Source organism: Protomyctophum bolini, assembly GCF_963924005.1.
Source record: "Protomyctophum bolini genome assembly, chromosome: 20".
Lineage (NCBI taxonomy): Eukaryota > Metazoa > Chordata > Actinopteri > Myctophiformes > Myctophidae > Protomyctophum > Protomyctophum bolini.
The window spans coordinates 31191817-31254006 of record NC_137881.1 but is presented as its reverse complement, the minus strand read 5'-3'; the positions used below and the strand labels follow the sequence as shown (position 1 = coordinate 31254006).

The 62190-nt window shown below is 43.7% G+C and overlaps 1 protein-coding gene across 1 annotated transcript; it reads right to left on the bottom strand.

The window, feature by feature from the left end:
- Nucleotides 1-14008: 14008 nt before the first annotated feature.
- Nucleotides 14009-58482, bottom strand: LOC308335328 (transmembrane protease serine 9-like; the record flags this gene model as incomplete). Its single annotated transcript, XM_080792346.1, has 25 exons — nt 14009-14065; nt 14583-14736; nt 15603-15660; nt 16153-16349; nt 17206-17263; nt 17814-18054; nt 18572-18711; nt 21996-22267; nt 23576-23738; nt 28619-28627; nt 28735-28797; nt 30472-30877; nt 31398-31537; nt 33937-34208; nt 35280-35355; nt 39469-39712; nt 40244-40383; nt 42790-43073; nt 51109-51166; nt 51652-51895; nt 52434-52573; nt 54991-55262; nt 56332-56497; nt 57473-57505; nt 58425-58482. 25 exons carry the CDS (start codon nt 58480-58482, stop codon nt 14009-14011), a joined length of 3945 nt encoding a protein of 1314 aa, XP_080648472.1.
- Nucleotides 58483-62190: the final 3708 nt, after the last annotated feature.

Genomic DNA, 62190 nt, shown 5'->3' with positions numbered 1-62190 from the left:
TATCAATTACACACCCGCCCATGAAGCCGTGAATTCACTGAGGTTTTTTGGTTTTGTGGGGTCTCGAGAGCGACACCCCGCGATGGTAAGTGCGTTGCCAGGGCAACCAGACACGCTGTCAGACAGAAGAAGCCTCGGGCCGTTAGGAACGCCCTCGGCCGCGTGCTAGGGAATATATACGTCCCGAATCTCCTCCTCCGCCAGCTGGAGCTGATGGAGCGACCGCACCCAAATCAGCAAGCGGCCACACCCGTCATATAAAAAGGAAGACTCAGTCTACGTCTGACAGCGGCTGGTTCACACACATATGCTCACGGAGGCACGCACGGCACACCGTCGGGGGGTAAGACACACACCCACCTCCACCGAACACACATTCATGTGAATAGCTCTGCATGTCTTAACTGTCATTCTCCTCTCATCACAGGCTTTTAGGAACGGTCCAGGAAATGTCCGAGGGACAGAGACACTCGGACTGTATGAGTAAAATATAGAGACGGGAGTTCCAAGTCCGCATATCGCGCGGCGGGAGGGTGGCAGCCCCGCCACAGTGACAGCGACAAGGACACTACCCAAAATAAGGTCGGAAAGAAACCTATAATTCTACTTCTAAGTCTACTATTGAGGCCTGTCTAGCGAACAGGCGCTCATTATATATGCCAGGGTGGCAAAACGGCTAGTGCTCTCTTGGAGCTGGAACCCGCTAGGGGAGAAGACCCGCTACAGTTAAAGATAAAGACCGATGACGTCACGAAGCAAGGCAGCGCCGTCACCTCTTATCGTTATTAAAACCACAGCCCTCCAGTGAGGAGCGAGCTATCAGAGACTGTACAAACCTGAGTTGAAATCTAATCTTCTGTTCTCATCCTTCTCCAGGCTGGCGACGACGCCTGTGAAACTTAAATTGTATGGAATATAATTTATGCTGAACCTACGTGGGGTTTATCCTGCATGCATTCTGTATACTTTGCTGCTAAACAAATAAAGAGCCGTTTGAAACTGCTGCAATCCCCTGTTCCGCCTGCTCCTTGACCACTGAGACTCCACAAGTGGTGGAGAAGGTGGGTACATCAGGTCCTAACCACCGCCTACCATGGAAGCAGCAGCAGCCTTAAACGCCCTGGTGAAGAGCAGCACGGACCTCCAGACGTGCATGCGGGAGGTACTGCGCAGACTGGACAGAGACGCACCGGCCACCAGAACACCGGCAGCGGTGCTCACCAAGCAAACACCCGACGACGACATCGAGGCTTTCCTAGAAAGCCGCCAGTCTGGTAAGCTCCAGACCGTGCCTACATTCGGGGAGCTCGACCCAGTGCCAAGCAGCCCTGCCGGTCCGGGTGGATGGGACCGACACACATGCCCTGGTGGATTCCGGCAGTGTGGTGACGCTGGTGAGAGGAGACCTGGTAACCAGCGGTGGACCCGAGACGATGCCGGTCAGCTGTGTGCACGGCGACCTACGCCGCTACCCCGTGGCCCATATACACATACAGACCCCCCGAGGCAGCGTGACTGTCCCCGCCGGAGTAGTTCCGGACCTCCCCGTCCCCCTCCTGATCGGCACAGACTGCCCACTCTTCGACAAATACTGGGCACCGGGCCTCCGTCCCCCACAGCAGAAGAAAGGGAGAAGACGCCGTCCCAGACCAGAGACAAAAGGACACCGCGCTTGCCCCGCCCTCGGGGAACCCGCAGCAGAGCCTGCATCACCGGCGACGACCGCCGCCTCCGACGAGACCGGCCCAGGCAAACCCCACACCTCGGAGGAAGAGACCCCACCACTGGACGAGGACCCCTTCGTCAACTTCCCCCAGGTGGAGGGACCGCCCACACGGCTACAAGGAGAGTTTGCCACAGCCCAGTGGACGGACCCGAATCTCGCCGGCGCACGGCGAAACCTCACCAGTGTAGAAGGGAAGCAGTGCGATGGGGTGAGTGAAACAAACTTTCCTCATTTTCTAGTACGAAATGGCCTACTTTATCGTGCCGTCAAAGATAAAGTGGGCGCTGTAATTGAGCAATTACTCGTACCTAAATCTCATGTATTACGCGTGTTGTATTTGGCACACTCACACCAGCTAGGCGCTCATTTAGCAGTACAAAAGACATATGATCGCATATTGGCTCGGTTCTACTGGCCGGGAATAAAAAGAGGGGTGGAGGAGTTCTGCAAGTCATGCGAGGAATGCCAACTCACGGCCCCACGGGGGGTCGTGCACAGCCCACTCATTCCCATGCCTATTATCGGTGTCCCGTTCTCGCGCATAGCCATGGATATAGTGGGACCCCTACCCAAGTCGGCGCGCGGGCACCGATATATCCTGGTTATCCTCGATTATGCCACACGATATCCCGAGGCTATACCCCTACGGGTGGCCAATGCAAAAACAGTCTCTCACGAGCTCATGATGCTCTTTAGTAGAGTAGGCTTAGTGGATGAAATTCTGACTGACCAGGGCACATGCTTCGTCTCGCGCATTATCAAAGCACTGTATAGCTGGCTGAAAGTGAAACAAATACGCACCTCGGCCTACCACCCCCAGACAGACGGGTTGCTAGAACGATTTAATCACACGCTGAAGAAAATGTTAAAACGGGTGGCTGAAGAGGACGGACGAGACTGGGACCGCCTCATCCCATATGTCCTGTTTCCTGAGAAGTACCCCAGGCATCCACAGGCTTCTCCCCATTTGAGCTCCTGTATGGGAGACAGCCGCGCGGATTATTAGATATCGCCAAGGAGACGTGGGAGAGCCAACCCTCCCCTCTGCGAAGCATCATCGAACATGTAGAAATACTACAGGCGCGCGCCAAGCGCATCTGGCCACTCGTAAGACAGCATATGGCAGACGCACAGGCCGCCCAAAGTAGAGTATATAACAAAGGCGCACAAGTGCGAGAATTCAAGCCAGGGGACCAGGTCCTCGTTCTTGTGCCCACCACAGAATGTAAATTCCTAGCCCGCTGGAAGGGGCCCTATGAGATTGTGAAGAAACTCAGCCCGGTCAACTACCGAGTGGCCCAACCAGGGAGGAGGCGGGGCCATCAGGTATACCATATAAACATTCTGAAAAAGTGGTTTCCGGCGATAACCGTCCCATTACCTGCGCTGTTAACCCGCCTCCCTCCCCAGACCCCGCCAGCTGCTGTAGGAGAGGGTTTGGCCCCTCAGCAGCAACAGGATATCCGAGAGCTCCTAGACCGGAACCGAGATGTCTTCTCTGAACTACCCGGACGCACCGCGGTAGTACAGCACGACATCGATACGACCCCTGGTAAGGTAGTCAGGTTACGGCCGTATAGGATCCCGGAAGCACGTAGGCGGGCCATACAAGAGGAAGTGAAGAAAATGCTCGAACTGGACGTCATAGAAGAGTCACACAGCCCCTGGTCGAGCCCCATAGTTATCGTGCCAAAACCAGATGGAAGCTTACGCTTCTGTAATGATTTTAGGAAACTGAACGAGATATCACAGTTTGACGCTTACCCCATGGCGCGCGTAGACGAACTAATTGAACGGCTAGGCCCCGCTAGACATATCAGTACCTTAGATCTGACTAAAGGATATTGGCAAGTTGGCCTCACAGAGCGAGCCAAACCAAAAACAGCATTTACCACCCCTGACGGGCTGTTCCAATATAAAGTCATGCCCTTCGGGGTACACGGAGCCCCGGCCACCTTTCAACGGTTAATGGACAAGGTCCTTAGACCCCATAGTGCCTATGCGGCAGCATATTTGGACGATGTTATCATCCATAGTGCCACCTGGCGGCAACACCTGGAAAGGTTAGATGCGGTACTGAACGCCCTGCGCCAGGCGGGCCTCGCTGTTAACGCCAAGAAGAGCCGAATCGCCTGGAGCGAAACAGACTATCTAGGCTACACCATTGGACGAGGCTGCATCAAGCCACAAGAGAGAAAAATAGAGAGAATACAAAACTGGCCCCGACCCGCCACAAAAAAACAAGTGAAGTCTTTTCTCGGCCTGGTAGCATATTACCAAAAATTCGTAAAAGATTTCGCCACCATAGCAAGCCCGTTGCACGATCTCACAAAAAAAAGTCTACCCCACCACGTAAGATGGACCGAGGAAACAGAGAGCGCATTTCAAGCGTTGAAAGACGCTCTCTGTGGAAGCCCAGTGTTGATAACGCCTAACTTTAACACCCCTTTCGTCCTCCACACAGACGCATCAAACACAGGAGTGGGCGCTGTCCTGGCCCAGACGCTAGAGGGAGACGAACACCCAGTCACGTTCATAAGTAGAAAGTTGCTCAAACACGAGAGAAACTACTCCACAGTGGAGAAAGAGTGCCTCGCAGTAAAGTGGGCAATCCACCACCTACGTTACTATCTGTGGGGGCGGAGGTTCACCTTAGTAACAGACCACGCGCCACTCAAGTGGATGTCCACAAACAAAGATCGGAACGAGCGGGTCACCCGGTGGTTCCTAGAACTACAGAACTACACATTCACGGTAGAACACCGACCCGGTAAGGACATGCGCCACGCGGATGCGATGTCCCGAATGTATGAAGAAGAGGAGGAAAATAAAGACCCTCGCCGAAGCAAGGATCTTAGGGGGGGAGTGTGTGGGGTCTCGAGAGCGACACCCCGCGATGGTAAGTGCGTTGCCAGGGCAACCAGACACGCTGTCAGACAGAAGAAGCCTCGGGCTGTTAGGAACGCCCTCGGCCGTGTGATAGGGAATATATACGTCCCGAATCTCCTCCTCCGCCAGCTGGAGCTGATGGAGCGACCGCACCCAAATCAGCAAGCGGCCACACCCGTCATATAAAAAGGAAGACTCAGTCTACGTCTGACAGCGGCTGGTTCACACACATATGCTCACGGAGGCACGCACGGCACACCGTCGGGGGGTAAGACACACACCCACCTCCACCGAACACACATTCATTCAGTCTAGCGAACAGGCGCTCATTATATATGCCAGGGTGGCAAAACGGCTAGTGCTCTCTTGGAGCTGGAACCCGCTAGGGGAGAAGACCCGCTACAGTTAAAGATAAAGACCGATGACGTCACGAAGCAAGGCAGCGCCGTCACCTCTTATCGTTATTAAAACCACAGCCCTCCAGTGAGGAGCGAGCTATCAGAGACTGTACAAACCTGAGTTGAAATCTAATCTTCTGTTCTCATCCTTCTCCAGGCTGGCGACGACGCCTGTGAAACTTAAATTGTATGGAATATAATTTATGCTGAACCTACGTGGGGTTTATCCTGCATGCATTCTGTATACTTTGCTGCTAAACAAATAAAGAGCCGTTTGAAACTGCTGCAATCCCCTGTTCCGCCTGCTCCTTGACCACTGAGACTCCACAGTTTGTTTTTGTCACATTCCTGAACCAATATATTAGCTGAAATTATTGAATTTATTGGCTCAGGAATGATCAAAGAAATTCTCCATGAAGGCTTCATAGGGTGTGAAATTGAAAATAAGTCATTTTTGGTGTGAACTACTCCCTTAAGACTCCCCAAATCTTTACCCCAACCGTAATTAATGATACATAATTGACTAATCCATGGGTTTTCAACAGGTGGTCCGTGGACCACTGGTGGTCCGTGAAGGTATTGCATGCGGTCCCTGACCATGCATTTAGTAATGTAGGAAAGTGAAGATTTGCATTTTAATTTATTGCATTGACCACAAGTTGAGAAACAATGCAGTAAATGATATATGATGACGTGTCGATGTTGTCAGAATTTACTGGGAAGTCAGACGTCAAGAACTTCCACAGAAAAGGGAGGTAGAATCTCAAGGGAAACTGTACCGGATTGTCTGGTTGAGTCACCATTATAAGGAAATGTGCCCATAATTAATTGTGTCTGCTCGCTCATACATACAGTAAGTTACAATAGCAATATGAGTTTAATATGGAAGATAAATTTCCCCCCACACAACGCTCATATCCCCCCTCCCAACACAACAGTGGTCCCCAGGTTAATTCTCAGTCAGGGTGGTGGTCCCTGGTTCATAATCAGTTGAAAACCCCTGGTTCAATGGTGACCACATTTGACTGAGAGCCTGCCATCGCGCAAATTCCAGCTTTTCACCAAAGCAAAAAAATATTTTTTCTTATTCAAAATGAGTTAATAGCACAGGCAGACTCTTCACATACTAGAGGCTAGAGGCGACATGTAAATATGAAATAAATGCAACCAATATGACAATTTGAAGTTATGATTCCCTGCTTTCATATGACAAAAAAATTAAAAATCCAATGGCAGTCCCTTAGTCAAATTTGGCTACAAATTTAATTATGGTTCAATCTCAAACCTTTTCATGTCAGGGACCGCTATATGGCCGGGGACCCACCACCTGAAACGATGTGCCAGGGACCCCCAGGAGAGAAGATTTGTGTTAAACCATTTCTAAATGTTTAAAAAATCTACAGATCAGTGATTTTTAAGTAGGCCTAGTAAGTATTAAATAGGATTACCGTGGTTAATCCGATTCTGATGCTGTGTTAACACATTTGCTGGGGACCCCCTGGAACCCCCTCAAGGACCCTAGGGGTCCCCGGTCCCGACTTTCACATATTACACCAAATCACCATGCCTACATTTTCCTCATTAGTGGCTCTAACCTGATATCAATATTGTAATTACTGTTGATTTCTTTCTGTGCAATTGCAGAGATTCAAGAGACAGACAAAGAGACAGACAAAGTTTGCAAATGGACATTGGAATAAAAGTAAAACTTTAATAGTTTTAGCAATAGTTTTAGCATTCAACAAAATTACAGTACCGGTAGTTGCAATTAGAATCTAAGCAACATACTTTTGACCCCCAGGGCTAGTGTGAACATTCCCTTATATGTTAAAGCCACATTGTGCAATATTTAATAGACACATTGGATTGTCAAGGTGCTTGTTTTTATGTTGAGTTTGAGACCGTTTTGAGCCTGTGGTAGGTTTTATGTTACATGGTGGACCACAATGGAAACAAGCTTTTGCTTTTTTTTTTGTGTATAGTCCATGTTGATGTTTTCTAAATAGATTATTTTTTTTAAACTGCCAACCCAATCTATCTATCTATCTATCTATCTATCTATCTATCTATCTATCTATCTATCTATCTAATCTATAGGCTATGTATCGCACAATGGGGCTTTAAACAACCAAATCCACACAATAAAATAAGCAATGTAAAGAGAGGTTTCCCCTTAACTTATGCAACTCGGTGCCTTGAAAAGCCCTTATGCAAAACCAGCCACGCTGTAGAGAATCAGTGCGAGAGTTAAGACATACGTGAAGTACGTGAAATGGACGGTTTTAGGGCCGCCACAAAAGAGACTCTCACACGGTTTAATGGGTGGTGGTGGGCGCGTGGTCCACCCCGGTGGGTATACCCCATATATATGTATATATATATACATATATACCCCATAGGTGGTCATGGGTGGGTATGTGGTGGCTGGCCCCGGGGATGGTTCAGGGGGTGGGTATGTGGTGGCTGGCCCCGGGGATGTTTCAGGGTCATGGGTAGTCATGGGTGGTTGTGTAGGACACTGGAAACCCACGTCGGTGTCCATGCCGTCGGACATGAACCTAACGAAGCCTGGCGGGTCAGAGGTGACGTGCATGCTGATCCAGTCCTGGTAGCGCGACACCCGGGCGTAGACTCCCGGGGTGTTGGGCAGGGCGCAGCCCAAGCCGAAGCTCACCACCCCGGACTGGACCCAGCGGGGTGGCGTGCTGTTGCTCATCATGCGGCTCACCATCGGCCCGCCAGAGTCTCCCTGAGGAAATGAGAGATTCATGATATCGTTTATAATAAGTCCCCGGCAAAAAACGTTGAGAACCCCTGCCCGAGAACACTAAACATTCTTTTTTGTCATACCATCACTAAACACATATACACCAAATACATGGCAACTTGAGGTAATATAATATTTCATCATGACTTTTCACAAACAAATAAAACATCATACGTATCCCCCACTTCTCTCACGCCTAAAACTATTTTATGGCAAAGATATGTTTTTTTTACTTTCATTTACTTTTATGGATACGATTAAGCATGGTAAACCCGGTTTCTAAACAGGCTATAGACGTCTGCATGTTTTATAGTGAGTGTCTGCATGTGTTGTGCACGCAAATGCGCGTGCATGTGTGTGCGCACGTGGCTTATGGGGCGTTATGATTAAATGAAACATCTTTGCAGATACAATGGGGTGCCACGTCCCCCCACTTCTAAAAGTAGCACTAGTCTACAACATTGGATAGAAGGATATGATGGACAGAGAAAAAGTATGATCTGTCACCTGACAGGAGTCCTTTCCTCCTTCATTGAGGCCAGCACAAAGCATGTTGTCTGTGAGGTAGTCATGGTAGCTGCATGTACACTGCTGGTTCCCCACGACCGGCACATCGACTTCCTGAAGGTTCTGGGGAAAGGCCAGGGGAACTAATGGAAGAGAGGAAAAGGGACTCATTTGTCTTAGGCCCGACTCACACCTTTAGATCTAGCATACAACATTGATGCATGCTAGATGTATACAAAGGGTGTGATACATCTTGCCCCAATTATGCATTTCCAATGGAAGTCACATGGTTTGACACAACATTTGTGTTGTACGGCTTTCGGCTGTATTTCGACTGCCCCCCACCCCCTCATACAACACAAATGTTGTGTCAAACCATGTGACTCCCATTGGAAATGCATTGTGAGCTTGCATCAGTCAATAAGTCTCATACAACAAGCATACATCAATCTGTTGTGCACATGTGAGTCAGGCCTTAGTCTGTTACAAGTAAGTGGTTGACTTTTTTGATTACGTTGCGGTGGCCATTTTATCACCGGAAAGATTAGCCTCCAGGATGGTAGGTAATTTCATCTTTTCGTGTGATAATATTGTCACCCACTCTAACCAAGAAGCCATCTGCCTTGCTGAGATTACTAAGTGATCCCTTTGTGATGTGTTTGACTGTACCCTATACTGATTACATTTCTGCCAATAAAGTATTCAATCAATGAATCAATAGATATTCCCCACTGTATTTCACTGTACTATGGCTCCCCCTAATGGCCGTTTTAATGGCGTACCCTGTACGGCGCTGTAGCAGAGGTAGTGCAATCTGCGCATGCTCACAACTGTCACTGTGCCTCCGTGTTGACACTAGTTCACTCTTATATTACATATGGAAATATGGAATATACAATTGGATCTGGGTGTCTTTCAGCAATACTAACTCAAAGGTAGGAAGCAACTTTTCAATCTACTGCAGCTGTGTGGTGAAAATAAATGTTTTGCCTTAGTGTGCGAGTGGAGTTGCTTTGAATATGCGCAGCATGCGCCGCCCACCGACGCTGTATTAAAATACTGTATGCTCGGAAATATCACGGTATCAACACCGTGGCTGTTCCTGTCGCGGTATTACCGAAATTCGGTAAACCTTGGCATGCCTAGTGCTGAGTCATCTGCGAACAGAAACAAGTTGCAGTCACAAGCTGATGTCATGTCGTTTATATATATTAGGAGCAGTAAAGGCTGTATGCTTCCTTGTGGAACACCACAGCTCACTGGGAGGGGGGGCAGTGTTCCGTTCACCTCCACCATCTGTTCTCTCCCCTCCAGGTAGGATTGCATCCAGCTCACTGATGTGCTATCAAAACCAATTGCTTTTAGTTTGTTAACCAGTATGGAGTGGTTCACTGTGTCAAAAGCCTTTTGGAGGTCCAGCTTGACCATGCCGCAGTATTTGCCAGCATCCACCTCGTGTTTGATGTGGTCACTCAAATAGAGGAGGCATGTGTCAGTGGAGTGGGATGTTCTGAAGCCAGATTGGAACTCGTACATTAATTTATTTGTGGCTAGATACTTTTCAACCTATTCATAGACAATCACTTTCGACTCGAGTGCTTAGAATAGAAATAGGGCGGTAGTCTAATTTACTCCCTTTCTTGTGCAAGGGGGTTACTTTGGCCAGATTGAAATCTTGGGGGACCTGTCCCTGTTTGATGGAGAGGTTTACTATGTGGGTGATGATTGGAGCTATAGAGATGGCAGAGTCTCTGAGAAATTTGGAGGGAATATTGTCATGGCCAGTGGCCTTGTGGGGTTGGAGGGCACTCAATTTCTTAAGTACCTCATCAGTTGTTACCATAAGTAGTTTAAAATCGTCTTTACAAACAGTTTCTGTAGGTTTTAATGTGCTCTACACCAAAGAGCCCAGAGTGGGAGGGCAGTTTGTTAACCAGCGTTGTTGCTATGTTTGTAAAGAAGATGTTCAAGTAGGCCACATCAAGCTTGTCACCGATGAGAGTGTCGTTCGATTTGATGTTTATGTTTGAAAACCTGGTTTTCAGTTTCTGACCGCAGCCTAGTTGGTTGTTGAGTAGCTTCCAGAGCTCCCGAGGATTGTCTTCGTTTTCCTCAGCTTTATCATTGATAAAGTTTATTTTAGCTGATTTGGTCGTGGCAGTAACAACATTTCTTAGCTTGTTTCGTTGGGTTTTTATGTTGTATGCATATTATGCTTTGCTGGTTAAGACTCACCCGTGGCTCCCGAGTCCTGACATGGAGCTGCCGGTTAAAACTCACCCGTGGCTTTCCTGTGAGGTTAGGGTTAGGTTTCGGGTTTTGAGTAGGATGTATGTCGGACTAATGTGTTTGGGACTAATGCCTGTCGAACTGTTAGTGCGTTGGACCAAACACATGCATGCACCCGCCTTATTACTCACCACCAATATCTACCGTCCCCCAGCCAGTCACCCAGCTCATGGTTCCACTGTAGAAGGTGCTGTTCGTCGCCGCCAGACAGACCGGGCGGATGTACGGCGTGAAGGTGACGGGGTGGGAGAGCCTCAGCAGAGCCATGTCGTTGTCATGCCTCAATATCTGGCCGTACTGAGGATGGTTGATGATCTGCACCACCGTGCGGTTCACCTCATTGGGGTTCATCGACTCCTGGGACTGGCGGCCAAAGAAGATGATATAGTTGTTATTGGGATCAGGGCTAAAAGAGAGTGTGTGGAGAACGGGGTAACAATGAATTACATGAGGTATGCACATACATAAATTGAGTGGTAAATTGAGTGGTAAATTGAGTTTATTATAGGCGTAGATATTACTATAGACGCCTTAAAGGTATATTCAGTGATTTCACTTAATTCAAATATCACTTATTTTTTTGTTTTGTTGTGATAATCCTCTCTACTATAGAGTGTGCTGACCATATAAGGAGTTCCTCCCTGTCCCCAGTTAATCCCTGGGGGTCAAAAAACCTTAGGTTTCGTTTTTGACTCTCTATCCTGATTGGACGAAGGCTTAGGTCCCACAGCCAAAAACGAAACCTAAGGTTTTTTGAAAGGAATCACTGATAAGCAACAGCATGCGCGCGCATCACGGCAGCAGAAGAACACCACCTCTCATAAGATGCAATGGAAAAGTTCTAACGGCACTAACTGGATTTTTATTGTGATCTCTCGCCCTTGAAATATATAATCCCTGGTTTCTGTTGTGTTTGAACAATAATAGCAATTCAAAACCACACCTCCAGTCGCTGTCATAAGAACGGGAGGAACGGCAGCAGAGCCTATTTGTGCACGGCTGCACACGCACCTGCAGACCATCAAGTATAATTTATGCTTCGTTCCGCAATGGTGTCGCACACGCAGACCTCTTACGCTCACAACAGTCGTATCTGCGATGCGATTTGAGCTTGTATATCAGCTGTTCTCTGTGTACAATACTGTTGGGCTTTGAAGTATAAATGTCTCCTAGGGTGCACCTCACTAGCCAATTAACTCACAAGAGGAGGTTGAATGGACTGAAACCAGCGCTCCCCAAAACAACAGGTTCGGAGATCTGTTGGGAATTGATTACATGAAACAGTCACCCGTGCGCCCAGTCCCAATGTTTGTAAACAATTAATTGGTCTATATTACTTTTCTGTTTGGATGTATGGGCTGTCGAGGCCAGAAAGTAGTTTCTTTGCCACTTCCTGGTATGATGATGATTTCACACACGCACATGCAAAACGCACACAACCCTTATATGAACACTGATAGTTATGTGGACTAGGGATTCAACTATCGATTTTTTTTCTTAGGGATTATTCTATAAATTTGCGATTAATTTAACTAAAATATTTTGATAACACGTCACATCGCAATGCCTCGTGAGCTTGTAAATCAGCAATTTTCAAAAAAATGTGACCTTTCTACTTTAATGACGTGCAAAAAACAAGGATTTATTTTTAATCATTTCAATTAATTAAATGATGTCTCACTTTTGGAAGCAGTGGGCAGCGGACAGCACCCATTCACTGTTGATGAGGGAACCTCCGCAGAAATGACCGTAGGAAGACTGTATGCTGACCGTCCATGGCCAGCTACCAGGCGGCGCGGTCTGCCCTCCGACGATCTTCTGGTTCATGGGAGCCTGGCCGCACACTTAACAAAACAACACACTCATCATGTGTACTGAAGATGACGATTATTATTACTTCTACTAGTTTGGGATGGGATCATAATCGTTATTGTTTATCGCGGTTAAATCGCTCACAATAATCATACCGAGAGAAGATTTAAATGTATGGTGAAATTGTCCTCCATCACATACTAGGATTAATTAGCGTTTGTTGAGCTGCAAATTCGGTACCAATTCAATACCACTTAAATCCTCCTCTACACTTGATAAAACAGAGCACAGCAAGTATTGCAAGTTATATAAGATTAACATATCTAGTCTAACATATTCTATTTGAAAGTACATTGCTGCATAAATAAATACTACATACTTTACTTGATATCTTTCTTGTATCTTACCATGCGTGCATACTGTATCATTACTGTCAAGCAGAAACACATCTCCAGATTTCATCATTTTTCATCAATTCATCCCTACGTTAGACTTTGCGGTGTGAGTGTCGCAAAAATGTAGCAAAAAGAGATGTTATGCATTGTGCCGCTTTGTCGATCTGCTATAACACACAAAAAGTCCTGGGGACTTGTTTCCATCGTGGTCCGTATTAACCCTAGAACACTAAACATCCTTTTTGTCACACGGTACCATCACTAAACTCAGGTATATTTTACCCAATGTTAAAAAAAAACCCACACACACGCAAAGTAGATATTATGGGGGGCCCTACTGTATATCATAGGGGAGCAAAGTCAGTGAAAAATAATAATAATGAAGCTGGGAACCTTTTATCCACCCATTCCTGGAACATGAAATGAGAGAGAGAAACATGGCTAAACACGGGTGAAATTCACCTGAACACCTGCCTGTAGAAAATAAAAAACAGGGATGTGGGCAGGGAAACAAACCTACGTTCTATGATGTCACTGAGCATCATGGAGGTACTGAAAGACCCACCCACCTCAGAAAATATAATGTGTGCAAAAAAGAAAATCTAAAATATGCCCCGACAAGTCTTTGCCACAGACACATTTGTCCGTGTACGGGCAAATCGATGACCCCTGGTTACTTTCCAGAAAAAAATGCCTTTTGTGACGCGTTCTTCACTGTCATGCGATAAACTCATATATGGAAATATGGAGATGCTTGCCTGACAAGAGATGATGAGCATACTCTGAGCTCTTTAGAAAAATAAGCAGTTATTTTAGATGCCTTAAAAGTGAGAAATTGAATGAGCTTAAACAGTGCTGCTAATCCTGGATGCTTGCCAGACACATATTTTGATGCCTGTTGTGAGTAACAGCCTGAAATTAAAGACAAACGGTGCAGATAAACCTGGATGCTTACCAGACGCAGACCACGGTTGTTGTGCAGAGTCTGAAATTCATAGCAAAGAAAGACATTAGTAAAGAAGTCTCATCAGTACACAGCACAGATTAATATGGAGCATTTCCGTGCAGCATACAATTATGTCATGCTGCGTTCATGACTACGGTATCAGGCTGGGGGCCGAGTCCGCACGGCGAGGTCGAGGTTTTTTCTTTTTAAATTCCTCCAGGGGCCACAAGGGGGCGCTCGGCCCGCGGGCCGCCTATTGATGATGTACTCCGGACCAAATCAGACCGGAGCGATATGCAGCCGTATGCGGCCGCTAGAGGCGGGATCAACGTGAGACTGATGACATAATGAAGCTGTGCCACAGCACAAATGTAAACACAACCTAACAAGACTACAACTCGAAATTATTGTGGAGATATCACATTGTTGTCCCACTGCTTCCGGTTCATCGTTTCTGCTTGAGAGATCCCAGATGCAGGCAGGAGGAGGGAACTTGTGAAGTTTGGCAGTATTGTAAGTAAGTCAGGTTCAAATTGAGCACCCATTTGACAAAACTGTCGTATTAAAAAGTATTACACTTTGGTCGTTTGTGAAACTAAATGAAAATGACCAAGGGTGTATCAGCGGCTCTTCTCGCAGTTGGCATCGACATCAGAGACATTAGTTGCGTAACATCCTTCCAATTGCAAACATACATACACACACATCCAACTAAATCCCACTGCAACATCAGAACCGATTTTCAGTCATCCATACACATAATCTTTTGCATTATAATGCACGGCAGAATCCCACTTGAGAGACAGACCCCACAACTACCTTTGTATACCAAGTGAAAGCCAGGGTAGCTCACTGAGCCGTCACTATGGAACGCCAAGTGCATAAAGTTGGAAGTGCTCTCAATGTTCTCTGGGAGTCTGCTGCCATTAAAGCTACCAATTAGATGACTGTTCTTGTCTGGCCCATCGTAGATGGACAGGAAGTCATAGCCGGGCTCAAGGCTAAAGCTGTGGTAAACAAAACAAAATGAACAAACAAGTTATTGTGCTCAGTCTTCTCAGATTGCGCAAGAGGTTTAGATTGTAAGATTCAAAGAGTACAGTATTTGTCATGTACAGTATGCTTGAGACTACAATATTTGTCACGTATGCCTGAGAGCAGTGAAATGTTGGTGAGACTCCAGAATGTGCAACCCATGCATTACTATACAATATCCTTGTAAAGTACAAACTAAACTAATAATAATAATAATAATAATAATAATAATAATAATAATAATAATAATAATAATAAAAATAATAAGGAGGCAGAGTCATTTTTTATTTTACTTTTTTGCAGATGGATTCCAAGATTGTATATAAAGTAATAAAGGGGCGCTCGGGCCTCGGGTGGCGCAGTGGTAAAGTGCCTGCCCACCACCGCAGAGTCTAGGGCTTTGAATCAACTGCGGTGCATCTGGCTTTGAGGGAAGCCAGGCTGGGAGGATGATATTTGTCACCGTACTCCGTACTGGGGCTGTACCTTTACCTGTACCTGTGAGCAGGGAGTGTTGGGAGGAGCCGGACGAAGGATACAGCAGTGACTCAATGTGTGTGGGGAGAAATGTATTGACTAAAACTATGTATTACTTTACTACTAAAATTGGGGAGAACAGGGAGTAAAAGGCAAAAATATATAATATTACTCAAGTAATAAAGTGTAAACTAGTAAAAACCTAATAATTTTGGTGAGTAACCAATACCATAGACTAATAGGATATTATTATATATTTTTTGCATAGCATGCACCACAGTGCTATAGCAGTGAGTCATGACAGGCGATTTGCTTTGCCATCCAGACAAAGATAAAGAACATAACAAAAAAAGTTACTTACCTGATGAAAGCTAATGAGATGACATAGTCAGAGTGGACAGCAATGAGCCAGTCACAATCTTTGTGGTGCGGGTAGGGATGGGGGTAGTTTGGAGAAAGAATTGACCCATAAGATCCTGTCACATTCCCTCCACATGAAGCTTGAAAGTAGATGAAGTAATGAAGTAGATTTGAACAAAATGACATAATTATACATAATTTCCAGTAGTAATTATTGAGGGGGAAAACTGCAATTTGGCAGTATTGTAAGTAAGTCAGGTTCAAATTGAGCACCCATTTGACAAAACTGTCGTATTAAAAAGTATTACACTTTGGTCGTTTGTGAAACTAAATGAAAATGACCAAGGGTGTATCAGCGGCTCTTCTCGCAGTTGGCATCGACATCAGAGACATTAGTTGCGTAACATCCTTCCAATTGCAAACATACATACACACACATCCAACTAAATCCCACTGCAACATCAGAACCGATTTTCAGTCATCCATACACATAATCTTTTGCATTATAATGCACGGCAGAATCCCACTTGAGAGACAGACCCCACAACTACCTTGTGTGTATTCCAAGTGAAAGCCAGGGTAGCTCACTGAGCCGTCACTATGGAACGCCAAGTGCATAAAGTTGGAAGTGCTCTTAATCTTCTCTGGGACTCGGAGTCTGCTGCCATGAAAGCTACCAATTAGATGACTGTTCTTGTCTGGCCCATCGTAGATGGACAGGAAGTCATAGCCGGGCTCAAGGCTAAAGCTGTGGTAAACAAAACAAAATGAACAAACAAGTTATTGTGCCCAGTCTTCTCAGATTGCGCAAGAGGTTTAGATTGTAAGATTCAAAGAGTACAGTATTTGTCATGTACAGTATGCTTGAGACTACAATATTTGTCACGTATGCCTGAGAGCAGTGAAATGTTGGTGAGACTCCAGAATGTGCAACCCATGCATTACTATACAATATCCTTGTAAAGTACAAACTAAACTAATAATAATAATAATAATAATAATAATAATAATAATAAATTAATAAGGAGGCAGAGTCATTTTTAATTTTACTTTTTTGCAGATGGATTCCAAGATTGTATATAAAGTAATAAAGGGGCGCTCGGGTGGCGCAGTGGTAAAGTGCCTGCCCACCACCGCAGAGTCTAGGGCTTTGAATCAACTGCGGTGCATCTGGCTTTGAGGGAAGCCAGGCTGGGAGGATGATATTTGTCACCGTACTCCGTACTGGGGCTGTACCTTTACCTGTACCTGTGAGCAGGGAGTGTTGGGAGGAGCCGGACGAAGGATACAGCAGTGACTCAATGTGTGTGGGGAGAAATGTATTGACTAAAACTATGTATTACTTTACTACTAAAATTGGGTAGAACAGGGAGTAAGAGGCAAAAATACATAATATTACTGTAGTAGTAGAAGTAATAAAGTGTAAACTTAAAACTAGTAAAAACCTAATAATTTTGGTGAGTAACCAATACCATAGACTAATAGGATATTATTATATATTTTTTGCATAGCATGCACCACAGTGCTTTAGCAGTGAGTCATGCCAGGCGATTTGCTTTGCCATCCAGACAAAGATAAAGAACATAACAAAAAAAGTTACTTACCTGATGAAAGCTAATGAGATGACATAGTCAGAGTGGACAGCAATGAGCCAGTCACAATCTTTGTTGTTCGGGTAGGGATAGGGGTAGTTTGGAGAAAGAATTAACCCAGAAGATCCTGTCACATTCCCTCCACATGAAGCTTGAAAGTAGATGAAGTAATGAAGTAGATTTGAACAAAATGACATAATTATACATAATTTCCAGTAGTAATTATTGAGGGGGAAGACTGCAGTTTCCAGCCCATGTGGTTAAGCTAATGTGTCTTCTAATGTAATGATAGGGTAAGAGCAATATTTTATAACAGCTTTTGAAAAGATAAGTAGCTAGTTATAAATACATATTTGACTACTTAATGTAGTTTTCTACAGCTTGAATCATTTTTCTTCCCACTGCCTGGTGTTGGGGAAATGGAAATATATTTTAAGATGAAAAGAAAATCCTCAATGCAATTCAAAAGCACTGACAAGATTAGGAATTTTAAACTTTCTTCCCTAATAGAAAGTTAATATTCATTAAACATGTATATAAAATAATGTCCCATGCCCAGTGCTCAGTTCTTCCCTGGCCAGAATTAATTACATTGATAATTGTTAAATGAATTAACTAACAGTTAGAACACTGGAAGCCCACGTCGGTGTCCATGCCGTCGGACATGAACCTAACGAAGCCTGGCGGGTCAGAGGTGACGTGCATGCTGATCCAGTCCTGGTAGCGCGACACGCGGGCGTAGACTCCCGGGGTGTATGGCAGGGCGCAGCCCTGGCCGAAGCTCACCACCCCGGACTGGACCCAGCGGGGTGGCGTGCTGTTGCTCATCATGCGGCTCACCATCGGCCCGCCAGAGTCTCCCTGAGGAAATGAGAGATTCATGATATCGTTTATAATAAGTCCCCAGCAAAAAACGTTGAGAACCCCTGCCCGAGAACACTAAACATCCTTTTTGTCATACCATCACTAAACACATATACACCAAATACATGGCAACTTGAGGTAATATAATATTTCATCATGACTTTTCACAAAAACATTAAATAAAACATCATACGTACCCCCCACTTCTCTCACGCCTAAAATTATTTTAGGGCAAAGATATGTTTTTTTACTTTTATTTACTTTTATGGATACGATTAAGCATGGTAAACCCAGTTTCTAAACAGGCTATAGACGTCTGTCTGCATGTTTTATAGTGAGTGTTGTGCACGCAAATGCGCGTGCATTTGTGTGCGCACGTGTCTTATGGGGCGTTATGATTAAATGAAACATCTTTGCAGATACAATGGGGTGCCACGTCCCCCCACTTCTAAAAGTAGCACTACAACACTGGATAGAAGGATATGATGGACAGAGAAAAGGTATGATCTGTCACCTGACAGGAGTCCTTTCCTCCTTCATTGAGGCCAGCACAAAGCATGTTGTCTGTGAGGCCATGGTAGCTGCATGTACACTGCTGGTTCCCCACGACCGGCACATCGACTTCCTGAAGGTTCTGGGGAGAGGCCAGTGGAACTATAATGGAAGAGAGGAAAAGGGACTCATTTGTCTTAGGCCCGACTCACACCTTTCGATCTAGCATACAACATTGATGCATGCTAGATGTATACAAAGGGTGTGATACATCTTGCCCCAATTATGTATTTCCAATGGAAGTCACATGGTTTGACACAACATTTGTGTTGTACGGCTTTCGGCTGTGTTTCGACTGCCCCCCACCCCCTCATACAACACAAATGTTGTGTCAAACCATGTGACTCCCATTGGAAATGCATTGTGAGCTTGCATCAGTCAATAGAGCACCGAAGTCTGACGTCACTTTCAGTAGAGGGCGTCAGTCCCCAGGTTCATGTATTTGTTTAGTTGCATTGAAATCCCCATTGAGGCGATTTTAGATCGCCTCATATAACAACTGTGTTTGAAAAATAAACATGTCACCCCGGCCGCTTCACTCATATGGATATGAAGAATCAACTGACTGAGAGAAAACGCTAATGTTACTGCTGCTGAATTAGTTAGATTTTCGCTAGAAGCAGACTGTATCATATATGAGTGACTGATTGTTGCAAACGATACAGAGACACTTCCCTAACAATAACGCCGAGACAGCTTGTTTATTTTTGGACCACAACGCTTATAGTAGACGATATTCACCCCATGTTATTCTCCATAGAGAAATTACTTCCGCGAACCAGGGGAATCGTCGGGATGAGCGAGTTACGTCAGGACTTCGGTGCTCTATAAGTCTCATACAACAAGCTGCATACATCAATCTGTTGTGCACGTGTGAGTCAGGCCTTAGTCTGTTACAAGTAAGAGTAATTCAGAATTCAAAATGTACTTGAGCAAAAGTACAAAAGTATTTGCATCAAAATGTACCTTAAAGTACCAACATTTAAAGTAATCATTGTACAGAATGTCCCATTTCAAGCTTTCAAAGATCATTTGAAAATAGCAGATCTACAAGCTCACAATGCGTCGCATCGCGAGGCAGTGTGAGCTTATAGATTGGCCGTTTCCAAATGGTCGAAGTCCACAAAGTAACTAGTAACTAAAGCTTTCAAATACATGCAGTGGAGTAAAAGTACAATATTTGGATCCTAGAAGTAAAAGTATTGGAAATACTAAGTAAACTACAAATACCTCAAAATTATACTTACAGTAAGTATATTATTTAAGCAAATGTACTTAGTTACTTTCCTTTCCACCACGGACTTCAAGGTCTGTTCTAACATAGTCGAACATGCAACAGTCCGACAACATAATATGTTGTTGCATACAGGGCCGGTTCTAGGCATAAGCAATATAAGCGGTCGCTTGGGGCCACAACCACAAAGGGGGCACATAAGACATAAGAAGACATAAGACATAAGACATAAGAAAAGACTAGTGTCTTTTCTTATGTCCAATGTATTTGCATTTACGTTCATAAAGTTAACATGAGAACATATAAATGTATTTGAAATTAAATAACGTTAATTTTCAGGATTCCAATTCAGAAATAGCTAAAACCACTCAGTTCACACGGGTGTAATTTTTCTTAAGCTTAGGCAGATACAGGCTTTGAGAAAAACAGCAAAGACCCAGAACCTCCATCTGCTTGTTCACCTCTGATCAAAGTTAGTAGCCCTTGCATGGAACTAGGTGTGACGGTGCATTCCTTTAAATCCTGGCATGCTCTTTTTATCGATATCTAATCACCCATCATGTACGTACATGTACATGATGGTTTTGACTCTTATCTTTCTGTTTCCATTGTTTTCTGTTTCCACTGTTTCCATCTTTCCTTTTCCATGCATGAGAATCATGCATGACATCACAACTATGCAAGGTCTAAGACTGTCTCTAGGATGTCTCATCAAGATGTCACAAACTATCGAAGCTACCGTAACCGGTTTTGGTTTGATAAGGTAGAACTGGTAGAACTGGATCTCCTCCTGACCTCAAGGCTTACGTCAGTCAGACGGCCCAGATGGGGCAAACCACAACCACATTAGCGGACGGGGGGGGGGGTCTCTGCTTCCCTTCAACCAATGTCACAATCACTTACAATCAACTACACAAGAGGTGCATGCATAGTCAATGAACCCTTTTACGAGGGTTCCTGTTAGGGTCTTCAAGGTGTTTTTGTTGACCAGTGAGGTTCTTTGGTTGACTTTTTTGATTAGGTTGCGGTGGCCATTTTATCACCGGAAAGATTAGCCTCCAGGATGGAACCTAGGTAGGTAATTTCATCTTTTCGTGTGATAATATTGTCACCCACTCTAACCAAGAAGCCATCTGCCTTGCTGAGATTACTATTTGATCCAAAGGGAATGGAATCAGTTTTTCCCAGGTGTAAAGATAGTGTATCAGCGAGCCAGGTGCAGATTCTACCGAGTTCAGAGCCGAGGGCCTTTTCAACTTGCAGTTTGTTCCTGTCCGAGACTAGCAGTGCTGAGTCATCTGCGAACAGAAACAAATTGCAGTCACAAGCTGATGTCATGTCGTTTACATGTATTAGGAACAGTAAAGGCCGTATGCTTCCTTGTGGAACACCACAGCTCACTGGGAGGGGGGGCCAGTGTTCCGTTCACCTCAACCATCTGTTCTCTCCCCTCCAGGTAGGATTGCATCCAGCTCACTGATGTGCTATCAAAACCAATTGCTTTGATGGAGAGGTTTACTATGTGGGTGATGATTGGAGCTATAGAGATGGCCGAGTCTCATCAGTTGTTTAAAAACGTCTTTACAAACACCTATGGTTTCTGTTGAAGGTTTTAATGTGCTCTACACCAAAGAGCCCAGAGTGGGAGGGCAGTTTGTTAACCAGCGTTGTTGCTATGTTTGTAAAGAAGACGTTCAAGTAGTTGGCCACATCAAGCTTGTCAGTGATGAGAGTGTCGTTCGATTTGATGTTTATGTTTGAAAACCTGGTTTTCAGTTTCTGACCGCAGCCTAGTTGGTTGTTGAGTAGCTTCCAGAGCTCCCGAGGACTGTTTTCGTTTTCCTCAGCTTTATCATTGATAAAGTTTATTTTAGCTGATTTGGTCATGGCAGTAACAATATTTCTTAGCTTGTTTCGTTGGGTTTTTATGTTCGTATGCATATTATGCTTTGCTGGTTAAGACTCACCCGTGGCTCCCGAGTCCTGACATGGAGCTGCCGGTTAAAACTCACCCGTGGCTTTCCTGTGAGGTTAGGATTAGGTTTCTGGTTTTGGGTAGGGTGTCTGTCGGACTAATGTGTTTGGGACTAATGCCTGTCGGACTGTTAGTGCGTTGGACCAAACACATGCATGCACCCGCCTTATTACTCACCACCACTACCTTCCGTCCCCCAGCCAGTCACCCAGCTCATAGTTCCACTGTAGAAGGTGCTGTTCGTCGCCGCCAGACAGACCGGGCGGATGTACGGCGTGAAGGTGACGGGGTGGGAGAGCCTCAGCAGAGCCATGTCGTTGTCATTCGACATCTGGCCGTACTGAGGATGGTTGATGATCTGCACCACCGTGCGGTTCACCTCATTGGGGTTCATCGACTCCTGGGACTGGCGGCCCAAGAAGATGATATAGTTGTTATTGGGATCAGGGCTGCAAGAGAGTGTGTGGAGGAGGGGGTAACAATGAATTACATGAGGTATGCACATACATAAAGTGAGTGGTAAATTGAGTTTATTATAGGCGTAGATATTACTATAGACGCCTTAAAGGTATATTCAGTGATTTCACTTAATTCAAATATCACTTATTTTTTTGTTTTGTTGTGATAATCCTCTCTACTATAGAGTGTGCTGACCATATAAGGAGTTCCTCCCTGTCCCCAGTTAATCCCTGGGGGTCAAAAAACCTTAGGTTTAGTTTTTGACTCTCTATCCTGATTGGACAAAGGCTTAGGTCCCACAGCCAAAAACGAAACCTAAGGTTTTTTGAGTGAAATCACTGAATATACCTTTAACAGACGACGTCACACTGATAAGCAACAGCATGCGCGCGCATCACGGCAGCAGAAGAACACCACCTCTCATAAGATGCAATGGAAAAGTTCTAACGGCACTAACTGGATTTTTATTGTGATCTCTCGCCCTTGAAATATACAATCCCTGGTTTCTGTTGTGTTTGAACAATAATAGCAATTCAAAACATTTGTCCTCAAAACCACACCTCCAGTCGCTGTCATAAGAACGGGAGGAACGGCAGCAGAGCCTATTTGTGCACGGCTGCACGCGCACCTGCAGCCCATCAAGTATAATGTATGCTTCGTTCCGCAATGGTGTCGCGCACGCAGACCTCTTACGCTCACAACAGTCGCATCTGCGATGCGATGTGAGCTTGTATATCAGCTGTTCTCTGTGTGCAATACTGTTGGGCTTTGAAGTATAAATGTCTCCTAGGGTGCACCTCACTAGCCAATTAACTCACAAGAGGAGGTTGAATGGACTGAAACCAGCGCTCCCCAAAACAACAGGTTCGGAGATCTGTTGGGAATTGATTACATGAAACAGTCACCCGTGCGCCCAGTCCCAATGTTTGTAAACAATTAATTGGTCTATATTACTTTTCTGTTTGGATGTATGGGCTGTCGAGGCCAGAAAGTAGTTTCTTTGCCACTTCCTGGTATGATGATGATTTCACACACACACATGCAAAACGCACACAACCCTTATATGAACACTGATAGTTATGTGGACTAGGGATTCAACTATCGATTTTTTTTATTAGGGATTATTCTATAAATTTGCGATTAATTTAACTAAAATATTTTGATAACACGTCACATCGCAATGCCTCGTGAGCTTGTAAATCAGCAATTAAAAAAAAAAATTGACCTTTCTACTTTAATGACGTGCAAAAAACAAGGATTTATTATTAATCATGTAAATTAATTAAATGATGTCTCACTTTTGGAAGCAGTGAGCAGCGGACAGCACCCATTCACTGTTGATGAGGGAACCTCCGCAGAAATGACCGTAGGAAGACTGTATGCTGACCTGCCATGGCCAGCTGCCAGGCGGCGCGGTCTGCCCTCCGACGATCTTCTGGTTCATGGGAGCCTGGCCGCACACTTAACAAAACAACACACTCATATGTACTGAAGATGACGATTATTATTACTTCTACTAGTTTGGGATGGGACCATAATCGTTATTGTTTATTGCGATGTAATCGCTCATAATAATCATACAGAGAGAAGATTTAAATGTATGGTGAAATTGTCCTCCATCACATACTAGGATTAATTAGCGTTTGTTGAGCTGCAAATTCGGTACCAATTCAATACCACTTAAATCCTCCTCTACACTTGATAAAACAGAGCACAGCAAGTATTGCAAGTTAGTCATATAAGATTGTTGTACGAGTCTAACATATTCTATTTGAAAGTACATTGCTGCATAAATAAATACTATATACTTGATATCTTTCTTGTATCTTACCATGCGTGCATACTGTATCATTACTGTCAAGCAGAAACACATCTCCATATTTCATGATTTTTCATCAATTCATCCCTACGTTAGACTTTGCTAAACACCTGCCTGTAGAAAATAAAAAACAGGGATGTGGGCAGGGAAACAAACCTACGTTCTATGATGTCACTGAGCATCATGGAGGTACTGAAAGACCCACCCACCTCAGAAAATATAATGTGTGCAAAAAAGAAAATCTAAAATATGCCACGACAAGTCTTTGCCCCGCACAGACACATTTGTCCGTGTATGGGCAAGTTGATGACCCCTGGTTACTTTCCAGGAAAAAAAATGCCTTTTGTGACGTGTTCTTCTTTTGCACAACACTGTCATGCGATAAACTATAACTAATATATGGAAATATGGAGATGCTTGCCTGACAAGAGATGATGAGCATACTCTGAGCTCTTTAGAAAAATAAGCAGTTATTTTAGATGTCTTAAAGTGAGAAATTGAATGAGCTTAAACTTAAACAGTGCTGCTAATCCTGGATGCTTGCCAGACACATATTTTGATGCCTGTTGTGAGTAACAGCCTGAAATGAAAGACAAACGGTGCAGATAAACCTGGATGCTTACCAGACGCAGACGGTTGTTGTGCAGAGTAACAACCTGAAATTCAAAGCAAAGAAAGACATTCGTAAGGAAGTCTCATCAGTACACAGCACAGATTAATATCATGGAGCATTTCCGTGCAGCATACAATTATGTCATGCTGCGTTCACTCGGGCATCTTTGTATCTTTTGCATCTGCCAGCTGTGAAGTGTGAACGCAGCATAAGTGGTGGGAAAGTTCTTTTTTTTTTAGGAACTAGTTCAGTTCACAGTTCAATTTTTTTTTTATTAACTAGTTCATAGTTCATCATTAAAATTTTTGAACTAAAGTTCATCGTTCCAAAAAATGAACTATTATAGTTATTTTTCGTTATCTTTTTTTTTATTATTATTATTATTGCCACAGCCCGCCATATAAAACCGCAGACTTTATTCCAAATGAAGTCCTTTGGGATTAATAGTGACAACGTTTACAATATCCACATTACCATTATCCAAATAAATTCCTTGTAATTTTTTATATATTTTTTTACATTTTGCAAAAATTGCTCTTTTGCAATGTGAAATGCCACCGAATTCTTAATTATTTCTTAAATTTCTTAAAATTCTGATAGAATAAGGGGAAAGAGGCGAACCCTGTTGGAATAACGTATTCCTTCCACGCGCTAAACTGGCTGAAAGAAATGGCTTAAAAAATCCTGTTCTCTCTAGGCAATATTCTGATCAGTAATTTGTTCAGTACTTGCGTTTACGAATCTCTCCAGTTTTTTAGTAAACATTTTTTTTTAAACACGATCGAATCGGAATAGGCAGAAGATTAAAGCTTATGTATGCACATCCCACCAATAGTGGAGGGATGTAGCAGAATAATTATATCTTGCTTCACTTAGGCTATATAAAAATATGTACCCAAAAGAAAAGAAGAAAAATCTATTGTAGCATAATGCAAACTAAACAATAAACAGATCTTTTCTCACCTTTGAACTGTAGGATGAGTATCAGAGATATCCCGTACAGCAGTTTGTGGAGGGCCATTTTCTCTCGGTTTCACTTGTCTGATCACATCAGCGTCGTTAAATAGCTTTTGATATGTCCTCAACTCCTCCCATAAAGTACGTGGCACCTGACATTTTTAACATGCCACTGGTTTCATCTTTCTTCTTAGCCTATAATGACATGCCCACAATTGGGATGTCAGGGTTAAAGTAGTTGGCTATATAGTTACCCAACTTACCCAGCAAGACTGGGAAGTTATCCACTGTATACTGGCAGCTAGGTGGCCGTCCTGAGACAGGCATTATATGTTTAGTTTAGTTTAGTTTAGTTTATTTGATCATCTTCACAGTTACAAAACAGCTTATTTGTTAACACACGGTTACATAACAAAAAAAGGAACTGGAGGGGATCAAAGGGAATAGGCTGAAGCTGAAAGCTTATAAAGGCCTATCCTACAAACATCAACATAAAAGATTACAATAAACAATCCAAACAATTTAATACCACCTTCGAGAAGATTCACAACCAATTGGCGAGAACCAACACGATACTCCACCCACCCCTGTGTCACCATAGAGATCCACCAGGAACCCTATAAATTAATTACCATAATCATCATCATCCTCATCCTCATAGGTCAAATATGTTATATCATATTATATTATATATACTATATATTACATACCACATATTATATTATATACTATATATATATACAAATCATTCTACGATACGCTATATTTAGCCAAAAGGATATGCTTAAATTGTATCTTGAATCGAGAGATGTGTCTGCTGTGTTTCAACTCCTCGGTCAGGCCATTCCATATTTTCACCCCACAGACAGAAATACACATGCTCTTCCGGGTGGTATTAACACAGGGTTGTTGGAAGTTTAGGTCCCATCTTAACTGGTGGCGTCCCTCCCTATCCGTGAACAATTGTAAAATATTGACAGGAAGTAGTTTATTCCTTACTTTGTACATAATTTGTCCCGATTTAAATTCAACTCAATCTAAGAACTTCAGTGTAGAGGACCTTAAGAACAGTTCATTTGTAGGATTATAATAGCCTACCTTATGAACTATTCTTAATGCTCTTTTTTGCATTATAATTAGAGGCTGTAGGTTGCTTCTATAGGTGTTTCCCCACACCTCCACACAATATGTCAGATTACGGTAATATTAGTGTTATAATGTAATCAGTGATTTATAATTTAGTATATTATGTCTGGATGAATACGCCTCTTGCGCACTCTCCAGTTCTTTAGTAAACGGGAGAGAAGGATGCTGATCAACAATCAAAATTGTAACTGGAACACTGTGCTTATACTCATAGAAGTATCATATATCTGTACTGTGAAAATGTACTACTATATAATGTACTACGTCTATGTCCGTGTGAAGGTAGTAAGGTAGGAAAGTGAATATTTGTATTTAGCAGGCATTCTTTTTCTAAATTGATTCACTGTGCATTAAAGCAAAGCAAAATTGGGTGTGTGCTATGAACAAAAAGTGTCTCTCAGCCTTTTTTCAGCCATATGTCACATTACCAAATGTAACCAGAGGAGCAACGTCAAAATAATAATACAAGGAAGAAGGAACAAGAAACACTTGAAATTTATATTCTGGGAAATGCCCAGGTTAAAAAACTTGAATGCCTCCCCCTAGCCAGCCGGGGCGCCTGATGGAGGGGAAAGGAACTGGTTCCTTCCACGCACTACGTCCAACCAGGGAAACTCCCCCCTGTCAGGTGTAAAGGAGCAACTTGGACACTCAGGCATGAAGGAAGCAAGAGTTCAAGTCCGTTGCTCTCCCCTTGTCCCCCATATATGGGGACTAGGTTGGTGGAGGCTATGTGTAGAGCCACATTAAATAATTGATACACGGGTGGAAAATGGGTTACAAAATCACGGGATAAAAAAATAAAAATACTGTACTGTTGGGCGGGGCCGTTCATAATACAATTGAGGTATTGTAAAACGACCGGATTAAGGTTGGTGAGGGGTGCGTTATAACGCACCCCTCACCAACCTTATTCCGGTCGTTTTATAAAACGAACGGATTAAGGGGTGCCGCACCCCTCACCAACCTTATTCCAGTGTCAGTCTTTCTGGAAAAGCATCCCCACTACTGCAAGAAAGCACTACTATGTGTGTGTGTGTGTGTGTGTGTGTGTGTGTGTGTGTGTGTGTGTGTGTGTGTGTGTGTGTGCGTGTGCGTGTGCGTGTGCGTGTGTGTGTGTGTCAAACACATTAAGTCCATAGACTTGGCTGGCAAACCTTTTACGTCACAGGTGCTCTAAACTAAAAAATATATATACTTTTATCAATTACACACCCGCCCATGAAGCCGTGAATTCACTGAGGTTTTTTGGTTTGTTTTTGTCAAATTCCTGAGCCAATAATTAGCTGAAATTAATGAATTTATTGGCTCAGGAATGATCAAAGAAATTCTCCATGAAGGCTTCATAGGGTGTGAAATTGAAAATAAGTCATTTTTGGTGTGAACTACTCATTTAAGACTCCCCAAATCTTTACCCCAACCGTAATTAATGATACATAATTGACTAATCCATGGGTTTTCAACAGGTGGTCCGTGGACCACTGGTGGTCCGTGAAGGTATTGCATGTGGTCCCTGACCATGCATTTAGTAATGTAGGAAAGTGAAGATTTGTATTTTAATTTATTGTATTGACCACAAGGTGAGAAACAATGCAGTAAATGACATATGATGACGTGTCGATGTTGTCAGAACTTACTGGGAAGTCAGACGTCAAGAACTTCCACAGAAAAGGGAGGTAGAATCTCAAGGGAAGCTATACCGGATTGCCTGGTTGAGTCACCATTATAAGGAAATGTTCTTAATCCATTGAAAGATTTCAATGGAAGAAGCAGATCTGGTGTCACTTGACACGTATGATTGCATACGGGTAAAGGCTGCACAGAAGAGAACAAAAGAACAAAAGAGACGGAGAGAGCAGTGCGTGCCAAAGGCAATTCCTTTGAATTGTGTTTTGGGTGGTTTGTTTTCGCAGTATGTATACCTTCACTTTCATTAATGCTGTCAACAGCATCATTGACGAGACGTATTACTGTCACTATGGAAGCTGCATGGGGAGAGAGACCAGAATGAGAGGGGAGAACGTGAGTGCATTCATGATACGAGCTGAAATCGTATGTAAATATGAAATAAATGCAACCAATATGTCAATTTGAAGTTATGATTCCCTGCTTTCATATGACAAAAAAAAAAAATCCAATGGCAGTCCCTCAGTCAAATTTGACCACAAATTTAATTATTGTTCAATCTCAAACCTTTTCATGTCAGGGACCGCTATATGGCCGGGGACCCTCCACCTGAAACGATGTGCCAGGGACCCCCAGGAGAGAAGATTTGTGTTAAACCATTTCTAAATGTTTAAAAAATCTACAGATCAGCCATTTTTAAGTAGGCCTAGTAAGAATTAAATAGGATTACCATGGTTAATCCGATTCTGATGATGTGTTAACACATTTGCTGGGGACCCCCTGGAACCCCCTCAAGGACCCTAGGGGTCCCCGGTCCCCTCTTTCACATATTACACCAAATCACCATGCCTACATTTTCCTCATTAGTGGCTCTAACCTGATATCAATATTGTAATTACTGTTGATTTATTTCTGTGCGATTGCAGAGATTCAAGAGACAGACAAAGAGACAGACAAAGTTTGCAAATGGACATTGGAATAAAAGTAAAACTTTAATAGTTTTAGCAATAGATTTAGCATTCAACATATCTTCATAAGATACAAAATTACAGTACCGGTAGTTGCAATTAGAATCTAAGCAACATACTTTTGACCCCCAGGGCTAGAGTGAACAATCCCTTATATGTTAAAGCCACATTGTGCAATATTTAATAGACACATTGGATTGTCAACGTGCTTGTTTTTATGTTGAGTTTGAGACCGTTTTGAGCCTGTGGCAGGTTTTATGTTACATGGTGGACCACAATGGAAACAAGCTTTTGCTTTTTTGTGTATAGTCCATGTTGATGTTTTCTAAATAGATTTTTTTTTTTAAACTGCCAATCCAATAAAGTTATCTATCTATCTATCTATCTATCTATCTATCTATCTATCTATCTATCTAATCTATAGGCTATGTATCGCACAATGGGGCTTTAAAGGGACACTTCACCCTTTTTGCAAAAACATATATGTTAATGACGTTTAGGAGCTTTAGAACACTTTCCTGGGGGTCTTTATGTGTGTAATATGTGGTTTTAGATATTTTAGATTGTAGCAGTGAGCCTGTTGTCTCTGATGTCATGGACACTGGGCTCACTTCCTTCCTGGACTACATGTTGTCTCAGTGAGACAGCTCTCCCCCCTATCCACAAGGAGGAGCAGTGCACCAAAGAATTATGGGAATTGTAGTCCAGGAAGGTAGTGAGACCAGTGTCCATGACATCAGAGACAACAGGCTCACTGCTACAATCTAAAATATCTAAAACCACATATTACACACATTAATACCCCCAGGAAAGTGATCTAAAGCTTCAAAACGTTATTAACATATTTTTTTTTGCAAAAAGGGTGAAGTGTCCCTTTAAACAACCAAATCCACACAATAAAATAAGCAATGTAAAGAGAGGTTTCCCCTTAACTTATGCAACTTGGTGCCTTGAAAAGCCCTTATGCAAAACCAGCCACGCTGTAGAGCATCAGTGCGAGAGTTAAGACATACGTGAAGTACGTCAAATGGACGGTGTTTGGGCCGCCACAAAAGAGACTCTCACACGGTTTAATGGGTGGTGGTGGGCGCGTGGTCCACCCCGGTGGGTATACGGGGCCATAGGTGGTCATGGGTGGCCACGGTGGGTATGTGGTGGCTGGCCCCGGGGATGGTTCAGGGTCATGGGTGGTCATGGGTGGCCATGGTGGGTATGTGGTCATGGGTGGTTGTGTAGGACACTGGAAACCCACGTCGGTGTCCATGCCGTCGGACATGAACCTGACGAAGCCTGGCGGGTCAGAGGTGACGTACATGCTGATCCAGTCCTGGTAGCGCGACACGCGGGCGTAGACTCCCGGGATGTTGGGCAGGGCGCAGCCCAAGCCGAAGCTCACCACCCCGGACTGGACCCAGCGGGGTGGCGTGCCGTTGCTCATCATGCGGCTCACCATCGGCCCGCCAGAGTCTCCCTGAGGAAATGAGAGATTCATGATATCGTTGAGCAAAAAACGTTGAGAACCCCTGTCCGAGAACACTAAACATCCTTTTTGTCATACCATCACTAAACGCAAGTACACCAAATACATGGCAACTTGAGGTAATATAATATTTCATCATGACTTTTCACAAAAAAATAAAATAAAACATCATACGTACCCCCCACTTCTCTCACGCCTAAAATTATTTTAGGGCAAAGATATGTTTTTTTACTTTTATTTACTTTTATGGATACGATTAAGCATGGTAAACCCGGTTTCTAAACAGGCTATAGACGTCTGTCTGCATGTTTTATATTTATAGTGAGTGTCTGCGTGTGTTGTGCACGCAAATGCGCGTGCATTTGTGTGCGCACGTGTCTTATGGGGCGTTATGATTAAATGAAACATCTTTGCAGATACAATGGGGTGCCACGTCCCCCCACTTCTAAAAGTAGCACTACAAAACTGGATAGAAGGATATGATGGACAGAGAAAAGGTATGATCTGTCACCTGACAGGAGTCCTTTCCTCCTTCATTGAGGCCTGCACAAAGCATGTTGTCTGTGAGGCCATGGTAGCTGCATGTACACTGCTGGTTCCCCACGACCGGCACATCGACTTCCTGAAGGTTCTGGGGAGAGGCCAGTGGAACTATATTGGAAGAGACGAAAAGCGACTCATTTGTCTTAGGCCCGACTCACACCTTTAGATCTAGCATACAACATTGATGCATGCTAGATGTATACAAAGGGTGTGATACATCTTGCCCCAATGCATTTCCAATGGAAGTCACATGGTTTGACACAACATTTGTGTTTCGACTGCCCCCCACCCCCTCATACAACACAAATGTTGTGTCAAACCATGTGACTCCCATTGGAAATGCATTGTGAGCTTGCATCAGTCAATAAGTCTCATACAACAAGCATACATCAATCTGTTGTGCACGTGTGAGTCAGGCCTTAGTCTGTTACAAGTAAGAGTAATTCAGAATTCAAAATGTATTTGAGCAAAAGTACAAAAGTATTGGCATCAAAATGTACCGTAAAGTACCAAAATTAAAAGTAATCATTGTACAGAATGTCCCATTTCAGTCAAGTCCACAAAGTAACTAGTAACTAAATTTTGGTGGCATAGGAGCTAAAATAATTTAGTCCCTTGTTTGTGTCGAATCTGGGTTGCACATAGTTTGTTGCACTCCCTCTGGTGTTGTGGGTGTGGACTTGGTTAACATTAAGGAAGTATTTAGACAGGTACATTGGTATCTTGGTGGTGTATTGAATCTTGTGGAACAGACCCAGCAAGATGCTGTACTCTGTCATCGACCCTAAGCCATTCCAGCCTGTCAAAGTGGGCAGGGGTGAGGTGGGTTCGGGGGGTGAGGCCAAGTAGGAGCCTGACCAGTTTGTTTTGGGATGTCTGGAGCCTTGTTTTAAGGGCCTTTGAGGTGCTGTGGTACCAAGAGGTGCATGCATAGTCAAAGAGCCCTTGTACGAGGGCTCCTGTTAGGGCCTTCAAGGTGTTTTTGTTGACCAGTGAGGAGATCCTGTAAAATAATCTTGTTCTTTGGTTGACTTTTTTGATTACGTTGCTGTGGCCATTTTATCACCGGAAAGATTAGCCTCCAGGATGGAACCTAGGTAAGTCATTTCATCTTTTCGTGTGATAATATTGTCACCCACTGTAACCAAGAAGCCATCTGCCTTGCTGAGATTACTATTTGATCCAAAGAGAATGGATTCAGTTTTTCCCAGGTGTAAAGATAGTTTATCAGCGAGCCAGGTGCAGATTCTATCGAGTTCAGAGCCGAGGGCCTTTTCAACCTGCAGTTTAGTTCCTGTCCGAGACTAGCAGTGCTGAGTCATCTGCGAACAGAAACAAGTTGCAGTCACACAGCTGATGTCATGTCGTTTACATATATTAGGAACAGTAAAGGCTGTATGCTTCCTTGTGGAACACCACAGCTCACTGGGAGGGGGGGCAGTGTTCCGTTCACCTCCACCATCTGTTCTCTCCCCTCCAGGTAGGATTGCATCCAGCTCAAAACCAATTGCTTTTAGTTTGTTAACCAGTATGGAGTGGTTCACTGTGGCAAAAGCCTTTTGGAGGTCCAGCAGGACAATGCCGCAATATTTGCCAGCATCCACCTCGTGTTTGATGTGGTCGCTCAAATAGAGGAGGCATGTGTCAGTGGAGTGAGATATTCTGAAGCCAGATTGGAACTCGTACATTCATTTATTTGTGGCTAGATACTTTTCAACCTGTTCATAGACTATTTTTTCCATCACTTCGAGATGGAGCTTAGAATAGAAATAGGGCGGTAGTCTAATTTACTCCCTTTCTTGTGCAAGGGGGTTACTTTGGCCAGATTGAAATCTTGGGGGACCTGTCCCTGTTTGATGGAGAGGTTTACTATGTGGGTGATGATTGGAGCTATAGAGATGGCCGAGTCTCATCAGTTGTTTAAAAACGTCTTTACAAACACCTAGGTTTCTGTAGAAGGTTTTAATGTGCTCTATAGACACCAAAGAGCCCAGAGTGGGAGGGCAGTTTGTTAACCAGCGTTGTTGCTATGTTTGTAAAGAAGATGTTCAAGTAGTTGGCCACATCAAGCTTGTCAGTGATGAGAGTGTCGTTCGATTTGATGTTTATGTTTTAAAACCTGGTTTTCAGTTTCTGACCACAGCCTAGTTGGTTGTTGAGTAGCTTCCAGAGCTCCCGATCGGATTGTCTTCGTTTTCCTCAGCTTTATCATTGATAAAGTTTATTAGAGCTGATTTGGTCATGGCAGTAACAATATTTCTTAGCTTGTTTCGTTGGGTTTTTATGTTGTATGCATATTATGCTTTGCTGGTTAAGACTCACCCGTGGCTCCCGAGTCCTGACATGGAGCTGCCGGTTAAAACTCACCCATGACTTTCCTGTAAGGTTAGGATTAGGTTTCTGGTTTTGGGTAGGGTGTCTGTCGGACTAATGTGTTTGGGACTAATGCCTGTCGGACTGTTAGTGCGTTGGACCAAACACATGCATGCACCCGCATTATTACTCACCACCACTACCTTCCGTCCCCCAGCCAGTCACCCAGCTCATAGTTCCACTGTAGAAGGTGCTGTTCGTCGCCGCCAGACAGACCGGGCGGATGTACGGCGTGAAGGTGACGGGGTGGGAGAGCCTCAGCAGAGCCATGTCGTTGTCATTCGACATCTGGTCGTACTGAGGATGGTTGATGATCTGCACCACCGTGCGGTTCACCTCATTGGGGTTCATCAATTCTTGGGACTGGCGGCCCAAGAAGATGATATAGTTGTTATTGGGATCAGGGCTGCAAGAGAGTGTGTGGAGGAGGGGGTAACAATGAATTACCTGAGGTATGCACATACATAAAGTGAGTGGTAAATTGAGTGGTAAATTGAGTTTATTATAGGCGTAGATATTACTATAGACGCCTTAACAGACGACGTCACACTGATAAGCAACAGCATGCACACGCATCACGGCAGCAGAAGAACACCACCTCTCATAAGATGCAATGGAAAAGTTCTAACGGCACTAACTGGATTTTTATTGTGATCTCTCGCCCTTGAAATATATAATCCCTGGTTTCTGTTGTGTTTGAACAATAATAGCAATTCAAAACAGTTGTCCTAAAAACCACACCTCCAGTCGCTGTCATAAGAACGGGAGGAACGGCAGCAGAGCCTATTTGTGCACGGCTGCACGCGCACCTGCAGCCCATCAAGTATAATGTATGCTTCGTTCCGCAATGGTGTCGCGCACGCAGACCTCTTACGCTCACAACAGTCGCATCTGCGATGCAATGTGAGCTTGTATATCAGCTGTTCTCTGTGTGCAATACTGTTGGGCTTTGAAGTATAAATGTCTCCTAGGGTGCACCTCACTAGCCAATTAACTCACAAGAGGAGGTTGAATGGACTGAAATCAGCACTCCCCAAAACAACAGGTTCGGAGATCTGTTGGGAATTGATTACATGAAACAGTCACCCGTGCGCCCAGTCCGAATGTTTGTAAACAATGAATTGGTCTATATTACTTTTCTGTTTGGATGTATGGGCTGTCGAGGCCAGAAAGTCGTTTTTTTGCCACTTCCTGGTATGATGATGATTTCACACACGCACATGCAAAACGCACACAACCCTTATATGAACACTGATAGTTATGTGGACTAGGGATTCAACTATCGATTTTTTTTCTTAGGGATTATTCTATAAATGTGCGATTAATTTAACTAAAATATTTTGATAACACGTCACATCGCAATGCCTCGTGAGCTTGTAAATCAGCAATTTTCAAAAATGTGACCTTTCTACTTTAATGACGTGCAAAAAACAAGGATTTATTATTAATCATTTCAATTAATTAAATGATGTCTCACTTTGGGAAGCAGTGGGCAGCGGACAGCACCCATTCACTGTTGATGAGGGAACCTCCGCAGAAATGACCGTAGGAAGACTGTATGCTGACCTGCCATGGCCAGCTGCCAGGCGGCGCGGTCTGCCCTCCGACGATCTTCTGGTTCATGGGAGCCTGGCCGCACACTTAACAAAACAACACACTCATCATGTGTACTGAAGATGACGATTATTATCACTTCTACTAGTTTGGGATGGGACCATAATCGTTATTGTTTATCGCGGTTAAATCGCTCACAATAATCATACCGAGAGAAGATTTAAATGTATGGTGAAATTGTCCTCCATCACATACTAGGATTAATTAGCGTTTGTTGAGCTGCAAATTCGGTACCAATTCAATACCACTTAAATCCTCCTCTACACTTGATAAAACAGAGCACAGCAAGTATTGCAAGTTAGTCATATAAGATTGTAGTAAGAGTCTAACATATTCTATTTGAAAGTACATTGCTGCATAAATAAATACTATATACTTGATATCTTTCTTGTATCTTACCATGCGTGCATATCATTACTGTCAAGCAGAAACACATCTCATGATCTTTCATCGATTCATCCCTACGTTAGACTTTGCGGCGTGTAAAAGTAGCAAAAAGAGATTTTATGCATTGTGCAGCTTTGTCAATCTGCTATTATATATATATATATCTCCCAGCACACTGGGGATACTGGCAGGTGCTCCCAATGTACTGATTGGCACCCAATTCCCCAACCTGCAGGCCTTGTGGAGACAGGTAGAGTAGGAAGCACAGACCCTGGTAGGCCAAGCTACAGGGGACTGTGACAATAACTAGTTGAACAATTTTTCAATGTTTTTCAAAAAAAGAAAAAAAGACGAAGTTTAGGGACACGGGGTAAAGCACTGACAAAAATAGGGCCCCAAGGGCTAAAACGATAACACACAAAAAGTCCTGGGGACTTGTTTCCATCGTGGTCCGTATTAACCCTAGAACGCTAAACATCCTTTTTGTCACACGGTACCTTCACTAAACTCAGGTATATTTTACCCAATGTTAAAAAAAAACCCACACACAAGCAAAGTAGATATTATGGGGGGGCCCTACTGTATATCATAGGGGAGCAAAGTCAGTGAAAAATAATAATAATGAAGCTGGGAACCTTTTATCCACCCATTCCTGGAACATGAAATGAGAGAGAGAAACATGGGTGAAATTCACCTGAACACCTGCCTGTAGAAAATAAAAAACAGGGATGTGGGCAGGGAAACAAACCTACGTTCTATGATGTCACTGAGCATCATGGAGGTACTGAAAGACCCACCCACCTCAGAAAATATAATGTGTGCAAAAAAGAAAATCTAAAATATGCCCCGACAAGTCTTTGCCACGGACACATTTGGTCCGAGGTGCGCTAGGGGTCGGGAGAGGGTGGGTGGTACGGGCAAATCGATGACCCCTGGTTACTTTCCAGAAAACAATGCCCTTTGTGACGCGTTCTTCTTTTGCACAACACTGTCATGCGATAAACTAATATATGGAAATATGGAGATGCTTGCCTGACAAGAGATGATGAGCATACTCTGAGCTCTTTAGAAAAATAAGCAGTTATTTTAGATGCCTTAAAAGTGAGAAATTTAATGAGCTTAAACAGTGCTGCTAATCCTGGATGCTTGCCAGACACATATTTTGATGCCTGTTGTGAGTAACAGCCTGAAATTAAAGACAAACGGTGCAGATAAACCTGGATGCTTACCAGACGCAGACCACGGTTGTTGTGCAGAGTCTGAAATTCATAGCAAAGAAAGACATTAGTAAAGAAGTCTCATCAGTACACAGCACAGATTAATATGGAGCATTTCCGTGCAGCATACAATTATGTCATGCTGCGTTCATGACTACGGTACCAGGCTGGGGGCCGAGTCCGAGGTCAAGGTTTTTGTTTTGTTTATTCCTCCAGGGGCCACAAGGGGGCGCTCGGCCCGCGGGCCGCCTATTGGGGAACCCTAGTCTGGTGTCTCTCGAGCAGAGATGATGTACTGCGGCCACTAGAGGCGGGATCAACGTGAGACTGATGACATAATGAAGCTGTGCCACAGCACAAATGTAAACACAACCTAACAAGACTACAACTCAAAATTATTGTGGAGATATCAGATTGTTGTCCCACTGCTTCCGGTTCATCGTTTCTGCTTGAGAGATCCCAGATGCAGGCAGGAGGAGGGAACTTGTGAAGTTTGGCAGTATTGTAAGTAAGTCAGGTTCAAATTGAGCACCCATTTGACAAAACTGTCGTATTAAAAAGTATTACACTTTGGTCGTTTGTGAAACTAAATGAAAATGACCAGTGAATCAGCGGCTCTTCTCGCAGTTGGCATCGACATCAGAGACATTAGTTGCGTAACATCCTTCCAATTGCAAACATACATACACACACATCCAACTAAATCCCACTGCAACATCAGAACCGATTTTCAGTCATCCATACACATAATCTTTTGCATTATAATGCACGGCAGAATCCCACTTGAGAGACAGACCCCACAACTACCTTTGTATACCAAGTGAAAGCCAGGGTAGCTCACTGAGTGATCACTATGGAACGCCAAGTGCATAAAGTTGGAAGTGCTCTCAATCTTCTCTGGGAGTCTGCTGCCATGAAAGCTACCAATTAGATGACTGTTCTTGTCTGGCCCATCGTAGATGGACAGGAAGTCATAGCGGGGCTCTAGGCTAAAGCTGTGGTAAACAAAACAAAATGAACAAACAAGTTATTGTGCTCAGTCTTCTCAGATTGCGCAAGAGGTTTAGATTGTAAGATTCAAAGAGTACATTATTTGTCATGTACAGTATGCTTGAGACTACAATATTTGTCACGTATGCCTGAGAGCAGTGAAATGTTGGTGAGACTCCAGAATGTGCAACCCATGCATTACTATACAATATCCTTGTAAAGTACAAACTAAACTAATAATAATAATAATAATAATAATAATAATAATAATAATAATAATAATAATAATAATAAAAATAATAAGGAGGCAGAGTCATTTTTAATTTAACTTTTTTGCAGATGGATTCCAAGATTGTATATAAAGTAATAAAGGGGCGCTCGGGTGGCGCAGTGGTAAAGTGCCTGCCCACCACCGCAGAGTCTAGGGCTTTGAATCAACTGCGGTGCATCTGGCTTTGAGGGAAGCCAGGCTGGGAGGATGATATTTGTCACCGTACTCCGTACTGGGGCTGTACCTTTACCTGTACCTGTGAGCAGGGAGTGTTGGGAGGAGCCGGACGAAGGATACAGCAGTGACTCAATGTGTGTGGGGAGAAATGTATTGACTAAAACTATGTATTACTTTACTACTAAAATTGGGGAGAACAGGGAGTAAAAGGCAAAAATATATAATATTACTCAAGTAATAAAGTGTAAACTAGTAAAAACCTAATAATTTTGGTGAGTAACCAATACCATAGACTAATAGGATATTATTATATATTTTTTGCATAGCATGCGCACCACAGTGCTATAGCAGTGAGTCATGACAGGCGATTTGCTTTGCCATCCAGACAAAGATAAAGAACATAACAAAAAAAGTTACTTACCTGATGAAAGCTAATGAGATGACATAGTCAGAGTGGACAGCAATGAGCCAGTCACAATCTTTGTTGTGCGGGTAGGGATGGGGGTAGTTTGGAGAAAGAATTAACCCAGAAGATCCTGTCACATTCCCTCCACATGGAGCTTGAAAGTAGATGAAGTAATGAAGTAGATTTGAACAAAATGACATAATTATACATAATTTCCAGTAGTAATTATTGAGGGGTAAACTGCAGTTTCCAGCCCATGTGGTTAAGCTAATGTGTCTTCTAATGTAATGATAGGGTAAGAGCAATATTTTATAACAGCTTTTGAAAAGATAAGTAGCTAGTTATAAATACATATTTGACTACTTAATGTAGTTTTCTACAGCTTGAATCAATTTTCTTCCCACTGCCTGGTGTTGGGGAAATGGAAATATATTTTAATATGAAAAGAAAATCCTCAATGCAATTCAAAAGCACTGACAAGATTAGGAATTTAGGAAGCTAATAAAAGATAAACATGTATATAAAATAATGTCCCATGCCCAGTGCTCAGTTCTTCCCTGGCCAGAATTAATTACATTGATAATTGTTAAATGAATTAACTAACAGCTTCCAGGACACTGGAAACCCACGTCGGTGTCCATGCCGTCGGACATGAACCTAACGAAGCCTGGCGGGTCAGAGGTGACGTGCATGCTGATCCAGTCCTGGTAGCGCGACACGCGGGCGTAGACTCCCGGGATGTTGGGCAGGGCGCAGCCCTGGCCGAAGCTCACCACCCCGGACTGGACCCAGCGGGGTGGCGTGCTGTTGCTCATCATGCGGCTCACCATCGGCCCGCCAGAGTCTCCCTGAGGAAATGAGAGATTCATGATATCGTTTATAATAAGTCCCCGGCAAAAAACGTTGAGAACCCCTGCCGAGAACACTAAACATCCTTTTTCTCATACCATCACTAAACACATATACACCAAATACATGGCAACTTGAAGTAATATAATATTTCATCATGACTTTTCACAAAAAAAATAAATAAAACATCATACGTACCCCCCACTTCTCTCACGCCTAAAATTATTTTAGGGCAAAGATATGTTTTTTGACTTTTATTTACTTTTATGGATACGATTAAGCATGGTAAACCCGGTTTCTAAACAGGATATAGACATCTGTCTGCATGTTTATATTTATAGTGAGTGTCTGCGTGTGTTGTGCACGCAAATGCGCGTGCATTTGTGTGCGCACGTGTCTTATGGGGCGTTATGATTAAATGAAACATCTTTGCAGATACAATGGGGTGCCACGTCCCCCCACTTCTAAAAGTAGCACTACAACACTGGATAGAAGGATATGATGGACAGAGAAAAGGTATGATCTGTCACCTGACAGGAGTCCTTTCCTCCTTCATTGAGGCCTGCACAAAGCATGTTGTCTGTGAGGCCATGGTAGCTGCATGTACACTGCTGGTTCCCCACGACCGGCACATCGACTTCCTGAAGGTTCTGGGGAGAGGCCAGTGGAACTATATTGGAAGAGAGGAAAAGGGACTCATTTGTCTTAGGCCCGACTCACACCTTTCGATCTAGCATACAACATTGATGCATGCTAGATGTATACAAAGGGTGTGATACATCTTGCCCCAATGCATTTCCAATGGAAGTCACATGGTTTGACACAACATTTGTGTTGTACGGCTTTCGGCTGTGTTTTGACTGCCCCCCACCCCCTCATACAACACAAATGTTGTGTCAAACCATGTGACTCCCATTGGAAATGCATTGTGAGCTTGCATCAGTCAATAAGTCTCATACAACAAGCATACATCAATCTGTTGTGCACGTGTGAGTCAGGCCTTAGTCTGTTACAAGTAAGAGTAATTCAGAATTCAAAATGTACTTGAGCAAAAGTACAAAAGTATTGGCATCAAAATGTACCGTAAAGTACCAAAATTAAAAGTAATCATTGTACAGAATGTCCCATTTCAGTCAAGTCCACAAAGTAACTAGTAACTAAATTTTGGTGGCATAGGAGCTAAAATAATTTAGTCCCTTGTTTGTGTCGAATCTGGGTTGCACATAGTTTGTTGCACTCCCTCTGGTGTTGTGGGTGTGGACTTGGTTAACATTAAGGAAGTATTTAGACAGGTACATTGGTATCTTGGTGGTGTATTGAATCTTGTGGAACAGACCCAGCAAGATGCTGTGCTCTGTCATCGACCCTAAGCCATTCCAGCCTGTCAAAGTGGGCAGGGGTGAGGTGGGTTCGGGGGGTGAGGCCAAGTAGGAGCCTGACCAGTTTGTTTTGGGATGTCTGGAGCCTTGTTTTAAGGGCCTTTGAGGTGCTGTGGTACCAAGAGGTGCATGCATAGTCAAAGAGCCCTTGTACGAGGGCTCCTGTTAGGGCCTTCAAGGTGTTTTTGTTGACCAGTGAGGAGATCCTGTAAAATAATCTTGTTCTTTGGTTGACTTTTTTGATTACGTTGCGGTGGCCATTTTATCACTGGAAAGATTAGCCTCCAGGATGGAACCTAGGTAAGTCATTTCATCTTTTCGTGTGATAATATTGTCACCCACTGTAACCAAGAAGCCATCTGCCTTGCTGAGATTACTATTTGATCCAAAGAGAATGGATTCAGTTTTTCCCAGGTGTAAAGATAGTTTATCAGCGAGCCAGGTGCAGATTCTACCGAGTTCAGAGCCGAGGGCCTTTTCAACCTGCAGTTTAGTTCCTGTCCGAGACTAGCAGTGCTGAGTCATCTGCGAACAGAAACAAGTTGCAGTCACAAGCTGATGTCATGTCGTTTACATATATTAGGAACAGTAAAGGCTGTATGCTTCCTTGTGGAATACCACAGCTCACTGGGAGGGGGGGGGCAGTGTTCCGTTCACCTCCACCATCTGTTCTCTCCCCTCCAGGTAGGATTGCATCCAGCTCACTGATGTGCTATATAAACCAATTGCTTTTAGTTTGTTAACCAGTATGGAGTGGTTCACTGTGGCAAAAGCCGTTTGGAGGTCCAGCAGGACAATGCCGCAGTATTTGCCAGCATCCACCTCGTGTTTGATGTGGTCGCTCAAATAGAGGAGGCATGTGTCAGTGGAGTGAGATATTCTGAAGCCAGATTGAAACTCGTACATTAATTTATTTGTGGCTAGATACTTTTCAACCTGTTCATAGACTATTCTTTCACTTCGAGATGGAGCTTAGAATAGAAATAGGGCGGTAGTCTAATTTACTCCCTTTCTTGTGCAAGGGGGTTACTTTGGCCAGATTGAAATCTTGGGGGACCTGTCCCTGTTTGATGGAGAGGTTTACTATGTGGGTGATGATTGGAGCTATAGAGATGGCCGAGTCTCATCAGTTGTTTAAAATCGTCTTTACAAACACCTAGGTTTCTGTAGAAGGTTTTAATGTGCTCTACACCAAAGAGCCCAGAGTGGGAGAGCAGTTTGTTAACCAGCGTTGTTGCTATGTTTGTAAAGAAGACGTTCAAGTAGGCCACATCAAGCTTGTCAGTGATGAGAGTGTCGTTCGATTTGATGTTTATGTTTGAAAACCTGGTTTTCAGTTTCTGACCGCAGCCTAGTTGGTTGTTGAGTAGCTTCCATAGCTCCCGAGGATTGTCTTCGTTTTCCTCAGCTTTATCATTGATAAAGTTTATTTTATCTGATTTGGTCATGGCAGTAACAATATTTCTTAGCTTGTTTCGTTGGGTTTTTATGTTCGTATGCATATTATGCTTTGCTGGTTAAGACTCACCCGTGGCTCCCGAGTCCTGACATGGAGCTGCCGGTTAAAACTCACCCATGACTTTCCTGTGAGGTTAGGATTAGGTTTCGGGTTTTGGGTAGGGTGTCTGTCGGACTAATGTGTTTGGGACTAATGCCTGTCGGACTGTTAGTGCGTTGGACCAAACACTTGCATGCACCCGCCTTATTACTCACCACCACTACCGTCCCCCAGCCAGTCACCCAGCTCATAGTTCCACTGTAGAAGGTGCTGTTCGTCGCCGCCAGACAGACCGGGCGGATGTACGGCGTGAAGGTGACGGGGTGGGAGAGCCTCAGCAGAGCCATGTCGTTGTCATTCGACATCTGGTCGTACTGAGGATGGTTGATGATCTGCACCACCGTGCGGTTCACCTCATTGGGGTTCATCAATTCTTGGGACTGGCGGCCCAAGAAGATGATATAGTTGTTATTGGGATCAGGGCTGCAAGAGAGTGTGTGGAGGAGGGGGTAACAATGAATTACCTGAGGTATGCACATACATAAAGTGAGTGGTAAATTGAGTGGTAAATTGAGTTTATTATAGGCGTAGATATTACTATAGACGCCTTAACAGACGACGTCACACTGATAAGCAACAGCATGCGCGCGCATCACGGCAGCAGAAGAACACCACCTCTCATAAGATGCAATGGAAAAGTTCTAACGGCACTAACTGGATTTTTATTGTGATCTCTCGCCCTTGAAATATATAATCCCTGGTTTCTGTTGTGTTTGAACAATAATAGCAATTCAAAACAGTTGTCCTCAAAACCACACCTCCAGTCGCTGTCATAAGAACGGGAGGAACGGCAGCAGAGCCTATTTGTGCACGGCTGCACGCGCACCTGCAGCCCATCAAGTATAATGTATGCTTCGTTCCGCAATGGTGTCGCGCACGCAGACCTCTACGCTCACAACAGTCGCATATGCGATGTGAGCTTGTATATCAGCTGTTCTCTGTGTGCAATACTGTTGGGCTTTGAAGTATAAATGTCTCCTAGGGTGCACCTCACTAGCCAATTAACTCACAAGAGGAGGTTGAATGGACTGAAACCAGCGCTCCCCAAAACAACAGGTTCGGAGATCTGTTGGGAATTGATTACATGAAACAGTCACCCGTGCGCCCAGTCCCAATGTTTGTAAACAATTAATTGGTCTATATTACTTTTCTGTTTGGATGTATGGGCTGTCGAGGCCAGAAAGTAGTTTCTTTGCCACTTCCTGGTATGATGATGATTTCACACACGCACATGCAAAACGCACACAACCCTTATATGAACACTGATAGTTATGTGGACTAGGGATTCAACTATCAATTTTTTTTCTTAGGGATTATTCTATAAATTTGCGATTAATTTAACTAAAATATTTTGATAACACGTCACATCGCAATGCCTTGTGAGCTTGTAAATCAGCAATTTTCAAAAAAAATTGACCTTTCTACTTTAATGACGTGCAAAAAACAAGGATTTGTTATTAATCATTTCAATTAATTAAATGATGTCTCACTTTTGGAAGCAGTGGGCAGCGGACAGCACCCATTCACTGTTGATGAGGGAACCTCCGCAGAAATGATAGGAAGTCTGTATGCTGACCTGCCATGGCCAGCTGCCAGGCGGCGCGGTCTGCCCTCCGACGATCTTCTGGTTCATGGGAGCCTGGCCGCACACTTAACAAAACAACACACTCATCATGTGTACTGAAGATGATGATTATTATCACTTCTACTAGTTTGGGATGGGACCATAATCGTTATTGTTTATCGCGATGTAATCGCTCACAATTATCATACCGCGAGAAGATTTAAATGTATGGTGAAATTGTCCTCCATCACATACTAGGATTAATTAGCGTTTGTTGAGCTGCAAATTCGGTACCAATTCAATACCACTTAAATCCTCCTCTACACTTGATAAAACAGAGCACAGCAAGTATTGCAAGTTTAGTCATATAAGATTGTTGTACGAGTCTAACATATTCTATTTGAAAGTACATTGCTGCATAAATAAATACTATATACTTGTGTTACGGACCATGGTCCTTCTGAGTATTTGTTATTGATGTTGTGATGGTTAATTAATGGAGTTGGAACCAGTGGCGGAAACTCCGTGGGTTCAGAGGCGCGATTGAACCCCCTGGCATTTTGGCAAAGGCCCGACTGAACCCACTGCATTTTGGCAAAATATATCTATATGCACTGCAGTAAATTATGCACCCACTGACTGTCCACTGAAACTTTCCCTCCCCAGTGGTCATGTTGTCATGCACGTAGTCACATACCTTTACGAGGGGTTACACAAGATAGGTGTTGGGCCGCGGCGCATGCCGCATTCAAATGCTAATAAGGTGGCTTTTGTTCGAAAAAACAAAACTCGTTTTTTTTCCACCGCTGGGGGGGAGGGGGCGTGGCTGCTTGAACCCCCTGCCGTTATAAGAACTTTCCGCCTCTGGTTGGAACAACTAAGGTTCGGGAGGTTTGGCCAAGCAGAAGACAACCCACCTGCCTGCCATCTCCACCCTTGCCAACCAAACTCCACCCTTGCCAACCATGCAAACCACTCACCCACCTCCAACTAACCTGGCCACTCCTACCTCGCCCATAACTGTGGGTACTTAAACTCAAGTGTCAAAAATGCCTTGTGCCAGTTTCTTGTAAACACGCACACCCTAACGTTACAAGAGAATAATCGCGCATTTTTCTCTAGCTACTATAGCCTAGCACAAACAGCAAAACTCTCTCAGCACGTCAGATCAAGGAGCGCCCGACCTTAACAGGTTGCTCCACATCCACGCCGAGGAGGACGAGGACCTCTTCCTCGGCATGCCGACCCACCAGGACGCTAACGCAGTGCCCGACACGCCACCAGACCAGCAGGGCTCCAGGTCAGCAGCTGTCAAAGCACCTCCTCGTCTCGCCGCGTCCCTTAACAGGACACCCCGGGAGTTCCGCGAGGATGCACTCACCTCTCCAGCAATGCAGCAGAACCGTGCCGTCACCTCCTCGCGCGGCTCCAATTCTGCCACGTTAATATCGGATTGGACTGTCGTCGGTCTCCAACGGGCGCTCACCTCGAGAGGCATCCCGTTCAGCAGGACCGCCAGGAAACCCATCCTTTTCAACCTCCTCACGACCACCCGCATCGCACAACATTCCGACAGCACCACAACAACAACAACACCAGCCTCGCCAGCCATCGCGGGTCCGTCGCACCGCAGTGACGTCATGCGTCGTCCTCCCGGACCAGGAGAAGCCCAGCAGGCGCCCGTTCAGCCGAGAGGTGGCGTCGTAACGCGGCAGGCCGCTCTGCCACGCCACAGTAAGAGGAAGGCTGCCACAGTGACATTCAGAGGCAGCCTTTTTCCCCAGACGTCCACCCTCTCCCCCCCCCACCCCCCCTCTGAAAGAGCTCCAGCCACCTCAGCTCTCCCTACCCCCCACACTGCTAGTGTTTTCCAGCCTCCACACATCTCCCCATTACATCATCCACCCGGGTCTTTCCCCCATGCCCAACCTGTTCCTCCCCCCCATTTCCAGCAGGCCGCAGCACCCCACCTCTACCCCCCCCCCACCCCACCTCCTTCCCCTCCCCGTACTATTTCCAAGCTCCACCTCCCCTAGGTTTTCCCCCAGCAGCACCCAGCGCCCCACACAACAACGTGTCTTCTCTTCCCCCCCACCCAGTGTTCCCCAACCGCCCCCCCCCTGCCTTCTCCCTCTTCACAGCCACGCCAGCACCCATCCCGCCATCAGCCATCGCCCTCAACGCCCCCATGGTCCCATCACACCTCCGGTCGCAGATTCTTCAAGGTATGGACATTGACCTCTCATCACTCATACGCCCCTCCGCTAGCACAGCCCAACACCGGTCAGTAGACCTCGGAGGAGTCTCCATCACACTCCGTGACCTCACCCCATCCACTTCCTCCGTCCTCACACCCACTGAGTTCGTCCTTGCCTTCTCCATTTTCCGGGACATCATATGCACCTCCTTCCCTTCCCGCCGCCAAGAACTAGATGACCACCTTTACCTCTGCATGGACCTCTGCACACGTTTCGGGGGAAGCTTATTCTATGAATATCACCGCCAATTCTCCACCAGGGCCGCCTCCAGATTACAACAATTTAATACCACAACCTACTGGGGCTCCCTCGAGCTAGAGCTCTACTGCAGGATATTCGCCGGCAAAACTTCAGAAGCATGCAGTCTTTGCAGCTGCCCCATCCATCCCACCACCCAATGCACCTTCCGAGCTCCAGTACCCCGCCCCCACGCCGAGCACCAATCCAGCTACATCCCCCCCCCCTCCTGAGCGCCACCACCTCCAGCAAGGTTTTCCCCGCCTCCTCCAAGGCGAAAGACAGGCGTGGCCGCCCGCTCGTCTTTGTCGGCAGCAAAATTATCTGCAATAACTTCAATGACGGAGGCTGTGATCTGTCTTCACGCAAATTACTTCACATCTGCACCTTCTGTGGCAGCTCCCACTCCCGCCCCAACTGCACTGACACTCAAGCAAAACGCCTATCTCCCCAACACCAACCCCCCACACCTTAACCCTCAACAGCTACATCCTCTGCACCGGCTATTCAGGCCCCCCCACCAATGCCACGCGCTAAGCCCAGTTCTACCGTCTTGTTCTTTTGGGCTTCCCATCTCCAACACCTTCCTCAACCCTTCTAACCACCCACTCACCCGACACGCCCAGCACGCACGGCATCGGGTTCGTAACAACAGTGGTTCAGTCGCCACCCGCTCCTGATTCCATTCCTACTCCGCATGGTCCCCGCCGATCAGGACACTCCCCGGAACACTCCTTCGGCTACTCCTCCAGAACTGGAGCTGCGTCCGCAGCTCCAACAAAGGAGTTCCCGACCACACAACCCAGACCCTCGGCCCGACGGCCTTCCCAGGCTCATCACAGCACGTCTGCTCCAACGCGCCTGATCTCCACGACACCCACCGTTCCAGGGTCTCGTAAATTCTGTTAAGATACTTTTGGGGTTCTACTATACCACTCAGGCTCACGCCTCGACCCCTAAGCCAAAGTATCTGGGTCCGCCCCCTCGAACCTCTGGTCCCACCATGTATTCTAAGCCTTGGCCGTTTATGATGCACACTCCATGCTGCGCATGCGGCGCATCCATAGACGACCATGCTGCTTCACCACGTATTCCATGCCCTGGCCGTCCATGCCTCGCGTCCCGTGCTTCGCATGCGACGCGTCCATGGGCGACCACGCTGGCTCCACCATGTATTTAAGCCTTGGCCGTTTACGATGCGCTTCCATGCTGCGCATGCGGCGCATCTATAGACGACCATGCTGCTTCACCATGTATTCCATGCCTGGCCATCCCTCGCGTCCCGTGCTTCGCATGCGACGCGTCCATGGGAGACCATGCAGGCTCCACCATGTATTTTAAGCCTTGGCCGTTTATGATGCGCTTCCATGCTGCGCATGCGGCGCATCTATAGACGACCATGCTGCTTCACCATGTATTCCATGACATGGCCGTTTATGCTGCGCACTCCATGCTGCGCATGCGGCGCACCATAGACGACCATACCCCGCATGCATACTTCAAGCCTCTGCATTTGTGACCACAAGTACCCTACTCCTTCATTCAATAAACCATCTTAAAGGGTTCCTATGTCTGATGCTTGGTCTTTCCTAGTGAATGATGATAATTAGTTGAGCTGTGAATAATATTTATAGTATGGAAATGTTGGTCTTCTGTGGATGGCTTGTATTATAATTTGTTTCTTTCTGTGTTTCATGTAAGGTATTGAATGGAGCTGAATGGAGTATGTTGGAGAGTGAGAAAGGCTGATGGCTGGCAGTGAATGATTGAATGCAGACTTGGCTGTGAGATTGACAGGTCCATGTTCGGACCTGCCCCTCCTTCCTGATTGGGTGTCTTCGCCCACACCCTAATCCCAGTTGGCTGTGCCTAGTTGGCTGTTGCCTATAGAGCGCCGCAGTCCCAGCCCCCTTTCAGAAAAGCGAGTGGCCCAGGAAGTGGAAGCCCCATGCATTCTCCCATCGGCACTTTTAATATAATTTATTTAAAGACGGTTACGCCGCGGACAAAGCCAATTCGGATCGTGACGAATCATGACAATGAACACAATATTTTGGGACGATCAAATCATTAGAAAGAAGAAAAGAAAGTCAGGAGACAACACTATTTGTTTTATTTTTCGTCTTATAAATTATTTACGCACATAAAGTCCTGGGGACTTGTTTCCATCGTGGTCCGTATTAACCCTAGAACGCTAAACATCCTTTTTGTCACACCATCACTAAACTCAGGTATATTTTACCCAATGTTAAAAACACACGCAAAGTAGATATTATGGGGGGCCCTACTGTATATCATAGGGGAGCAAAGTCAGTGAAAAATAATAATAATGAAGCTGGGAACCTTTTATCCACCCATTCCTGGTACATGAAATGAGAGAGAGAAACAGGGGCTAAACACGGGTGAAATTCACCTGAACACCTGCCTGTAGAAAATAAAAAACAGGGATGTGGGCAGGGAAACAAACCTTCGTTCTATGATGTCACTGAGCATCATGGAGGTACTGAAAGACCCACCCACCTCAGAAAATATAATGTGTGCAAAAAAGAAAATCTAAAATATGCCCCGACAAGTCTTTGCCACAGACACATTTGGTCCGAGGTGCGCTAGGGGTCGGGAGAGGGTGGGTGGTACGGGCAAATCGATGACCCCTGGTTACTTTCCAGAAAAAAATGCCCTTTGTGACGCGTTCTTCTTTTGCACAACACTGTCATGCGATAAACTAATATATGGAAATATTGAAATGCTTGCCTGACAAGAGATGATGAGCAGACTCTGAGCTCTTTAGAAAAATAAGCAGTTATTTTAGATACCTTAAAGTGAGAAATTGAATGAACTTAAACAGTGCTGCTAATCCTGGATGCTTGCCAGACACATATTTTGATGCCTGTTGTGAGTAACAGCCTGAAATTAAAGACAAACGGTGCAGATAAACCTGGATGCTTACCAGACGCAGACCACGGTTGTTGTGCAGAGTCTGAAATTCACAGCAAAGAAAGACATTAGTAAAGAAGTCTCAGTACACAGCACAGATTAATATGGCGGCAGGAGGAGGGAACTTGTGAACTCAATACTGCCGCAATTTGGCAGTATTGTAAGTAAGTCAGGTTCAAATTGAGCACCCATTTGAAACTGTCGTATTAAAAAGTATTACACTTTGTCGTTTGTGAAACTAAATGAAAATGACCAGTGAATCAGCGGCTGTTCTCACAGTTGGCATCGACATCAGAGACATTAGTTGCGTAACATCCTTCCAATTGCAAATTCTCGCATACATATAAAACACACATCCAACTAAATCCCACTGCAACATCAGAACCGATTTTCAGTCATCCATACACATAATCTTTTGCATTATAATGCACGGCAGAATCCCACTTGAGAGACAGACCCCACAACTACCTTTGTATACCAAGTGAAAGCCAGGGTAGCTCACTGAGTGATCACTATGGAACGCCAAGTGCATAAAGTTGGAAGTGCTCTCAATATTCTCTGGGAGTCTGCTGCCATGAAAGCTACCAATTAGATGACTGTTCTTGTCCGGCCCATCGTAGATGGACAGGAAGTCATAGTGGGGCTCAAGGCTAAAGCTGTGGTAAACAAAACAAAATGAACAAACAAGTTATTGTGCTCAGTCTTCTCAGATTGCGCAAGAGGTTTAGATTGTAAGATTCAAAGAGTACAGTATTTGTCATGTACAGTATGCTTGAGACTACAATATTTGTCACGTATGCCTGAGAGCAGTGAAATGTTGGTGAGACTCCAGAATGTGCAACCCATGCATTACTATACAATATCCTTGTAAAGTACAAACTAAACTAATAATAATAATAATAATAAAAATATTATTTTATATTTTACTTTTTTGCAGATGGATTCCAAGATTGTATATAAAGTAATAAAGGGGCGCTCGGGTGGCGCAGTGGTAAAGTGCCTGCCCACCACCGCAGAGTCTAGGGCTTTGAATCAACTGCGGTGCATCTGGCTTTGAGGGAAGCCAGGCTGGGAGGATGATATTTGTCACCGTACTCCGTACTGGGGCTGTACCTTTACCTGTACCTGTGAGCAGGGAGTGTTGGGAGGAGCCGGACGAAGGATACAGCAGTGACTCAATGTGTGTGGGGAGAAATGTATTGACTAAAACTATGTATTACTTTACTACTAAAATTGGGGAGAACAGGGAGTAAAAGGCAAAAATATATAATATTACTCAAGTAATAAAGTGTAAACTAGTAAAAACCTAATAATTTTGGTGAGTAACCAATACCATAGACTAATAGGATATTATTATATATTTTTTGCATAGCATGCACCACAGTGCTATAGCAGTGAGTCATGACAGGCGATTTGCTTTGCCATCCAGACAAAGATAAAGCACATAACAAAAAAAGTTACTTACCTGATGAAAGCTAATGAGATGACATAGTCAGAGTGGACAGCAATGAGCCAGTCACAATCTTTGTTGTTCGGGTAGGGATGGGGGTAGTTTGGAGAAAGAATTAACCCAGAAGATCCTGTCACATTCCCTCCACATGGAGCTTGAAAGTAGATGAAGTAATGAAGTAGATTTGAACAAAATGACATAATTATACATAATTTCCAGTAGTAATTAAATTGAGGGGGAAAACTGCAGTTTCCAGCCCATGTGGTTAAGCTAATGTGTCTTTAATGTAATGATAGGGTAAGAGCAATATTTTATAACAGCTTTTGAAAAGATAAGTAGCTAGTTATAAATACATATTTGACTACTTAATGTAGTTTTCTACAGCTTGAATCATTTTTCTTCCCACTGCCTGGTGTTGGGGAAATGGAAATATATTTTAAGATGAAAAGAAAATCCTCAATGCAATTCAAAAGCACTGACAAGATTAGGAATTTAGGAAGCTAATAAAAGATAAACATGTATATAAAATAATGTCCCATGCCCAGTGCTCAGTTCTACCCTGGCCAGGACACTGGAAGCCCACGTCGGTGTCCATGCCGTCGGACATGAACCTAACGAAGCCTGGCGGGTCAGAGGTGACGTGCATGCTGATCCAGTCCTGGTAGCGCGACACGCGGGCGTAGACTCCCGGGATGTTGGGCAGGGCGCAGCCCTGGCCGAAGCTCACCACCCCGGACTGGACCCAGCGGGGTGGCGTGCTGTTGCTCATCATGCGGCTCACCATCGGCCCGCCAGAGTCTCCCTGAGGAAATGAGAGATTCATGATATCGTTTATAATTAGTCCCCGGCAAAAAACGTTGAGAACCCCTGCCCGAGAACACTAAACATCCTTTTTGTCATACCATCACTAAACACATATACACCAAATACATGGCAACTTGAGGTAATATAATATTTCATCATGACTTTTCACAAAAAAATTAAATAAAACATCGTACGTACCCCCCACTTCTCTCACGCCTAAAATTATTTTAGGGCAAAGATATGTTTTTTGACTTTTATTTACTTTTATGGATACGATTAAGCATGGTAAACCCGGTTTCTAAACAGGCTATAGTATAGACGTCTGTCTGCATGTTTTATATTTATAGTGAGTGTCTGCGTGTGTTGTGCACGCAAATGCGCGTGCATTTGTGTGCGCACGTGTCTTATGGGGCGTTATGATTAAATGAAACATCTTTGCAAATACAATGGGGTGCCACGTCCCCCCACTTCTAAAAGTAGCACTACAACACTGGATAGAAGGATATGATGGACAGAGAAAAGGTATGATCTGTCACCTGACAGGAGTCCTTTCCTCCTTCATTGAGGCCAGCACAAAGCATGTTGTCTGTGAGGCCATGGTAGCTGCATGTACACTGCTGGTTCCCCACGACCGGCACACCGACTTCCTGAAGGTTCTGGGGAGAGGCCAGTGGAACTATATTGGAAGAGAGGAAAAGGGACTCATTTGTCTTAGGCCGACTCACACCTTTCGATCTAGCATACAACATTGATGCATGCTAGATGTATACAAAGGGTGTGATACATCTTGCCCCAATGTATTTCCAATGGAAGTCACATGGTTTGACACAACATTTGTGTTGTACGGCTTTCGGCTGTGTTTCGACGGCCCCCCACCCTCTCATACAACACAAATGTTGTGTCAAACCATGTGACTCCCATTGGAAATGCATTGTGAGCTTGCATCAGTCAATAAGTCTCATACAACAAGCATACATCAATATGTTGTGCACGTGTGAGTCAGGCCTTAGTCTGTTACAAGTAAGAGTAATTCAGAATTCAAAATGTACTTGAGCAAAAGTACAAAAGTATTGGCATCAAAATGTACCGTAAAGTACCAAAATTAAAAGTAATCATTGTACAGAATGTCCCATTTCAGTCAAGTCCACAAAGTAACTAGTAACTACATTTTGGTGGCATAGGAGCTAAAATAATTTAGTCCCTTGTTTGTGCCGAATCTGGGTTGCACATAGTTTGTTGCACTCCCTCTGGTGTTGTGGGTGTGGACTTGGTTAACATTAAGGAAGTATTTAGACAGGTACATTGGTATCTTGGTGGTGTATTGAATCTTGTGGAACAGACCCAGCAAGATGCTGTACTCTGTCATCGACCCTAAGCCATTCCAGCCTGTCAAAGTGGGCAGGGGTGAGGTGGGTTCGGGGGGTGAGGCCAAGTAGGAGCCTGACCAGTTTGTTTTGGGATGTCTGGAGCCTTGTTTTAAGGGCCTTTGAGGTGCTGTGGTACCAAGAGGTGCATGCATAGTCAAAGAGCCCTTGTACGAGGGCTCCTGTTAGGGCCTTCAAGGTGTTTTTGTTGACCAGTGAGGAGATCCTGTAAAATAATCTTGTTCTTTGGTTGACTTTTTTGATTACGTTGCGGTGGCCATTTTATCACCGGAAAGATTAGCCTCCAGGATGGAACCTAGGTAAGTCATTTCATCTTTTCGTGTGATAATATTGTCACCCACTGTAACCAAGAAGCCATCTGCCTTGCTGAGATTACTATTTGATCCAAAGAGAATGGATTCAGTTTTTCCCAGGTGTAAAGATAGTTTATCAGCGAGCCAGGTGCAGATTCTACCGAGTTCAGAGCCGAGGGCCTTTTCAACCTGCAGTTTAGTTCCTGTCCGAGACTAGCAGTGCTGAGTCATCTGCGAACAGAAACAAGTTGCAGTCACAAGCTGATGTCATGTCGTTTACATATATTAGGAACAGTAAAGGCTGTATGCTTCCTTGTGGAATACCACAGCTCACTGGGAGGGGGGGGGGCAGTGTTCCGTTCACCTCCACCATCTGTTCTCTCCCCTCCAGGTAGGATTGCATCCAGCTCACTTTATAAACCAATTGCTTTTAGTTTGTTAACCAGTATGGAGTGGTTCACTGTGGCAAAAGCCGTTTGGAGGTCCAGCAGGACAATGCCGCAGTATTTGCCAGCATCCACCTCGTGTTTGATGTGGTCGCTCAAATAGAGGAGGCATGTGTCAGTGGAGTGAGATATTCTGAAGCCAGATTGGAACTCGTACATTAATTTATTTGTGGCTAGATACTTTTCAACCTGTTCATAGACTATTCTTTCACTTCGAGATGGAGCTTAGAATAGAAATAGGGCGGTAGTCTAATTTACTCCCTTTCTTGTGCAAGGGGGTTACTTTGGCCAGATTGAAATCTTGGGGGACCTGTCCCTGTTTGATGGAGAGGTTTACTATGTGGGTGATGATTGGAGCTATAGAGATGGCCGAGTCTCATCAGTTGTTTAAAAACGTCTTTACAAACACCTAGGTTTCTGTAGAAGGTTTTAATGTGCTCTACACCAAAGAGCCCAGAGTGGGAGAGCAGTTTGTTAACCAGCGTTGTTGCTATGTTTGTAAAGAAGATGTTCAAGTAGTTGGCCACATCAAGCTTGTCAGTGATGAGAGTGTCGTTCGATTTGATGTTTATGTTTGAAAACCTGGTTTTCAGTTTCTGACCGCAGCCTAGTTGGTTGTTGAGTAGCTTCCAGAGCTCCCGAGGATTGTCTTCGTTTTCCTCAGCTTTATCATTGATAAAGTTTATTTTATCTGATTTGGTCATGGCAGTAACAATATTTCTTAGCTTGTTTCGTTGGGTTTTTATGTTCGTATGCATATTATGCTTTGCTGGTTAAGACTCACCCGTGGCTCCCGAGTCCTGACATGGAGCTGCCGGTTAAAACTCACCCATGACTTTCCTGTGAGGTTAGGATTAGGTTTCGGGTTTTGGGTAGGGTGTCTGTCGGACTAATGTGTTTGGGACTAATGCCTGTCGGACTGTTAGTGCGTTGGACCAAACACTTGCATGCACCCGCCTTATTACTCACCACCACTACCTTCCGTCCCCCAGCCAGTCACCCAGCTCATAGTTCCACTGTAGAAGGTGCTGTTCGTCGCCGCCAGACAGACCGGGCGGATGTACGGCGTGAAGGTGACGGGGTGGGAGAGCCTCAGCAGAGCCATGTCGTTGTCATTCGACATCTGGTCGTACTGAGGATGGTTGATGATCTGCACCACCGTGCGGTTCACCTCATTGGGGTTCATCAATTCTTGGGACTGGCGGCCCAAGAAGATGATATAGTTGTTATTGGGATCAGGGCTGCAAGAGAGTGTGTGGAGGAGGGGGTAACAATGAATTACCTGAGGTATGCACATACATAAAGTGAGTGGTAAATTGAGTGGTAAATTGAGTTTATTATAGGCGTAGATATTACTATAGACGCCTTAACAGACGACGTCACACTGATAAGCAACAGCATGCGCGCGCATCACGGCAGCAGAAGAACACCACCTCTCATAAGATGCAATGGAAAAGTTCTAACGGCACTAACTGGATTTTTATTGTGATCTCTCGCCCTTGAAATATATAATCCCTGGTTTCTGTTGTGTTTGAACAATAATAGCAATTCAAAACAGTTGTCCTCAAAACCACACCTCCAGTCGCTGTCATAAGAACGGGAGGAACGGCAGCAGAGCCTATTTGTGCACGGCTGCACGCGCACCTGCAGCCCATCAAGTATAATGTATGCTTCGTTCCGCAATGGTGTCGCGCACGCAGACCTCTTACGCTCACAACAGTCGTATCTGCGATGCGATGTGAGCTTGTATATCAGCTGTTCTCTGTGTGCAATACTGTTGGGCTTTGAAGTATAAATGTCTCCTAGGGTGCACCTCACTAGCCAACTCACAAGAGGAGGTTGAATGGACTGAAACCAGCGCTCCCCAAAACAACAGGTTCGGAGATCTGTTGGGAATTGATTACATGAAACAGTCACCCGTGCGCCCAGTCCCAATGTTTGTAAACAATGAATTGGTCTATATTACTTTTCTGTTTGGATGTATGGGCTGTCGAGGCCAGAAAGTAGTTTCTTTGCCACTTCCTGGTATGATGATGATTTCACACACGCACATGCAAAACGCACACAACCCTTATATGAACACTGATAGTTATGTGGACTAGGGATTCAACTATCGATTTTTTTTCTTAGGGATTATTCTATAAATTTGCGATTAATTTAACTAAAATATTTTGATAACACGTCACATCGCAATGCCTCGTGAGCTTGTAAATCAGCAATTTTCAAAAAAATGTGACCTTTCTACTTTAATGACGTGCAAAAAACAAGGATTTATTATTAATCATTTAAATTAATTAAATGATGTCTCACTTTGGGAAGCAGTGGGCAGCGGACAGCACCCATTCACTGTTGATGAGGGAACCTCCGCAGAAATGACCGTAGTAAGGCATCTGTATGCTGACCTGCCATGGCCAGCTGCCAGGCGGCGCGGTCTGCCCTCCGACGATCTTCTGGTTCATGGGAGCCTGGCCGCACACTTAACAAAACAACACACTCATATGTACTGAAGATGACGATTATTATTACTTCTACTAGTTTGGGATGGGACCATAATCGTTATTGTTTATTGCGATGTAATCGCTCATAATAATCAAACCGCGAGAAGATTGAAATGTATGGTGAAATTGTCCTCCATCACATACTAGGATTAATTAGCGTTTGTTGAGCTGCAAATTCGGTACCAATTCAATACCACTTAAATCCTCCTCTACACTTGATAAAACAGAGCACAGCAAGTATTGCAAGTTAGTCATATAAGATTGTTGTACGAGTCTAACATATTCTATTTGAAAGTACATTGCTGCATAAATAAATACTATATACTTGATATCTTTCTTGTATCTTACCATGCGTGCATATCATTACTGTCAAGCAGAAACACATCTCCATATTTCATGATTTTTCATCAATTCATCCCTACGTTAGACTTTGCTAAACACCTGCCTGTAGAAAATAAAAAACAGGGATGTGGGCAGGGAAACAAACCTACGTTCTATGATGTCACTGAGCATCATGGAGTTACTGAAAGACCCACCCACCTCAGAAAATATAATGTGTGCAAAAAAGAAAATCTAAAATATGCCACGACAAGTCTTTGCCCCGCACAGACACATTTGTCCGTGTATGGGCAAGTTGATGACCCCTGGTTACTTTCCAGGAAAAAAATGCCTTTTGTGACGTGTTCTTCTTTTGCACAACACTGTCATGCGATAAACTATAACTAATATATGGAAATATGGAGATGCTTGCCTGACAAGAGATGATGAGCATACTCTGAGCTCTTTAGAAAAATAAGCAGTTATTTTAGATGTCTTAAAGTGAGAAATTGAATGAGCTTAAACTTAAACAGTGCTGCTAATCCTGGATGCTTGCCAGACACATATTTTGATGCCTGTTGTGAGTAACAGCCTGAAATGAAAGACAAACGGTGCAGATAAACCTGGATGCTTACCAGACGCAGACGGTTGTTGTGCAGAGTAACAACCTGAAATTCAAAGCAAAGAAAGACATTCGTAAGGAAGTCTCATCAGTACACAGCACAGATTAATATCATGGAGCATTTCCGTGCAGCATACAATTATGTCATGCTGCGTTCACTCGGGCATCTTTGTATCTTTTGCATCTGCCAGCTGTGAAGTGTGAACGCAGCATAAGTGGTGGGAAAGTTCTTTTTTTTTTAGGAACTAGTTCAGTTCACATTTCAATTTTTTTTTTATTAACTAGTTCATAGTTCATCATTAAAATTTTTGAACTAAAGTTCATCGTTCCAAAAAATGAACTATTATAGTTATTTTTCGTTATCTTTTTTTTTATTATTATTATTATTGCCACAGCCCGCCATATAAAACCGCAGACTTTATTCCAAATGAAGTCCTTTGGGATTAATAGTGACAACGTTTACAATATCCACATTACCATTATCCAAATAAATTCCTTGTAATTTTTTATATATTTTTTACATTTTGCAAAAATTGCTCTTTTGCAATGTGAAATGCCACCGAATTCTTAATTATTTCTTAAATTTCTTAAATTTCTGATAGAATAAGGGGAAAGAGGCGAACCCTGTTGGAATAACGTATTCCTTCCACGCGCTAAACTGGCTGAAAGAAATGGCTTAAAAAATCCTGTTCTCTCTAGGCAATATTCTGATCAGTAATTTGTTCAGTACATGCGTTTACGAATCTCTCCAGTTTTTTAGTAAACATTTTTTTTTAAACACGATCGAATCGGAATAGGCAGAAGATTAAAGCTTATGTATGCACATCCCACCAATAGTGGAGGGATGTAGCAGAATAATTATATCTTGCTTCACTTAGGCTATATAAAAATATGTACCCAAAAGAAAAGAAGAAAAATCTATTGTAGCATAATGCAAACTAAACAATAAACAGATCTTTTCTCACCTTTGAACTGTAGGATGAGTATCAGAGATATCCCGTACAGCAGTTTGTGGAGGGCCATTTTCTCTCGGTTTCACTTGTCTGATCACATCAGCGTCGTTAAATAGCTTTTGATATGTCCTCAACTCCTCCCATAAAGTACGTGGCACCTGACATTTTTAACATGCCACTGGTTTCATCATTCTTCTTAGCCTATAATGACAACATGCCCACAATTGTGATGTCAGGGTTAAAGTAGTTGGCTATATAGTAGTAGTATAATAGGGTGGTGGCACAATACCAAATCTGACCACTAGTGGCGCTAGTGAGCAATTAATGCATAATTTGCATAATTAATTATGCAAATTAGTAATTAAAATAGATAGATATAAATAGATATAATTAGCATAATAATAAATCATAAATATAAATATCCATAAATATAATTAGCATATAATAGTTTATAATTAAATAATAATAAAAACTAATGATAGTTATTTATAAATGCATGATGTGTGTGTGATTAGCTGATCTCATCTCTCTCTCTCTCTCCCTGCCTCTCCTTGTGACATGCCTCCCCAAAGGCCAGCAGAGATGCTGACTCGAAGGTGTGAAAAACAAACAAATGTAAATTTGTTTGTTTGTCACTGGGGGAGTCTTTGTGGAATCCCATGGGCCAGGTGCGACATGCAAATTAAATGAAGCGCTGGGGGTGGGGTGGGGGGATGAGTTCTAACCAGGTGCCAGACATGCAAATTAAATGAAAGCGCGGGGGTGGGGTGGGGGGGATGGGTTCCCCCTCTTTGTGGAATGCAAGGTGCCAGACATGCAAATTAGATAAACACAGAGGTGGGGGGGATGGGCTCCCCCCTCTTTGTGGAATGCCATGGGCCAGGTGCGACATGCAAATTAGATGACTCACTGGGGGTGAGTCCTTATCTTCGAAGTGAATTGTATGCATAAATTAATCAAGTTAGTAATAACATTCCAGGATTCCTTAAATTCCTTACATACATTGACAGTGGGTGTGTGATTCCACCTAGTGGTCAATATCTATATAAATATTTACACTGCAATACCATTTATGCCCTGATGTGATCTCAGTCATCTAGGGAAATGTTTTTCAATCATTGGTCTGGGGACCACCAGTGGTCCTTGAATGTAATTATTGTGTAAGTCAAGGATAACCCCCTAGTGGTCAATTTCTATAAATATATTTACAACTGCAATACCATTTATGCCCTGATTTCAGTCACCTAGTGCAAATGTTTTCAGCAATGGTCCGGGGGCTACCGATGGTCTTTGAGAGGGTTCAGGTGACACTCCCCAGCTAAATCATGAAGAGTTGGTAACCAAATAGTCTCCTTATAGATCTTTAACTCTATACTTTTCAAAATGTTGTGTTTTTTTTAATTTTTTATGTTTCATGTTGTCCAAATGGGGTTGGGTATTGTATATCTTGTATTATTTTTTGTGTTTTGTGTTGTGTCTTTGAATTTTGCATGCTTCATGTGGTACTAGGTGTTTGGGTTATTGTCTGTCTTGTATTATTTTTGGTGTTTTGTGTTGGGATCTTTGATTTTTTTATGTTTCATGTTGTCCAAATGGGGTTGGGTATTGTATATCTTGTATTATTTTTTGTGTTTTGTGTTGTGTCTTTGAATTTTGCATGCTTCATGTGGTACTAGGTGTTTGGGTATTGTCTGTCTTGTATTATTTTTGGTGTTTTGTGTTGGGATCTTTGAATTTTTTATGTTTCATGTTGTCCAAATGGGGTTGGGTATTGTATATCTTGTATTATTTTTTGTGTTTTGTGTTGTGTCTTTGAATTTTACATGCTTCATGTGGTACTAGGTGTTTGGGTTATTGTCTGTCTTGTATTATTTTTGGTGTTTTGTGTTGGGATCTTTGAATTTTTTATGTTTCATGTTGTCCAAATGGGGTTGGGTATTGTATATCTTGTATTATTTTTTGTGTTTTGTGTTGTGTCTTTGAATTTTGCATGCTTCATGTGGTACTAGGTATTTGGGTATTGTCTGTCTTGTATTATTTTTGGTGTTTTGGGTTGGGATCTTTGAATTTTTTATGTTTCATGTTGTCCAAATGGGGTTGGGTATTGTATATCTTGTATTATTTTTTGTGTTTTGTGTTGTGTCTTTGAATTTTGCATGCTTCATGTGGTACTAGGTGTTTGGGTTATTGTCTGTCTTGTATTATTTTTGGTGTTTTGTGTTGGGATCTTTGAATTTTTTATGTTTCATGTTGTCCAAATGGGGTTGGGTATTGTATATCTTGTATTATTTTTTGTGTTTTGTGTTGTGTCTTTGAATTTTGCATGCTTCATGTGGTACTAGGTGTTTGGGTTATTGTCTGTCTTGTATTATTTTTGGTGTTTTGTGTTGGGGTCTTTGAATTTTTTATGTTTCATGTTGTCCAAATGGGGTGGGGTATTGTATATCTTGTATTATTTTTTGTGTTTTGTGTTGTGTCTTTGAATTTTGCATGCTTCATGTGGTACTAGGTGTTTGGGTTATTGTCTGTCTTGTATTATTTTTTGGTGTTTTGTGTTGGGATCTTTGAATTTTTTATGTTTCATGTTGTCCAAATGGGGTTGGGTATTGTATATCTTGTATTATTTTTTGTGTTTTGTGTTGTGTCTTTGAATTTTGCATGCTTCATGTGGTACTAGGTGTTTGGGTTATTGTCTGTCTTGTATTATTTTTGGTGTTTTGTGTTGGGATCTTTGAATTTTTTATGTTTCATGTTGTCCAAATGGGGTTGGGTATTGTATATCTTGTATTATTTTTTGTGTTTTGTGTTGTGTCTTTGAATTTTGCATGCTTCATGTGGTACTAGGTATTTGGGTATTGTCTGTCTTGTATTATTTTTGGTGTTTTGGGTTGGGATCTTTGAATTTTTTATGTTTCATGTTGTCCAAATGGGGTTGGGTATTGTATATCTTGTATTATTTTTTGTGTTTTGTGTTGTGTCTTTGAATTTTGCATGCTTCATGTGGTACTAGGTGTTTGGGTTATTGTCTGTCTTGTATTATTTTTGGTGTTTTGTGTTGGGATCTTTGAATTTTTTATGTTTCATGTTGTCCAAATGGGGTTGGGTATTGTATATCTTGTATTATTTTTTGTGTTTTGTGTTGTGTCTTTGAATTTTGCATGCTTCATGTGGTACTAGGTGTTTGGGTTATTGTCTGTCTTGTATTATTTTTGGTGTTTTGTGTTGGGATCTTTGAATTTTTTATGTTTCATGTTGTCCAAATGGGGTTGGGTATTGTATATCTTGTATTATTTTTTGTGTTTTGTGTTGTGTCTTTGAATTTTGCATGCTTCATGTGGTACTAGGTGTTTGGGTTATTGTCTGTCTTGTATTATTTTTTGGTGTTTTGTGTTGGGATCTTTGAATTTTTTATGTTTCATGTTGTCCAAATGGGGTTGGGTATTGTATATCTTGTATTATTTTTTGTGTTTTGTGTTGTGTCTTTGAATTTTGGATGCTTCATGTGGTACTAGGTGTTTGGGTTATTGTCTGTCTTGTATTATTTTTGGTGTTTTGTGTTGGGATCTTTGAATTTTTTATGTTTCATGTTGTCCAAATGGGGTTGGGTATTGTATATCTTGTATTATTTTTTGTGTTTTGTGTTGTGTCTTTGAATTTTGGATGCTTCATGTGGTACTAGGTGTTTGGGTTATTGTCTGTCTTGTATTATTTTTGGTGTTTTGTGTTGGGATCTTTGAATTTTTTATGTTTCATGTTGTCCAAATGGGGTTGGGTATTG